Genomic DNA, 55,802 nt, shown 5'->3' on the forward strand with positions numbered 1-55,802 from the left:
TTGCCAGAGGGTCTTTGTTAATAATTAGCAGGATAATTACCATGTTAACTTGCCTGTTGCTGATCACGAGGTTGTTGACATAATTTACTTGCTACTTGCAAACAGACAATACAGCTGGATGCCCATAGACTGGATGATATTACAACTTTTAATGACTTTGATGGAATTCAATTTTTTTTTTTCCTAGGGAAAAATATATGCATAGAATAGGTAATTACTTTTTTGTTGGTTTTACATTCAAACTTCTAAAAATTAGCCTGTTAAGTCCAAACTGTAAAAAATAAATAAATAAAAAAACAATAAAATCCAACACAACACACTTAAACTTGCTTTCAGGTTTCCCTATTGAAACTTAGAACCTATGCCTACTTGACTCCAAAGATTTCGCCAAAAGATACATAATACACAAATTCAGTGACTTACATAGAGTAAGAGTGGCTTGTTTCACTTTCTAAGTTATTTTTAGTTTTCTATTTGTACTATTTTCTATACGCCTTAAAAACTGCTGGGTTAAACTGTGCCAGTCTCACTGAGCGAAAGGTGGACTACACCTGTCAACAGGTTTCATCACAGAGTAACCCAGAAACACACAGGATCACCAATCATCACACACACAAGCCCACGCACACACACGCAAGCAAACTCAAGGGCAAATTCCAGTTGGGATTTAACTCAACGCACAATTTTTGAAGAAGGGAGGAAGCTGATGTACCTGGAGAGAAACTGTGTGCAGTGGCAGAATATGCAAACTCCACAAAGAAAAGGCTCCGTTGAGATGCCACAATGGAGAACAATGGCTGCCTCAGGGCTGCAGTAAGTCTGCATGTCCCTGCTGCAGACCACTGAGGCCATGTTGCAGGTTGGTCGTCATTATCTCACACATGAAATCTGGATCCCGTTCAAGGTCCTCATGGCAGTCTGCACTCAGGAGACGTTGTTCTGGTAGAGGAAAATAGCCCAGATCTACTATTTCTACTTTGGAAAATATCCAGACGCACGCCTCATAAAATGATCACCTCTGGAGGACTTATGTCACTTCTCTTAGCAAATTTGTGACTTTATAATGTCAGAAAGCTTCTGAGTTTTTTTTTCCTTGCAGCTTTCTAACTCTATAATGTCAGAGAAGATCCTAATTTTAATATTTTATATGTATGTCTTTAATCAAAAATATACTGCTTTTTAAAATAAAAAACCCACCTAGATTTCTCCCTGTAAATATGTGGAATTAATATTAAAATATCCGATTTCTTCTGTAGAAATTTACTCCACAATGATATATATATATTATCTACAAACATCCTAACACTCCATCAAACAGTTTCGTCTTGCTATATCAGTACCACTGTTGTTCAATTCTGTATTGAAAAATTGTCAAATAAAAAAAAATAAAATTTTAAAATATCTTACAAGGACTACTCAGTATATTAAGTATTGTCCAAAATATTATTGCCTGTAAACCTTAAACTCATTTCAACGTGTTTTAAGGAGATATGTAGATTGTTTAATGTTTGTCATTTTCTTATTTTAATCTAATCGTTGCTTTAGGATCTTTTCCCAAAGTGGTTCATCTGTGAAAAGAGAAACTGACACGTATGAAGAAATTAACTGTTCATTTAGGAATGTAAAACAAAAAGGTACGTCACCTTTACTGTCTCTCCCATCCCAAAGGGTGGAAATAAATCATTTAACCTGTCTTGTATGCCTATTACTTTCTTGCCATTTTCTATTCTATCAACAGGAGATTTAAGCACCTGTAATCCACAGTCATTCTTCCTTGAGTCACAGTTTAGGAAACAGCTGACAAAACTAATTAGGAGCAGAAGGACGTTCACATTTCCTGTCCCGACGTCATTTTAATCCCGTAAGACAAGAGTGCCGAGTTCGTAGGCCACTCATCATCCTTAGATTAATGCGACAATAGGTTACAGTCATGCTGCTGTCACGCCGCTGTTTTGTAATGGCTCCACTAAGCTTGTCAAACCAAGGACTCGAGAGATGCAGCTAATAATGTCTGTAGTTTTATGCTACTTTTTATTGAAAAGATGTAAAAAAAAAAAAAGAAAAAAAAAAAGAGAGAGAATCTATGAAGACGGACTCTTGCGTATTAGAGATCATTTGTTTTTGTCTGTTTAAACTGTCGCCCACCATCTGTCTCCTTCTCCCTGCTGTATGTGTTTCAGCGTAACCTTTCTGCTGTATCTAATTACTCATCCTTTTTTGGCAACGTGCTTACAGGTCTCTTGATGCTACAACCACTTTGTATTCAACCCCGAGCCAATCTGGGTGGAATATTTCCTTGAGCAAAGTTGTAACCGATTGTTTGATGTCAAATGGATAAGGAGATTATTACCATTTATTTGGGCAATTAGTTATATAAGGAGTTTTAAATAATTTAGACCTGTCGTTAAGGACGCCTGATGAAGATGAATGGAAATCACATGGATTTGTTTAATAACTAATATTACAGTGTTTGCCCATTTTTCTTAAAGGAAGAGGGTCCAATAATAGATCAAAGGGCCAGTACTGTTGTAGTGCTTAAATTAACATTTCACTCACAAAAGAATGACTTTACTCCTAGTTCCTTCAGACGGTGGCAAATCATGGCAAGCCTTTGCTTTAATTAATATTGTGGAGTAAATTCTGTTTGGTATATATTTCTTTAGATGAGTTTGTTTTGTCCATCTTTCACTGATCCATCTTTAGGGAGAAGTAAATCTTTAATTGATTAATAATTCATCTACGTTTTAATTTAATTCTTATCGTTAAATTTTGCAGTTGATTCTAAATAAATCATAAGAATATTACAGACATATCATCCATCTATTAGTTTTTATTTTTGGTAAATATTTCTTCTTCAAATTTTAAATAGACTTTAAGACTGATGTCATAATGAGTGCCGATGTTGGAATCACATACAGCAGGCTGAGACTTTGAGTTAATTTTTAAAATTTAATAAAGAATGAAGAAACTAAAACTTATTACAAAAAACCCCCCACGAAGAACGCAGGGAGCCAGAGCAGAAAAAAAATAACAGGAACAACCAGGAGGTAAGAGGGATAGACATGACTAAACAGGATAGATGGGAGGAACCAGCAAGGAGGAACTGAGAATGAGGTGCTTAAGTACTGGGAAGTGCAATGCTGAACGAAACACCTGATGAGCTTACAGGTTGCAGGTGTGAGGAGAAAGAGAAAGTGGCATAGCAGAACAGGAAATAAACTAGAATCACTAGAAGCGACTGAATCTCAGTAAAACAGAAATATGACTGATCTAATCAAAGAAAAGGAACACAGAAATAATAAAACCCAAAACCAACTCAAACAACCCAAGCTCTTGACAGATGTATGAATTATTATCAGTATAAAGCAGCTTAATAGTTCTACACTGTTCCACCTGGAGAGGGCATCTGAACAGGTAAAACTGTACTTTTTAAATAACTAACACTGCATATGTTAGTTGTTTCCTCACTTTTATTTTTATCTTATGTTTTAATCAGGCTGCAGCTTCTCCAAAGGTTTTATGTAGGATCTCCTCTATACACATCAAGTATGATTGATATCACCTTTAGCAGGTCTACACATTAAAGAAAAGATGGCAGCCCAGCTAGTCTAATAAGGAAATGAAGGAGAAGCTCAGTTTAACTGTCTCTGTCTCATCCACACTCTCACCTGCCTTAACTAGCCTGTTCGCATTCAAACTGAAGCTACCACTAAAGAGGATCAAGTCAATAAGCAGTGCATTTCATGGCTCCCCTTCTGCAAAAAAAAAAAAAAAAACTCCACATAATGCAAGCGCTTCAATGCAGCACACATACCCTTAAATCTCTGAAATACAGCATACAGCAGTGTGAATGCCAAAGACTTGTTTTGGCATCTCAGCAGCCAGGCAGAGTGCAGTTTTCAGTGCCAGTTCTGTCTCAGTATGTGTTAAATGCATGATTGATGACATAATGTATTGCTTCTGTTTGAAGCCACAATCTTCCTGGCATATCAGCTGTTTTCCAGTAAAACAGATCAAAGGACGCACGCAAGATGGTGACATGAGAAGTGGTGCTAGGCTATTAATGAAATAGTGCAAAATGGGAAATTGTGGGCAAAAAACATGTTTTATGTCACTGTTTTTTTCTTTTTCTTCTTTTTTTTACCAATGAGTGGAGCCAAGAAAAATATTTAAGTGGAATAAATATCTTAGTGGAACGTTGTTCTTTTTTCCCCCGTTTTGTTAAGACCACAATGCACGATTGTTGGTATAGTCATGGGATAAATGTACACTCTGTGATTGAACAACACCATCAGGAGCAATTCAGTCCTACTTTATATTTTTCTGTTTGACTTTGAGTCTGATTGTTGTGGTAGATTTTTTTTTTTACGACAACGCTTCTACTCCTTTCGTGCAACTTTCTGTTCCTGTAAGTGCGTTTATATCAGACGCATATCTATTTGATTGGCTCATCTCAACATCATGGTTCTTTTCTTTTTAAGCTGTGTTGAAAAATTGGATAGTTTCAGCTTTTAGACACATTATCTGACAATTTACTTAGTTTAGTTGTCTCTTCCCTACCAATTAAATTGTTCTGATTATGAACAGATTGAAAATCCCACAGTAAGTTTACTCCTGTGTTGGTCCAACAAGCTCCATGTGATTATGCAGTGTTGATTTCCGAAACAGTTTCTCAGAGGTTGTGATTTTTTTTTTCTTTTTTTTTTTTCACTCCGGGTGTTCCTGTTTGTGAATAATCCCTTCTCCAAAGCCTGCAGCAACCATCAGTTTGCCTGCCAGTCTCACCCACTTGAGAAAAAAAAAATCCAAACACCAATTCAAAGCTGTTGTTTATTAGAAGGCAAGTTTGGACCACAAAACAAGCTTGAAGAATAAAGAGATTCCCCGGTTGATGTGATTGTATGAGGCTATGAATAACTTCGGTTCGCACCTTGGCTTTGGATTGTTTTAAAAACGAGGGAGCAAATGGCTGATCTCTCTCTCTAAGTGACCAAATATAACCGCGGTGTCTTGGCTGATTGTTGTTGTGGTGCAGGATTCACACTCTGTGGGAAGTTAGCAGGAGGAAGAGGAGGAGGAGGAGATTTGGGCATGTTGTATAAAAGTCTGTTTCAGTTTTTTCTTAAAATGAAAGAAATTCAAAGGTTTGACTTCAGAAATGTGACTGATAATTTATTTTTCATAAGGACTGCACATAGAAAGAGGAGAAGGTTACAGCGCCTACAGCTGAGGTCTGTTATAGCAGGGCAGTAGACTCTACCTGTGAGAGTCTATGTATGCAACAATAGACTTTGACATATTTCACACCATGAACACAAAATACATAATACTGGTTAAATATATGCATATGTTATCTGCATGGATACTCAGTAGATTTCACTGTTGCCTTGCAGGAGTTCCCATCCCAGCCTGGGGCCATTTTGCCTGAGGTTTACATGTTCTACCTGTGGATGTGTGGGTTCCCTCTGGGTACTCTGGCTTCCACAGTGTATTATAATATGTACAATATATTCTGCTTCTCTAAAAACTGTCCCTGATTGTTTCATATTTCCTTTTTAGAAATCTAATTGCCATGTTATCCTATATGTTCACATATTTGATCGCTTCAAACCATCCCCACCACCTCCTAATCCTGCGCCCTTCTAGCAGATGTTTAGAACAGATCAGAACATTGAGAGGAAGTAATGATGCTGATCTCCGATCTGCATGCTGGTTTCACTAATAGTAGGATCATGTTTGAGTCCGCCAAAGCCAGAACTGCCAGGGTTGATTCTCTTGTTTTTCTTGGGCATCTCCTGGGTTTCATTATGCGAGTGGCATTAACGGACGTGCAAATGTAAACACCGTCCTGGGAGACAATGTGGAGGACGACAGATGCGTTTATAGGAAGAGAAAAAAAAAACAAAAAAACGTGTCCTCGGAGTGCTCAAATCATTTCCGTACATCGAAATCAAAGTGGCGAGAACAGCTCTAATTTATTGACGTGGAAGATTTTTCACTCATGAATAAACCTGGTGATTTGCAAGGTGCCGAACGTTAATCTGCTTAGCATACATAAATTGTTAAGCAGCATCCGTTACTTATGGGAATCTTGAAATTCAAGTCAGGAAATCAGCAAATTGCCTACTCATTCACACACCAGAGACGAACCTGAGCTCGCACATGAAATGTAAAAAAAATAAAAATAAAAATTACCATTCTGTTTAAGCACAAACGGTAGGACATGAGTGATAAAGGTCATGGTAACAACAGCTAGAAGTGAATCTTAATCGTACAACAAATAAACGAAGGTACGGCCCATTAAAAATTCCTTTGATACTTTATGGAAATGAACAATGCGGAGAGAAATGAAGCTGGGTCAGAGTGCAATGAAAGCACTGTCATACCATAGTATGACAGTGCTTTCATCAGCTTGTGTTCACTCAGCGAAATATCTGTATATATTTGGACTCCTTGTCCCTTACTTTGATATTTACTACTGTTGATTTATTGTTATTCATGACCATATTTATCTGGTTGCCAGCGCAACAGGCACCGGCCGACAACCTTCAGGCCACAGCTTCTACACTTGGATTTGTGAACATGGTCTATTCACATTCTGTGTCTGCAGCCTCCTTTGGAAATGAGAGAAATCAGTTAAAGATCACTCAGCCATCCATTGCCAGCTCACCTGCGCCACATGTTTGGTTTTACTTAGTCTGTCTAGGAGCCACCTATGCCACCAACTTTCAGGTGGTGATTGGTTGAAAGCTCTGCCCTTTTCTTCACCCAAGTATCCAAACCGATGCGATTACAAAATGCTATTATAAAATGCAATTATCTGGACCAAGGTGGCCAGGTACCAAGTACACTTCTGAACCTCTTTTTGCTAGTCCATGCTGTTTATTAGACATTATGTGCCTTGGACAGAATGTCAGAACATTGGACAGAATGTAAACAAACCAGGCCAAGGCTCTCAAACCCCCATCACCCAACTTGCATGGCAAGTGGGCCACATAGGACATATTTTCTGGATTTTCTTTGGGCTAGGCAAAGAAAAATAACTAAAGCTCGGCCGCCAGGGGCGGGTCAATGGTGAACTCTGAAACCTGGTTTCTATGAGAGTGTCTTTCTAATCCAGTGTTTCCTAACCCTGGTCCTCAAGGCACACTGACCTGCATGTTTTAGATGTTCCCCTGCTTCAGCACACATGATTTCAATTGATGGCTGATTAACAGGGTTTTGCTGAAGTGCAATCATCTGAATGGGGTGTGTTGAAGCAGGGAACATCTAAAACATGCATGTCAGTGTGCCTTGAGGACCAGGGTTGGGAAACACTGTTCGAATCCAAGTCAGGTTCACATCTTCTTGTGTTCAACCAGATCATTGGAATCACTGAATCAGACTTAGTCTGACCACTCCCCTGTGGCCAGTTTGACATGGGAGCTAAACTCTCTATCAGATTATGGTATTTATTCAATGGGCTACCTTTAAATTGCAAGGAGCTTGTATAAAGTTAATGTAAACAATCTTTTTTTTTTTCTAAAAGAAAAACCCACTGGTCTGTGCACTTCAGAAAGTCTTGTTCAACCCAGACATTCACACGCAACCAGTTTTTGGATATCCAGTGAACGCCAGTTGGGTGGACAGTAATGGTTCGTTGATGACAGAGGCTGAAGGAAAATAGACAGACTGGTTTGAAATAATAGAAAGGCAACAGTAGCTCAGATAACCACTCATCACAACCAGCTTGTGATACTATCTCTACAGACAGATCAAAATTGGGCAATAACAGATTGTTGAGCATTGATTTCAGCTGCAATATTCAGATAGTAGGAGGAAATGGCATAAATGACATGAAAGTGTGTCAGTGGTTCAGACTTGTGGTGGCGTAATGGTATGGGAGGTTTTTCAACAAAATACTTTGGTCTCTTGAGCGTTGTTCAAAGGTCACGGTCTACCTAAAAGTGTTGTTGGTGACCAGGTCCTGCAGACAACATTTGTTATGTAGTAAAACAGAAGATTCACATCATGGATTTAGTGCATATGATGAAAATGCATGACATTAACAAGTCAACTTGAGTGAAAATCTCTTGGGATCTCAGGAAGGTTGCTGAATTTTGTCACCTTGACGAATGAAGACAGTTCTGAAGACAAACGAAGGTCCATCAAAATCAGTATGAGCAAGAAATGCCTAATAATTTAGCTATTGTTGCTATGACTATATATTGTTGCTATATTCCACAATCTAAATCTCACTCTCACCTTATTGCTAAATCTTCCCACCACATCAGTGTCTTAAAACTAGGAAGAAAACAAACATGTCCGATAAATACGTTTCACCTCTGAGTCAACAAACCAGTCCTGGGAGCGTTATAACTGAAGAGTTAATGTAGTGGTACCAAAGGGTATCACCCCAAAATAGACCAGCCCTGCCCCAGTGTTCCTCCTTCCCTCCCACTCTGTTCCTCTCCAGCTGTTTTGAAGAATCAGCCATCCATCACCAGCTGTTTGTGCAGTCGTTGTTTCCGTCTGTGTGTATGGACTCCAAGTGAACAGCCAGTGTCTGTTCTTTGTGTTTGTGTGTCTACCAGGTGACACATCACATCTCATCATCCCCGTGACTCACATTTTGCTTTGGGTGGTCCGATACAGCAGCAGTCCTAGAACATTCAAGATATAACTTCTTTTTTTTTAACTCGCCATTATTTAACTCCATTAAATCCAAACGTAGCTTTGCTTCGGCAAGAGTGAAAGTATGCATTTATTCGGCCTGATCGCATTAGCCCATCAAAGCGCGTGCTTCGGAAAGACTGCAGTGTAATAATCCAGTGCAGGTGCACCCATGATTAACTAGCTGGGTGTTATGAAAGGAAGCGGAACAATCAAATAAGGAAAGGTCATAACACTGTTGGGAACAAGGCTCCGGTCCCCCCGGTGCTCCAGTTGAGCTCTACTGGAGCCTCCGTTTTGTTCTGGTGTGAGCCGGTGGCCCTGCAGGCTGACTTAAATGGGTCGGAGAGAGCCTGCAGAGCCCCAGTCATTCTCAAGACCTGCAGCAGTTCTCTGCTGTCTAATCAGGTAAGAGGAATATGTTTATTGAAATAATCTCGATTTTAAAATCTGCTGATCTAATTAGATTTATATACAGCTGCGGATCAGTGTACTCTGCTGTTAAAGCGCAGCGTTTTGGATGTTTCTGTTTACATTCACGATCTAAATGCTAATGTGTAGCTGTGCAGCCAGTCCAAACATTTCTTCACGTGTGAAGCGAAATGTTAAATGTTCAGATGTTAAACTTTGGGTCAGGGCGTCACACGCTTCTCGCCAGATTCAGACAACAGCTGGAACACCGAGGCTGAGGAGTGAGGAAAAATATATGGTTCTGCGTCACCCACCTCCAACACCACCACCCTCACAAGAACAGCACAGTAATCAATTCCATTTAGTACAAGTCCAATGCACTTAAACTTCCAGCACAAATAACCAGAGGCTGCAGAGCAGAGGTACATTTATCGATAAAGCAATTCATTTAAACCCCTCCTCATCCACTGCTCAACCTGTCTGAGCAAAAAGGACAGAAAGGTACACCCTGATAAAAAAAAACAAAAGAGACAGCAAAACTTGCATAGTTGTGCAAATTAAAAAAAGAGACATATTTAGTTATGTTGCTCAATTTATTTCACAATAAGTTATTGCGGAGTTATCTTATTTCCAATTTCTGGATTTAACAAAGCCGAATCTGACTCCAAAAAGGTAACGTGAAAATGTAGAGATGTTTTAAACATTAAGATGGCTGAAGAACAAAGCTAGGAACGTTGAGTTCGTGAGAAACGTTTAGCCAATGTCCATCACAAAAGAAAAAAACATTTCAGGTTGTGTCCAAGAAGTACAACCTCAGTTCTGGAGCATTTTCTGGCATTGATTTTTACCTGCTTTCCTGCTCTGGCCCTGGTTCCTGGTGTGAAAATGGAGGAGGGAGAAAGGAGAGTAAAAAATAGAGCCAACATTAAATTTTAAAATTTAACATATTTATGTTAGGTTTTACTTCTAGACACTTGGCATACTTTTACATTTCTACTGAAGTGTTTAACTGCCAGAGCTTGGAAATAGATACTGGAGCCGTGTTTCGGTATGGTGAGAAAGCTTTTCAATTTAACCTGATGTAATATCTGGTGATAACGACATTTATATCTCTGTAAAAAACCAATATATATTCTCTTTTAAACAAGAAAGGTCGTAACAGTAAAACGATAACACCTCTTGGGATGTTAGTGTCGTCTAGAAGAATCCACAGTGAGATTTGGCGAATCAGACTTTATTTAAAAAGCTGTAATCTGTCAGGAATGTGTTTTTATAGGCTATCTCTTAGAATTTTGTACCTTGTTGTAGTGAAAAATGTTCTCTGGTAGTTGTTTCTGTATTTATTTCCTAGCTCTAGCAGTTAAGTGCTTTATTACATTTTGCTATGGCCACATCAGTTATAAGCTGGTTTAATAAGAGGTTGTTCCTGTTTTATCTAATTAGGCTAGATGCCATAATCTTGGTCTGAAAATGGTGAAATTTTAAATCAATCAAAAGGAGAAAATACAAGAATACAATACAAAGAGAGCAGGATTTAAATTTTTATTTGATGTTTTTGACCAAAAACTTGCACTCTCTCTTCTCAAGGACTGTATTAATAAGTCAACTCTAATTCAGACTGACAACACAAACTTGCCTTTCAGTTGGCTGCTACCGTTTAGACAGAAAATTGCAAACTTTTTCCTCATTGGAAATACAGATTTATATTCCTGTGCCATTCAATATTAAGCACAGGATGTACTTTGTTTTTTACCATCACATTACATAAATTTGGCAATATTCAGACATCAGCGGCTGCTCCTCATTTAGCTAATTGGGCTAGCTGGCGCTACCTTAGAGAGAAACTGAGAAACTTAGTCTCCACAACAAAAAAGACAGCCAACATCAGAAAGTAAAAGCTTACTTCAAATGTATGTGATATTTGCTGATTATATATCAGATTATAATGTCGAGCTTTTGCGCCTTTTATTCATTTGGTGTGGACATAACAGAGGTAACACCATTTATGACCACACAATGCTGACTTGGCGGGCCGTCACAATTTTAATAGGGTAAACTCCCCCTTCGCCGGAGAGGAGGGTGACAGGGTGTAGGAGGAGGAGGGACCTCCACAGCATTCTCTGCTTGTTCCGTCAAGCTGGACATTCAAAGCTAGGAAGCGGCCCGGAACTGCGCTCCTCTATAACGTAAAAACCGTAACTTCGGCGGACGTCGTCTCGGTGAGTACGAGGCTAAAAACGTTAAAAAATAACACTCGCGGGATATACATAGGTGTATTCGTTGCTTATTTCCTTATTTTTCTTTTATTAAATACTAAAAATGAGACGCTTGTAGGACGTTCCTGAGCGCGACGGGATCTATTTTGAAGGTGTCAACCGGTAGTGGTGCTTTAATGTCTGCGGACTTTACGCTCTCTCTCTCTCTCTCTCCCGGCGCTCTCTCGGAGCTCCAAACAGTCGGCTGGCAGAAACACAGCAGGATGCCACGGGGAGCACTCCGACTCTCGGCGTCCGTTTCACCGTCTCCAGACGTCTCGCGTCGGTCACGGCCACTCTGATGGGCGTTTTTGCCCCCTTCTTGTCGCCCTCGACGCTTGGACATTTTCGGAAGCCGCGAAATGAAGCGAATGAACGTGAGCAACAAGAAGTGCATCCTTGCTGTTGTGCCTGTCTCCAGCATCACTAGTAGAGACCACTACTCTTCTCTGTGGATGCGGTGCCTCTGTGCTTTCACTATTCTTTGTCCTTGTTTTGAGGATTTAATGTAGACTTGGACTACTTGTTTTCTTTTCTTTAGTATTATTATTACTGTTGTCTTTTTCTCGAGGTTTTCCGTCTGTGAAACAAAAAGATTTCAAGATACAGAAACTCCGGAAAACCAGCGACCACCTCACTTGGCATCTGGAATAACCTTTGTTAGCGGTTATTCGCCTCCACAAGCATCTTCTTTCTCTGGGGTGGGGAACCCGACTGATGCTTGCCTTTGCTCGTCTGTTCGACTTCTGTATCGTCTCGTTCTGTTTGTCTGTTTGTCCCCACAGTGGCATGACAATTCATGAATGCGTCCAAGGACATGTTTGCACATTACGCATGCACCGTGGCGGTATAGTAGGCTGTGCGTAAGCTCCTTTTTTTATGAATGCCTTAACAGATTCATTCAGTATCGTTGCTGTGTTTTAGAACAGATTTGGCAGATTCATTCTAACTTGACGGATGTGTTTGTGCGTAGTGCGTGCGTTCGTGTGCCTGTGTGTGTGTGCGTGTGTTAATGGGGTTACATCTGTGGCATATCACATTGTTTCACCAATAGGTTTTATTTAAAAAAAAAAAAATACAGGATTGTAATTTGAATTGTTTCCAAAAAGTTAAATAACATCAGATGTGAGGTTCGCCATGTTTCAACGCCCCATTAAATGTGTGTGCGTGCGTGGATGGGTCAGAGGGAATCTGCGCGCAAATGTATGTCAAATATTTAAAAAAATAATAAAATTAAATTCCTGGCTGCGCTAACACGATCCCATTCATGCGTGTGTGTATGTGTGTGTGTGTGTGTGTGTGTGTGTGTGCGTGTGTGTGTGTGTGTGTGTGTGCAGCCACGCTGGAAGTCGCCTCCCATGTGGCCATCGGGAGTGGGGAGCAGGCAGCCGTGCCCGCGGGAGTCGGCGCTGCGCAGGGCGGCCATCAGCGGCAACATCAACGCCCTGCCGCCGCACCATGTCCCCACCGGCCGCAGCGTCCGGGTCTTCATTTGCGCCAACCCCGATGGTAAGACTTGAGAGCGTGACACATGCTTGATACAGATCTCAACCCCGTGGAGCCCACAGACCCTCTCGTCGTGGCACCGGAGCCATCACCCACAAGTGCCTTGTGCAAAACTGTTCATAGACTTCCTGAACTTCAATATGTTTTAAGCAGCATCATTTAGTGCTTAATGCAAAGTGAAATATGAAAAGACAACCCCCACCAAGCTCCCCCCCCCAAAAAAAAACACCCTCATGAAGGTTAAAGATTACAACAGACACATCAGTGGTAAGAAAGGGATGAGCTTAAAACAGGGTTAGATAATGCAGCAATAGCCAAAGCTGAAATAACATGAAAAGTTTTGAATACATCACAGAGAACTGTCCAGTCCAAAGTATAAACATGCAAAGAAAAAGACACAAGTCCAAATGTCTGTGACAGCTACAAAAATCTGCCATTCATGGAAGAAAATCATTGTTCAAAAAAAGTTCAAAGAAGTTCTGTTTGCCTCAAATCAAACATTTTGATGAAGGTTTGGGTGAAGATACAGATGAAACGTTTGGTCTACACACAAAACACAGTGTGTGGCAGAAAACCAGCATTGCACATCATCCTGAATACACCACCCTGAAGCATCACCGACGCATGGTGATGGTGGCATAATGCTGTGTGGATGCTTCAGGAGGGACAGGGAAGCTGGTCACAGCTGAGGGGAAAGTGGGTGGAGGTTAGCAGCTGGAGGAGACTTGAGACCATTTCCAGCAGGACGGTGAAAGAAAAGACTAGAATGAGCTGGTTTGAGTCGAGACTCTGTGGCAAGACTGGAAAACTGATGTTTTTACAGACAGTCTTCAACCAGTTCCACTAACTTGTTCCACTTTTCAAATGATAATTTCTAAAACATAGTGAAAACTGTGTACTTTTCTTTCTAATTCACAAATCTGTATCGCCTTGGCTTTACTCTATTTTCAAGGCACTTTTTTTTCGCAAAGTTTTCATGCTGCGGAGCTTTTATTGCGGTGTGTTATCGAATGTTAACGCAACTAGCATGTGTACACTTTTATTTCCTGCATATATCACAAACGAGGAGACTTTATCGCCACATTCCGAGCTTATGTGTCTTTGGCTTGCTGCTACAAAAACGTGGCACTTTGATTTACATGGCACTGAGGTGTTCACTTACCCACTTATTCTAATTGTAGCACAGCAAGGGGAAGCTGGGAAGGAAAAAAAAAAAAAAGAAAAAACGTTGTGAGCCTTTTCCAATAAAGCATGTGACACAACAGATTGCTTTCAGCACAGATTGCGTGGTGCGAGCAGAGTGTAAGACAGTCGGGTCGCAGAGGAGACACCCAGTTGCAGCTCTGGATTTGAATATGCCCTCTGGGCGAGGGTGTAAAAATAGTCTCGGTAAAACTGGAGTAAACAAGGCAGGGGAAGTAGAGTAGGCTATGAGAGAGAGCGACGGACAGAGCAGAGGACGGCGGTCGCTGTCATTGATGTGTCTCCGCCGCTTCCCTTTCTTTTCTCTGATCAGAACGAAGCCTGCGTTGAAGGAACACGTGAACTCACCTGAGATTACTGGGGCCGTAAAGAGCCGGGTATTGTTTGGCCACCTGTGGCCTGCTCAGTCGGGGGCAGCTTCCTGTGTCGACGGGATCTGCGCGCGGATGGAAAAGCGATGAGAGGGCGAGCGGGCCGTGCTCGGAGTAAATCTTTTAACAGCATCAAACACAAATGGAAAGATACACACCTCAGTCAAAAACACAAAGACCTCTAATTACGAAGCGGTGTTTTAAGATGAGTGAGGCACAAGCAACCAGTGCAATGCGCTGGTCACCAGGTAGCAGATTCTACCGTAACTTTAACTATTTACCTATAATTGCAAGCTAATGCTCCTGGCATTAGCTTAGTTTGTATTACTCACTCCGTCAGTTATATAAAAACTCCAGAGTGTTTAGAAACTTTACTAAGCCACAAATCTGCCCTAGTAGATTCAGTTATCTAACAATCACCTCCATCCCTGATTAATGAAATAACCTTTCTTTGCCCATGAGCCCTGCTGCAGAGCGTGTTTCCTTATGTTCACTAGAGGGGGCTATCCATGCACTTATTTAGCATGGTACTTTTCTCAGTGAAAAGACGCTCTAATAATCTAAGGTCAGTGACCTGAATCAGAGGAATCGGTTCTCATTCTGATGGTGCTTTGAGCAGCTCAGCCTCCTTTCTCCTCTTTACTGGGATTTAAATCCCAAAACAAACAAAAAAAGAAGCTATTGATTGTAAAAGTCCTTCACAAAAACAACTAATCTGAAATGATAATATAAAACGAATATTTGAAATGCTTTTTCCTGTATGAATAAGAGAGTTGGACGCAAGAGATCCTCTACATGTGTCATATGTTTATTTATAAAAAAAAAAGTAAAAAAATTATGCAGCGTTTTCTGTCAACTTCTCAGATCAAATTGTGTTGATTTGCCACATAGTATCCCAGACTGTGGTTTGTGTTTGTGACATATATTGGGAACATTTTCAATGCGTTTCGCTACAATTGCAAAGGAATTGATGTGCATGTGTGTGCGGCCACAGCTGATCATTTAAAAACCCATTAGGTTTAGTTGCTACAGTACCCAGAGAGCAGTAACAAACCAGAAAAAATCCTCGTATGATTTGTTTTGGCATGTATCGGTAGATAGATTTTACAGCTCGTCGAATCGGTCGATTATCTGCGTGTGCCCGTGGATCCATATGGAGGCAGCCGCAGCGCCCGGCTCAAGTCACCTCTGGGGTTCTGGCGCCGAAGCCGTAGCCTGCTTTCAAACGGCGAGATGTCTCTTAAGCTGTTTAAATTTGGTAAAAAGCAAGAGACCTTAGAGGCAAGACGCATGAAATCCAGCCTCCAACGCACCACAATCATTCCCACTGTTTTAATTTACATTTTTTATTTTAACATAAGGCTACTTCCCCAGAATTTCTTTCAGCCTCTCAAGCTTCTTCGTTATCTGTTTCTTTCCACTGAGTCCGAGGGAAATCTATGTCAAATTGTGGCTGCTTTTTAAATAAAAGTGCTTCATTGAGAGGGTGCTGAAAGTTGGACTTCTGGGGCTTTGCATGTCCCCATTCTGTGCCACGAAATTGTTGGCGTTTTCCGGATGATTCCTTCTCTCCTGAGGCTTCTTGCCTCTGCTTGCTCCCTGAGGGGACGGAGGAGGTTCCTTTGATAAGTCTGGCAGCAGCTCCTGCTGACCTCTCCCCCAGTTTTGCAAAGCATCGCTGAGCAATTAGGAACTCGGAGGAGTTGGTCTTTGGTTCTAACTCTCTGAGACGTTGAGGCTTAAAATGGAACAAGTTAAATTAAAAATATTTAATTAGAGTCAGACGGTGCTGCTTTTTGCAAATAACGATGGCCCCAATTTTGGATAATCTGAAGACAATGAAGTGATAGTTGTATGTGTAAGGAAAAACTCAGAAGTGCTAATATAAATATTTGAATTGATTCAGGAATCTGAATCAGTTGGGTTCATTTGTCGCTCATGTTACATCCGGTGTATCCTCTTTATGTTTAATTTTACATCTTAAATTATTAGATGTAATAATTGAATTATGCACCAATAATCTGGTGCATACTCTCTCAATCTTAACGATTGCCATCCAGCAGTTTCAGTCAACTTTTCAGCCCCAACACAGTTAACAAATCATCAACAGATGTAATCTTACTCCTTGCTTTTAACAACACTTCTCAGAGATCTGCCTTTGATGCAGTTTCTCATTATATCTTCCTCTTAAGATTAAAATCTTTTGCCATCAGTGGTATCTCACAAATTCTGTCTTCCATATCATTAATATGTACAGTTACAACATTTCAGGTTCACCATTTGTCACTGATGTTCCCCAAGGCTCTGTCCGATTTCCTCGTCTTTTTATTTATTCTTCTTCTACAGCTTTTGGTTTAAGTTTTTGGAAAAAAGGCAGGGAGTTTTTGTCTTATGCTGATGATACCCAGCTTTTATATATCTAAAACAAAAACAAATTCCATACTCCTAGCTTCTTTTTGATTGACTGTCAATCCAAAATTGAATCATGGTTATCTGCTAACTTTAACATAACCCAAATTTGTTTGGGATAATTTTATTTCTGTTAACAATTATCTGATCTCTTCTGTTAATCTTACAAACTTTTTTTTTTATAATATGCATCCACTGTGATTCAGTTCGACTCGGTTTATTTAATTTCTTCCAATTTACATCAAATGTTGTCCCAGAACACTTCACAAAAATCTCTAAACAGAGACATAAAGTGCATTTTATCCAATCGTACAGACAGATTCAATGACAGTTTAATGTATTTCAATCCAGTCCTAGTCAATGTGGTCAAGTTCAGTTTTTTATTGGAACTGATAATTGTTTGTAAGAAAAGCCAGCTGACTGCATTGAGTCTTTGACTTTGCAGCAGTTAAGCCTATAACTTATGGCTAACGCTACTGCCATTTTTGTCGATTTTCTGCTTTGCTGTGACCCTATAACAATAAAATCGATGTTTTTCTTTGTTTACCAAGATCGTGTGTGCAAAATCTGTAAGATGCCTCTGATTTTTTTCATTTAGCTTGTAGCTAGCCATATTTCCTTGTAAAACTTAAACTGGTCTTCATCGATAGTTCTTAAGTTGTTTTGTTGGTCGCAAAATGGTTCTACGAAATTCGGCTGCTTTTTCAAAGTTTGTTTCTCTGGTATTTTGATCACATATGTTCATAATTTGGGGGAATTGGGGTGTTTCCTTAAGTTTTGACAGTTTTAAAATGGAAAGCACTTTTTTGGCATGTAAACTGAACATGCTATGACCTTTTATGGCAGTTGCTAGAACATATACATATTTCTGTTTGGCTGAGTATTGCATGGAAACACTGCTGTGACGATCTAATCGAATATGAGGTCAGTGGCCATGATGCTGGGGAAACTTGCTACACTTATCCTCAACGCTGATCAAGCTGACGCAGGTAGTCTCTCTGAAAGCTCCAGTGGGTTTTCTCCATCCTTATTAAATCTTGTTTACATAAGCTCTAAGGTCTCCTCATGATCGTACAATGCAAGAACATCTCATCCTTTTGACTTAAGGGGTCCTCCAGGTCACTTGTTATTGATCACCATTCTGTTGTCATGTTTCAGTTCAGATCAGCGGAAGGTGTTGAACGCTCCTCATTAAGCCCTTTTGGTGAAACAGCAAGTACTTTCTCGCAAATTATTATGGGCCCGTTATGCACGGCGTTCGCTTTGGGCAGATAGTTGGAAAGTGTATGACGTGAAACTGCACAGGTAAAGAACCTGTTACTTCTCAGTGGTGTAGACGCATACTTTTTGTTGCTCAGGTGTTTTGTTATTACCCGTCATGCTGTTGGTGTCTTTCGGTGATGTTCTCCGCATGTGTGTCATTTATCGTGCTTCGTTTTGCAATGATGGGTGGAGTGGCCGTCTTCATTGTTCATCTTAGCGCCGTTTTTTTTGTTTTTTACTTGAGCAGGTGCACCGTATCTTACAACAACAAGGACACTTTATTTTTCCATTCCCATTAACCAACCAATCATTTTGGGCTGAACGCTCAAACATCCATCCATCCATTTTCTTACACCCTTGTCCCTAATGGGGTCAGGAGGGGTTGCTCGTGCCTATCTCCAGCGAGACATTTTGGGCGAGAGGCGGGGTACACCCTGGACAGGTCGCCAGTCCATCACAGGGCAACACAGAGACAGACAGGACAAACAACCATGCACTCACACACTCACACCTAAGGAGAATATAGAGAGACCAATTAACGTAACAGTAATGAATTTGGACTGTGGGAGGAAGCCGGAGTACCCGGAGAGAACCCACGCAGTGTATTGTACATGAGCTCCCCCTAGTGGTCAAATAATGAGTAGCTGAGTAACTCAGTCAAAAGAGCAAACTGCTTTCAGTTAAGTTTGTCACTCTTCACTTGTGTAGACAGAAGAATTTCTCTTTGTGGAATAAAATAGTTTAAAGTTTATTTCTATGGCTCTATTAAATAATTGTTTGTTGCAACTTTTGTTGCAAAGGAATACATTTTAGGCAGGATATTTTTCTTTTACATCAGCTCTTTATGAGAGCTGATTCTGTAAAAATACAACTGAATGTTACTGTTTTATCAGTAACTTTATAATAAGACTTGGATAACACTGGAATTACTTCTTTTATAATGCTTTTTAACCAAATAGGAGAATAATATAAAAAAAAATCTAGGTGTAGTCTTGGACTCTTGGAGATCTCAGACTATTTTTGGATTTTAGTCCAAAAATAGTGACTCGGAAGGGAATCATCAGGGACATGTGGCTTATTTCGGTGCCCGTCCATTACTTCTCCAGAATGAGGAGAAAGAAAGAGATGAAAATAAAGACTGTGACAGCACGAATAAACAAACCTGACAGCACATGTAAGAATGGCGTATTGTTCATTGCTAGTCAAACCAACAGATAGGAAAACTGAAGAGATGGACACGCGGGGAGACGAAGCGGGCGGGTGTAGGATCCCGTCTTTGTTCTTCTGCATGCTGCTGTGTGGACGATGGACCCACACATACGTCAGGTTGCCATAACTCATCATCATCCCACCGAAAGAAGAGACAGTTCCTTGTTACGAGCACAACACAAATAACAACACAGCGGAGCGTGTTGAGACGGAGAAGAGCTCCAAACATCTCAAATGCCTTAACAGGGACAATCTGATTCCACAAACACTGTCACTTTTTGCAGATAAGTCCTTGTTTCTGTCACCGAAATGTTTTGTTTGTTGTACTAATGGGATGAGATGAGAGAAGCCCCCCGATGCAGCATCTGCTATATATTTCATGTGCATACAGTTACATGCATTTGGTTTGGGTATGACATTTTGCCAGGGCTGCTGCGGGCAGATATCTGCTCTGTCACAGCCCCAAAGCCTTACTAAAGATAGACGAGAGATAGATACGTCAGAGTGGATTTCTGGACTTGTACACTTACGCTGCATATGACACGGTCAGCAGCTGAAGGGCTGTTTGCTGCCCGCATATGTGTGAGCTTCTCTGCCGCACGGGGCAGTCTCTGTGGGGCATGTTCTGTTTTTAACTTTCCATCCACACCCATCGCAGACAGACAGAGAGAAACCAAGACTGGGCCTGTCCAAATACATTACAGTAACCATTTGGAAGATAGTTAAAAAAAAAAAGTCGGGAAACAGAAAGTGGGACACATAAACAAGCAGTGGAGTTCCCACTCAGTAGTATGGTACATAATGAACACTGTAGGGTATAAATGTTCATATTTGACACTGGCGCTGAGATGTCATGATTTTGTTTATAGACATAACATTCCTATTATACTGAATAGATTTTTTTTTTTTTTTAGTTTTGAATAAAGCAATTGTGCTTGCTGGTTAAAATTTAGAAATTTAAAGAGAAACTTTGGATTTTCCATGTGTTGACTGTGGCTACCGTCGCCGTCTTGCAATTAGAAGGTCGTAGATTCAATTTCAGCTCCTTCCTGTCACATGTTGATGTGCTGTTGGGCAATATACTTCACCCCAAGTTGCATACTGATCTGCATTTTGGTGTATAAATGCATGAATGATGAACGTGGCTCTACTGTAAAGCGTTTTGGATGGTTCAAGCTCTGTCCATTTACCATTCATTTCTCTAATTTACCTGATGTGTTGGAGAGTAATACTTTGTTTGCCGTTTATTATTCTTTTAGTCACAAGCAATATGTTGTGAACTTTTTTTTTATCTTGTACAAACATACCAACATACCTCTACAACCTCTAGGACTGTTTAAGTGTTTGCTGCTGAAGAGCTACGGAGTGAAGCTTCATGCCTCGATTTTCCCTTTGTCCACTTTTATCTTAAATTGCAGTCAACTTCCTCTGAAGCTATTAGTGTCATTTATACATTAATTCATCCCTTGCTAATTCTACCCAGGTAATTCAGAGAACACCACATCAACTATTAAATCACAATCCTCCAGTGTACACAGTTCCACCTCGCTGTCTCTGCTTTTTGCATCAAGAGGCCAGGAAGTTCAGTCTCCCCTTACAGTTACAGCAGACACCCACACCCAACTCTCCTTTAAAGACAGGAGGAAGAGAGTGATAGGTGTCAGGAGACGGGGGAAGAGAGCATGACGAAAGGGGGAGAAAGTGGATTCATCTGCTGGTTCAGAATTCACAAAGAATTTTTCCAACAGATGGGTTTTCTGCAATACCCTGCTTAGAGCGGTGCAATAAAAAGGTAGAAAGACTAAATATTTGATTTACCATCTGAAAAGAGTAAATGTAACTCAATCCTTACTAGTTCATGATGCTGTAGATTACTAAAATGATAGGAGGAACTTTTATGATGAATCCTTACGTGGGGAGCAATGATGACATGACACAAGCCCAATTTTCTGACCTTTTCTTTGAAATGAAAAACATGCGAGTACATGCCACTAAAGTGTTGTACGCTGACACACTTAGTTTGTTCTGCTGCGCACAAATGTGTTTGACCTGTTAATGGTCATAGGAAAATTAAAATTAGGAAAGAATAAATACAGGGAGAAACATCATTTGCAGTTAAATAAACTCACAAGAGTTCAGCTAAAATTCTTTGAATGCTGAAGAACTCATCGTGTTTTCTGCGTTTCAGACACGGAAGCAGAGAGGAATGCACTGAAAGAGCACGTCTACCCTAAACTGCGAGACTTCTGCAGGGAGAACTATGGGATTGAATTCCAGGTAAGAGGCCATCTTTGTCTTTTTTTTATTGTTTTTGCCTCCAAAGAATGAGAACGTTCAAAATTAGTTTTTTTTCCTAGGTGCCTTGCAAAGCTACACGTACATTATGTCTTTTAGAGCTGTTTGGAGGTGTTACAGGCGCCTCGGGCTGCGAGCGCAAGTCTGTTTCTCTTCAAGCGGACACAGAAGGGTAGCGGAGATAAGGCTCCCATTGGTGAAGTTTGGCACGCATGTAGATGTGGATAAGGCAGTGCGATGCGAGGGCTTTCCCTTTGTTGTTGTTGTCATCAGAGAGCAGCCGCGTCCTCTCTGCGACGTCCACTGATCCAGATCATTTGCATTTCAAATCAATGGAGGCAAAGAGATTGTTATCAGAGGCTTGTTTGTTTAGCAAATCCAGGAGAGTCCTGGAGGCAGGGGACGCAAAGGGAGTTTGATTTCTGCCATACGGTAATTGGTTCCTGGACAGCTTCGTGGCATTTCTGACGAGAAGGGGGAACCTCTGACTTGTTTATGATGACGGTGATCACCTGATTCTCTTTTTAATGAGGTTGTTTGGATCGGGAGCCAAAGCTCTGAGCAGAGTGGTATATGGTTGGGGTGGCTCCTTACCGTACAGTTTGTAATAGTTACAGCATCCAGTTTTACACCCTACATGTGTTATTTAATTACTTTCCAAAAATTCCAAAAATCGGGGGAAAAGTTCAGCGAGTGCATTAATAAGCAAATCACAGAATGACTTAATCCAGCTGGTTTGCAATCGGAGCAATTGATTCGTCCTGATTGTTTTGTTTCAGAGCATCTTTGTTGTAAAACTCACACTCTGCCCTGTAAGGCAGATTGACCTGTGGTTTTATCCATTTGGCAGCCACTCGTGATGCCACACACGTCACACGTACATGGACAGAAGCGTGTGCGATAAAAGAAGATAAGAGAAGACTCTGGGCCACGTGTCTGTCTGGTGATTCAGCTCCCTGCGATGAAGCGTGAGCTGAAATGATTATGCAGAAGGCCTGGAAGTTAATACCGTGACTCACTTGCATTGCTCTTCCTCCTCCCCCTTCTTCTTCTTCTCCTTCTCCTCCTCATCCTCACCTTCTCCATATGAGAGTCGCCTCCTTGGCTGGAATCACCTTTTCACTGGCGCTCGCTGATGATGCGTGCCAATATGTGTGACCACGTTTGGCTCATGAATCATTTGCCGTGTGAAATCCTTCATGATTTTTTTTTTTTTTGCCCGTTCCGTGTTGTGGATTTTTTGCCGGATTGAACTCGTTCTTTCTTTTCTTTTTTGGATTCATAATTTACGATCAGTCCCGCCTCCTCCTTCACATCCACTCACCCCTCCCTCCGTTACTCGCACACGCTCGTGCACGTTCGCTGACACACATATGCCAAAGCTGCTGCCGAAAACCAATTCTCCCAAGTCCCTCATCATTTGACTCAGTTTCCATACGGAGCATTCCCCAAACAGGATGGAGCAGGATTGCGGGAGATGAAGCGCCGGGGAAATGGGCCACTGAAATCCAGCCCAGAGGCCGAGGGTCGCGTCCTCATTCAGTCAGCGCACAGCTTCCTCAGCCCTCTTTAGCAAATTTATTCCTCTGTATCCTGCGCCTTTTCTCTTTTTAATCAGTCCCTTGCATCCTTACTCTTCTCATCCAATATTAAAAACCGAACCAAGGCGAGAAAATAAGTGGTTACAGTAGAGAGGTTCCCGAAGCGCAACTGTCTGACAAGGTGCAAGTGAACAATTGAAGAAATACTTCAATGGACACCAAGAAAAACCTTCATATTCCGTATGAGAACTAATTAGGGTCCCATCAAATTGCCACCAATTGAGCTGATAGTGATACACAAGCTGCGTTTACATTGTCTCAGGAAAAAAAGAAGTGTTTTTGACACCACACAGAGACTGCGAGCTGTTATTTGCAGGGCCAGATTACAAGCATTACTGTCTGTTTCCTCCACGACTGCTTGTTATTTTGGATTTAAGCCTAATTGTCAGTCCAGTTTGCTGTCCAACGGTTTAGATCGGATCTTGATTTATTTTAATACGTATGTATTTGTAGGAAAAATTAAGAAACAGGAAGTAAAAAAATAAAAACTAAACTAGTAAATATATATAAATTAAATTAGCGATTTACCAAAAGCTGAGCTACATAAAAACACAAACCATTTTGGTAAAAAATAAAAAAAGAAGCAAAAAACATTCAAATTTCTTTCCACTTCTCAGTAATGTACTTTGTGTTGATTTCTCACATTTTCACAATAAAACTTATTTAAAAATATTTTCAATAATAATAAAAAAACTAGTCAGAACAAGGTCAATTTTCCAGGTCATTTGGGAATAGCAACAGAAACGTAAAATTTTAACTTTTTTCTATTTTATAGGTTGAGCTGGAGGTTTTCTATTTGCTAAAACCAGTAAAGTCTGAGTTGTATTAATTGAAGGGATTCTTAAGGTTCCCCTGCTTGGCCAACAGAAAACAAGATTATATGAAACAAGGAGCATCTTATGTGGGAAAGGAGTTACTGTCATCTGATGTTGCCAAACAATAATCTTGATTTCCTTACTTTTAATTCAGCTGTAAGACAAAATTAACTCCTCCCTTAACCAGGAGTTAAACGGTATATAATAGCAGCTAACATTGCTGCCATCATCCTCTTAATATAGTATACAGTGTTCAGCCACTGTCACTTTTGTGAATTTTAATTCTTGCAAAACAAGCGGGACATTTAAAGACAAACGGAAAACAAAGCTTTCTTAATGTATTCCATTTTGCCTGTATTTAAAGGGAGGGGAACTGCCTGTCACTGCTTATTATGAAGGCTGGATTTCTTTTAAAACAATAACACACACTCTTAAAGCTACTAAATCTATTTTTCATCTTTTTGGGAAGGAACTGAAGAGTCAAACTTAATCATATTTTAGAGCTAGAAAACCTAAATATTATATTATAAAACAGAATCCGCAATGTGTCTTTTCCTCCGTTTTTAGACCTGAGAAGTAATTTTAAACAGTACTTTTCTGACACTTAAACAGCCTTTAGAGCTACATCTTTTGAAAGACGACCAATTATTTGGAGGATGACATGCTGTCGGGAACAGAAGGGCACAAGTGCCTGTTTTTAACAGGAAACAGACCTGTCTACTATCAAATGGGTGTGTAGCTGCTTATTTGCAACAAGAAAAAGGATGGAGTTACATCTCTGACTCTTCTCAAAAGCCCTTTGTAAAGGAATTGATGATTCTTTAATTCGGTAAAAATGTCAGATTTTCACCTAGGACAAGCAATCCTGTCTGCGGATGACCAGTTTAGAAACCAATAAAATGTGAGGAGACTAAGTTCAGACAGATTTGTTGAATGGCTTGATAGAAGGTGAACTAAGAATAATGTTTTCACAGCTAGATTGTATTTTTTTTATTATTTGACTTTTACTTATGCAGATTGAGATCCAAGATCTCATTTACAAGTGAGACCCGTTTTAATAAAACAACCAAAATTACAAACAAAGCAACAAAATAAGCAAATAAGAAATTTGATAACCTACAACCTAAAATAAATAACCTAAATAAATGTGAGCTCAAACTAGATTTTTCTTTTTTGTCTTATAAGAAATTTGAATTGTTCCAATGAAAGCCTCTTGAGTAAAATACAGATTATTTGTAGAAATGTGAGATTTTCATCTGCTTCTATTCACTGCTACTACATTTTATGCAATCTCTACAAGTCTCACTAATATATTAGTTACCAACACATATATGTCGATACGTACAGTATTATGAAAACACAGTTGCAGCCTCTCTGGGAAGCTTTAAAATCCCTGAATATGGTGCTGGTTTGTTAGATCTAAAGAAGCTGCTCCACATAGACTGCATTTCTCTTAGATTTTTTTCCTCATTAATGGACAAATCTGCATATAAATGAGTTCACGCTGGAACTGGATACTTAGCTATCACTACCTTCTCTCTACCTGGACATTGTCTTACGCTTACTCAATCAAAAAGAAAAACCAACAATTTTCCAGACATTGTTTAAACTTGGGTGTGCCATCCTAATTGTCTTCAGGCTGAAATTATATAAAAAAAATCAAATGCACTTGTCGTTCCTCTGTCTGTTTACCTGGACTTTATAATTCTCATTTTGTATCTCATTCTTCTCTCAGTCTGTTGCTTTCCATCTCTGGCAGCCGGCCATCATCTCTATTCACCGCGTGTTTCCTCTGTTTAGTCCCTATTCAGAAAAGCCAGCTGCCTTCTCATAAAAGATGCTGACAATCGACGGAGATAATCAAAAGTCAAATATGAAACATGTGTGGGGCTTCGCTGGCGCTGTATTTATAGATAACCCACGGGAGAGTTATTCATTTGGTAGAGGATGTCTCACTTATCATGTCAGTTTGTTTCTGTAAAATCCGGTGAACCTTCAGAAACAACAACTGAAAAGACACTGCTCTACGATTCTACAGATTTAAGTAGATTTTCTGAGTAAATATAAACATATGCTGCCCCACGGATCAAATGTGCTCTCCAAATGCCCTCCAGTAACGCCTACACGCTCTCCCACACTTTTTGCCCTCAAGCAGGTTTAGACTACCTCAGCCGTCTTCCAGCCAGCGGCCAGACTGACTAAGAGACAACTTTCTGCTCTGCACTTTACACTTGACTGGTTGGTGGGAAAGGCTGATGATACCCAAAGGATCCATTGCCACCAATGTTTCTCTGAGTAGAGAATTAAATGGACTTTGAGTGCAGGCTTTGTTGAAATGCAACATGTGTGCCCTGGGACGCATATACTAAAACACTTCTCATCTAAAAATATATATATATATATTAGTGTCTGGAGAAATTTATATTTTGACTCAACTATTGCTAAGAGCTGAAGACAGATCTTTCACTGTACATGTTTGCCTCGATCCATTTGAAGAATCGATAGCTATCCTCCCCACACAACCAAAGTGTAACGGCAGAGTTCTTACAGCAATCTGTGCAGAAGTGGAGCCGTTTTTAATCTTTAGATCTTTATATAAGTTATAAAAATCATCCACAGCTTAATTTTCCTGTTTTAATACTTTTAATCGTATTTATAACGGCACGTCTTCAAGGTTTACACAGTTCTTTGGGGGACTTAATCAGTGCCTGCTGAATGCATAGCTCTGAATTATCTCCATCTACGGGAAATCCCAAAAACAACCCTGTTCCAAAAGCTGTTACTCTAGCTGATATGCCGTGATGATGTTAAACAAATGAAATGACAACAGAAATATTTAGCTGCCTTAGAAAAGTAATAACAAAAGTGAAAAATGAAGAACTCTTTCACAATGTCCAATAGAAAACTGTATTATTCAGAGTATCTACTCCTAATCTAATGAAGGGAAAGGGGTTTACGTCCAATGAAGTATTATATCTTTAGGATGTCACTCATTGTCATTTCTGTTTGATGTAAGGAAAGGATAGGGTTCCCTAGAAAATCCTGGGAACATATGAAGCTTAATTTAAGTTACCCTTAATATTATCCATTCCCCTGGTAGGAATGGATAATATTCCTACCAGGAATAATCCTGGTGAGAATAATATTCTCACCAGAGAGCAATTTTTATGAGGCAAAATTACTTTCATAATTTTACCAACATTTTTCTTCCCACTTCAGCAATTTATGACACTTCATTGTAGAAACAAAGGTTTTTGTTGAAAAAGTTAACTTCAAATCTAATTTTTTCTTCCTTCTTTCATTCATCACTTTCTGCAGGTTTAATTTAGACCTCTGTAGTAAATATTACATGTTGATTTTTAAGCCTTAACTCTGAAAACGATGACGTTTTGATAGAAAAATGTAGTGTAGCATCCACGAAAATTCATTATATCTTTTTATTTTCTAACAACCACTTAACTAAAGTGTAAACGCCCTGAATAAGGGGAATATTTTTAAAAAAGGCTTTGTTGGCTCTAGTGGCCTTTATTTGAAAGTAGTTCGACAGGAAAGAGGGTAATGAGAAAGAAGGAAGACATGCAGCAAATGTCGCCAGGCCGGTAATCGAACCTGTGACCACCGTTACCTTAGGCCTCCATATGTGGGTCGTGCTTTGCCCCTGCGCCACCACAGCACCCTATAATGGGAATATTTTTAATAAAAGAGCCGGACACAGTGCTTCTGCTCCAGCGTATATTATCTCAATTAGCTTACAAACATACACAATGATATCAAAGTTGAAACAGAAGTATGTTAGCAACGGCGCTAGCAATGGAGCTAACAGCCGAGCTAACAACGGACTTTGTTAACATTCAGAGCGTCAAAAAAAACTCAGAAGCTTTCTGAAAGTTAATAAACTCATTTACAACCTACAGGTGTGTTATATAAATACTCATACCTGAAGAAGGGGAATATTTTAATAAAATAGCCGGACACGGTGCTTCTGCTCCAGCGTATATTATTATCTAAGGAGGAAGTTCCGGCGCTCTTCAATATAACTAGCGCAAGCGCTAGACTCCCCCTGCTGGTTGGATCTGACCATTACATCAACTAGGCATTAACATCTTCAGCCCAAACTGCAGGTAAAGCATTACAACAACCTCTTAACATCAAAAGAATAAATGTATCTCTGAAATAACCAAATTTCAGATGTATCTCTGAAATAACCAAATTTCAATCCATCACACAAGCAGATGGAAAAGCAACAAAACGAGTATAACACAACACTATTAAATGTTTTAAAAATGTGCATTCTTAGTACAAATGGGTGAATCAAACCCATCAAACCCATCCAAAATGGCTGACTTCAGTGTTGGTTCTGAGGTGCACATATTTGTTTTGCACAAGTCGGGTCTGAAGTTTTGCGGTTTGTAGAGTAACACTGGGTACCTGATAAATTAAAGTTAGACAGTTAATTAGATAACATTCTTATTAATGTCAGTTTCAAAACAGTGTTATCTGAAAAAAGCTACCTCGGATGGAGCTCCTGCTGTACAGAACCTGTGACGCTTTCTATGATTTTGCTACATAAAAAAAATGTCCAAAGTGACAACTTTGCATTTCCACGATCAGGAAGGATGTAATAGGAATTACCAAGCTTTTTCCCATGGTCCAAAGCTCAACCAGAGAAAGCTGCATTTCCATTTTCTCTGGCATCTCATTTAAGTCGATTTTAAACCTCGGGAACAGTATGACGCAAACTGTTGGCCATTTTGACACAGTTGCTGTTAAAAATTATATAAACCAAGAATAAGTGAGCACAGTCAAACACAAGAAGACACATTGACCCATAAATAGCAAACATAAAAGTAGCACCAACCACCTAACACAAAGGGATATCATTTGAATCACCAAAAAAGACTGAACGAGCATTAGACATGTTAAAAAGATAAAGCCAAACAGCTTTAAGACATTTCTCATAAAAAGGATTAGAACTTCCTATGAAAAAGAGGTCGTTAGAAACATTTAAAGAGTTGATGGTCAAATGCTCCATCTTATTTGTTTCATATTTAAGGAAAAATACATTTGTCAGTGGGTTTGTTGGCAAAGCCTCATTATTTAACAAACATCATGTGTTTAATAAAACTGCTGGCAGTACTGAGCTTGAATTCGTTAATGTCGGAGCCGTATCTATTTTTACTCGTCTCTTGCCTTTGAGTCGTTCTCATGTTGGGCTTTTTCCCGCCTGATTTCATGCCCTTTCTTCCTGGGCATCTTGGGCTGAATCCCAAACTCTAATAGTGTAACATTCAATAAATTAAAAAAACAAAAAAACAACAACATTAAAAACCTCTTCTCCTGCACTTGACCTGCCATGGGCAAATGCCCCGCAAGGGCATCGGAAAGCCGCTTAGTGGAAGCTGCTTCATCTGTTATGTAAGCAACAGCACCCCCACGACTGTAGCTGAGCAGGAAGCGTTGAGGAAAGGGAAGTTATCAGGGAGAGGAGCGGAAAAGTTGCCTGAAAGAAAAAACAGAGGAGTGATGGAGGGAGGGAGAAGAGACCTGAAGAAACAAATCCAGTCCCGCGGGAGTCTTCTCCTCTGCTAAAGGTGCTCTGAACGTTTCCCTCCGTTCTGCTTCTCTTCGTCCTTCTCTCCTTCATTGGTCTCTCCATCCAAGCCCGGCAGGTGAGGGCGCAAATTTAATCAAAATATCCTCGCCGCATGCACGCAGCGAGTGGGAATGAGTAATGTCTTCATTTAGCTTTTAATTACTGTGCATCCTCCCAATCACCTGCTGCAACCTTTCTGCAATCAGGGGGGCACTCATCTCACTTCATTCCTCTCCCCTCCGGTCCTTGTCAACACAAGTCCCATCACGGCCACCGACACATGCGCTCTGGAAGTAGATTAGTGACACTGATACAGTGTGACGGATGTGCCAAGCAATGAGGTTTTCACAATAAGCCAATATGAGGGATGTTTATCAAGTGTGCACACAACTGAGTGGGAGATTTTTTCTTTTTTCCTTTTTTTTCCCCCAAAGTACCATAACAGTCTTCTGGTGGGGGAGGATAAGAAGTGTATTTAATCAACCAAAGTGTGGTTTTGATCCCACACTCTCATGAATTACTTTCCTGCTGGCTGTGCCAAAGCAATTTGCCCTTTTCCAAAAAGGTAAATTGCAAACCATTCTTACAAAGCTTACAAAGACAAATATGTTTTGTTTGGTTTTTTTTTGGTTTAAACTTAGCCACAGTCCTGGCACTTTCAGCATTGTTTGAGATTTGTTTGTTTTTGTGTGTGTGTGTGTGTGTGTTTTGTTTTTGTTTTTTGTCGCTATAGTGGATTTTATTCATTGCTTTTTAACCAGGAAAGTGACAGAAAACCTGCAACAAAGGTCCTGAGTTTCAGAGTGGAACCTCACACTACACCCTCAAAAATTTGGATCTTAAAGTAAGTCTAGCATTGGGCTAAAATCAGTCTAAAAGTGAAAACTTAGTGGTTTACTAAACCCGGTTTTAGATGTTAAATACAGCTAAGCTAAAAATACACTGCTCAAAAAAATAAAGGGAACACTCAAATAACACATCCTAGATCTGAATGAATGAAATATTCTCATGAATACTTTGTTCTGTACAAAGTTGAATGTGCTGACAACAAAATCACACAAAAATCATCAATGGAAATCAAATGTATTAACCAATGGAGGCCTGGATTTGGAGCCACACACAAAATTAAAGTGAAATGTTCCCTTTATTTTTTTGAGCAGTATATTTATATCAGATTTGCATCAAAAACTTTCATTCAACCAAGTTTGCTTCCGATAATAACACAACATTGTAAAGAAAAATCAGTTTTCTGTTTGTGTAACTGAGCATTTTTATATCCTTGTCAATAATCAGTGGTAAAATCTTTATTTGCATTGCATCAATCAAAAACCTTCTTTGATAACTGACCAGTTTTTCGATATCTCCACCGGTTTGTCTTTGGTGATAACCTGAAAAACCTTCCGGCTACCTCAAGTTCCCTCCATCAAATCTCCATCAGACTCAAGTCAAAAATCTTGCTTGGACTCTACAAAATGTTAATATTCAGAAGAAACTTGTTAGTATATTTAAAGCATTAATTTCAGCTTAAATAAGCCCAGAGTCTGAATAACTTTACGCTTAGCTGAAGTACGTAAAAATAAGACGTAGGAAAGTAACAATAAATCCAGTTTAGAACAAAAATATTTCTAAAACTAACATTCCTATTGTTTTTGCTTCCAAACATAAGAAAAATTTCTCAGTTTGTAAACTGTTATTTTTGTTTTACACCTGCCATCACAAATAAAACAGACATTTTAATAAATCATATATTCTGTTTGCCTGCATTAACCTTTTGTCATCTACGAAATATATCCAATTTATTATCTGTCCCTGTTATCTTTCATTCAACCACTTGAGGAGCTACGCATGCCTGAGGCGAGGTAATTTTCATTAGTGCAGACTGAGCACCTGCATAGAGCAGCACAAAAGTGATTTATGGTTATTAAGATAACATTTACATAAACAAAAGACATATCTCTGACTACTTTGTGCAGTATATGTTATGTTGTTTCATGTATATAATACTTTGGTTATAAAAAGTCAATGTTGGAGTATTATTTCCAATGCATCTTTGTATGCAGGCGCAGCTACGCAATTGTGTCTGTGTTGTCATTTTGAAGCTTGTAAAGTTTGACATTTTAAAATGTCACCTCTTTATTGTTTTTCCTCCACCAATAATCTATAAGTTCATCTCTCTCCCATCTCAACAGTTGATTGTGATACTCAACATACTGATATGAGTAACGGTGGAGAAAACTTGGAGGTTGCGATAAGTTTTCACTTGTTTTTTTTTTTTTTTGGGTTGCATCTATAAACTTAAGTTTTAAAAACTAAACTTTCTGAGTTGAGTCTAGATTTGCCCCCAGAGAAATCCAGGACTAAATGAAGGCTGGTGTCTAGACTCAACTTTCAAATTGCATCCATTGCTTCCCGTGAGGAAACCTCCGGAGAGTTGACAGCTGTCTCCCCTTTGGCAGCAGCACATCTGCTCGCAGGTGCATGACAACAATCAAGTGTATGAGCGGAGGTGTATTTCCAGCCCTGTGCCAATAATGGCAGAGGCGAGAATTTCCCTGCCTGTCAAAGTCGAGTCACGCGTTCCATTTCTGGGTAAAGTGGCCTGCCAGTCATCCTCTCCACCAAAACCGGCAAGACGTGCCACTCACTTTTGCCGGACTGAAGTCATTTCAAATGGCTTTACTTTTGAGCACAAGAGCATAAAGAAATACTCCAGGATTCCACGCGTAGTAGAAAGGAGGGAGAGGAATCATGTGACGGTGATCACGCGTTTTTGTGCACCTGCATCGTTTATCTTCTTCTCCTTGAAAACTGCAAGGCCGTCAGGGATAATGCTGCGAGCCACACGTCAGAACCGGCAGGACTGAAGCTGTCAGAGAGCCAGGAAGCTGCAGCAGGATGGCTTGTTGTCCTGTTCGATGCAGCTTCACCGTGGAGTTGGCTACACGCACACACACACACGCACACGCACACACACACACGCACACACACGATTCTCTCCTCCAGCGGGAGATTCCCCCTGTGGCGTGTTTACAGTCAGAATTGTGTCAACCGGCAGAACTTTGTGATGAATGTGTTGAGAGAGGATGCTTGTGAGCGTGTCTCCCTGCTCCGATCCGGGAACGATGTGTGTGTGAGTGTGAGGATGTTTCTATGGCATGATTCAGGTTATATGTGTTTCTGCGGTAGAGGTTACAATTGGTTTTGGCTCCAAACCTGCTAATTCCAGTTTGAGCTGCAAACTATAGGGCTGACTTCTTTTGTTGAACTGATTCTTGACGTTGTTTTTCATTAGAGGTAGGATGACTGATTGTCAGCTGGTTGATTTTTAGGATTGCGTGCGATGTTCTTACCCGTAAATACATTTAAATTAGAAACACAAAACATCTACCAGGTTCTCTACTGCTGTGGTGGTTGCTGTTTATCCTTCTTTTTTATTTTAAACATACTTAGTTTAGCAAAAGTACTTATTCATACAGAACGTTTTCACATCTTGTCACGTTAAAACCACAAACTTTAGTCAGTTTTAGTGAGATTACATGCAACAGTCCAATGCTGATGAGACAGGGCTGCTGGGATGCTTGTTCGTCCTGGAAAAGTGAAAAGTTTGAGGGGTGTGAATACTGTTGCAAGAGAAAATAGAGAAAATTAGTCCTGCATCTTAACTGGACTAACTGTTTGGCAATATTTGCGTATGTCCAGGTGGTGGACCTGTACTGGGGAGTTGATCCAGAGGAGTGGGACAATCCAGACCTGCAGAGACTCCGAATGAAACTTCTGGAGGAATGTCTGAAGACATCAGCTGGGCCGTGCTTTGTTGTGAGTATCGCAAGCTTCCAAGGTACAATTAGGCAAACTGGAAAGGATTCTGATTGTTCCGTTTTACCTTGTAAACATATCCGTCTTTTATTGCAGCTCCACATTGACAAAATTGTAAAAAAAAATTATGGAGGGGGGAAAAACAAAATCAGTGTTGCCAAACTTTCTGGCTATCCCTTTAAAATAAAACATAAGTGAAGCTTTTTGTTTTAATTAATGCTTTAACTCTTTGCGTTGCACAGAATTTCTGGGAATTTTATTTTGTAATCCTGCGCTTTTCCATTTCCATGATTTCTTGCCTCTGGACAGCCAGTTTGTGTTGGTTCTCATATGAACCAGCCTTTTTAAAGTTGCCTTTCTCCATGGTTCTCTGGCTGTTTTTTTTATTTTTTTATCTGTCACTTCTTGGCTTGATATCACAAAGGAAAAAAAAAAAGAGTGGCTAACTCTTACAAAAGCTACTCTCAGAGGATGAACAGTATCTGGAGTAAAGAAAGACTTTGAAAAAAATAAATACTTTTTATGTCAGCATTAAAAAAAATCATCCACCAAACTTTGTCTCTTTAGAAGTAAACCATGAAGGGCTGAGTGGTGCCTCTAAAGTCTAACATTTTGCTTTTTATCTCTGTACTTTGGTCCGATGTGGCTCAGAAGTCTTTTGTCTCAGTTTGCTTTGGTTCCACTTGCGTTTAAAAAGAAAAATACACAAAATGCAGGCTTATTACCGCCGCAGGTTATTTTCTCCATTTAGAATACAAAAAATTCACGAAACCATTAAACTTAAACTAAAAAGGAAAGAAAATTCTGAAGTATTCTAATTTATAAAAACCTAATGGTGCATTTAATCTGTACTTCAGGCTTTGAGATCGTTTCTAGCTTTGTTAGAAGTAATAAAACAGGGTCAGTGAGGGTGGAACAGAGGAAGAGCACAAGAGAGGGGAAGTGACTGTGAATTATTCAGATGGAACAGATTGAGTGTAAAGGTTGAGAGAGAAGTGAGAGTTCGCAGGTAAGGCATTATGGGCACAAAAAGAGCTCAGTTTCTAAGACATAACCCCTTCTCCTCAGAGTGAGTTTGGTGTCTCGTCGTCTTCCTGCATGCACCGCTTCCAGATGCTGCTTTCAGTCCAAGTTGCCTCGAATAATAATTACACAGGAAAAAAACCCCGACAATGATTCTGTTATTTATTTATGCCTCATATATATTAAACAGTTGAATCTCCATCGGAAACAAAGACTGCTCAGCGTTGTGTTGTAATCTGGCCTCTAGCACGAGCTAAATTGGTAATAAAAAATTGCGATTTTCTTTTTCTGTGCAGCTGATAGTAAAAATCCTAAATAAGTTTCCATTACATTTTTTTTTTTTTTTTTTTTTTTTTTTTACAATGTGCAGAGATAATGTTTGCGAAGTGAAACGATTGAATGTGAAATAAATTAAATACACCTGCTCCTTTTCTTTTGCTGGCATCTTCTAAATCCGAAGTGTTTTCCCCACAGTCTCTCTTTGCTCTGGTGTTGCTGCGGTTTCACCATCCCGACCTCTGCCGACCCCCAGCTGCAACACACTGATGGGTCAAACACACACATTATCTCAGGTTTTCTGTTCAGTTCACTTTTTCCTTCTCATGCCTTCAAACACGACCTCTGAGTCGTGATATTCAGAGTCTGTTAGGAGATACACACTGTGCATGTCTTCCCCATCTGGCCAGTTTAATGTTTAATGGCATATTCTAGTGGTCCTACTTCAGTAGTGATGCGGGGTTGGGGGGGGGGGACTTTATGCTGAGGGTCTCATGATAGCTGCTTACTCTCATTCAGACATGTCAAAGCCAGCTGCTGCTGTCCCCGGAGCCCCTCGGCGCGGTTCCCCATCACCCAGCCGGCCCCGTTTTCAGAACCAGGAAGCTCAAAGCCGGCAGCAGCGACGGCAGTAGTGGTTTCTCTGATCAGATTCTGACAGTTCTAGGTTGCCTAAGGCATCTCTGGAGAGTGGATGTTTATTTTTTTTTATGTTTTTTTTACTGGGTGGTAGCTCTAGATTTGCATGTAAGTACAAGAGAACTTGTCAGAATATTTTTTTTTTTTTCTCTGGGTAAGCGGTTGTGCGTTGGGCTGTCGTCTACAGTTCAGGGAATCCTCGCGTTTGTGTGCGTTCTCCTAACTCCTCTGATGGAAACACTCTCGCAGCCCCTCATTACCGTCCACTTTACCCACTCAGGTGTCACCCCTCGCGCACGCACACGCAAAACCCAGACAACTTCCACACAGCGTGGATCAGACAACGGAATAGGACTGAGCAGATGAAAAGAACAGAAGATAAAGTGAGGACACACTTTGGAAAGCCAAATTACTATCGATCCCCCCCAACCCCCCCGCGAAGGCACGCTATGTTCTCTCTTTCCATCTCACGAGAGACGGAGAGAGAGCACACGGGGAACGGTGACTGACATGTGTGCTGCAGGGCTGTTTTGTTGCTGCCACAGAAGATGTGTGCAATAACTGGAAACGCCTCTAATCTCCGTGCCACACGTAAACTGCCCCTCATTCTCGACTCTGCACAGCCGTCCTGCAGGACCAGAACGAGAGCGTTTCCCAATGAAGACGCGGATGCAGTTTTATTTCTGTTTTCACACCTCTTTTGTCAGGACGTCTCTGTCTCAGAGCTCTAGAATATCATCTTACTCCTCATAATGACCGCCTTGGAAAATCTAGTTTGTGAGTTTTTGTGAGGTTTTTCTTTGCACCCTGACGTAACAATCTCCTATTTGCGTACGTCTGAGGACTAAATTGGTTGCAGTGGGTGTCGTTCACATACATACCAAGCCACACCTTGGCGAGAGCGGCTTTTCTCCGTACCGTTGATTCGGGAAAAGCTGGTTTCCATGGCGATGGCGAGGGTTGGCATGGTGATAGTGTCATTGACCCGAAGATTAAGCATGACAATGAGCCATGACTTCTTTTCTCTCTTTCTTTCTCCAGCAGTTTCAAATTCCCTCGTGGGAAAAAAAAAAAAAGAGAAGCCGAAAAATCCGATAAATGCCTGAAGGATTCATTTCAGCAGAAAATTTCAGGCTTCCAGATGTCTGCTGCGTTAAAGGGGATAGTAAAAGATCCTGCTGCCCGTCTTTTATCTCCTTTTTATCTCCAGTCACATTAATGCACCTCATTAGGCTACATATACTCATAGATTAGATTTGTTTGCATGTTGCTGATGTTGTCGTCTGAGCATCATGTAGGGACTAAAGTGACACAAATAACCAGGCTGTAAATGTTTTGTGCTTTTCCACGCAGATGTGGAAATAAAAAATTGTACTTGTCACGTCAAACATTGTAAGACACTGTTTCTGTCGAGCCTAATTTTGCGTAACGTTTGTCCTGCTAACAGAAAAGAATGAACAAAACTAATTCCTCGTCCACACACGGGAATGTTTATCCTGAAATGGGTCCGTTTTGAAAATGTTTTTAAGAGCCCAAGCATGTTGCTGTTGTAGCACCGTGCTTTGTGATCAAATGTCCTGTCTTTCGAAGCAGCTATGCTATCTAAACATTAGCATGCAGGAAAGAAACAATCAACCGTAAGAAGTGAATCAGTTTTACAGTTCAAAAAATTTAGACGTTTCATTAATTAAATGCAGTACATTTTTTTAAAAATTACATAAAATCTGATCCTCCTGTTCTGTTTGGAAACATCATGTTTGCCTCTCCTCTGCTGCAGACATCTACCCAGCTGACTGTGGGCATTGTGGATTAATTGACTGCATGACTGATTGATTTGTTAATTCATACTGTGGCTGTGCGCAATCTTAGCTGCCTCTCCCAGCTGGTTCATCAGATAAAGTGCACTTAGCCGGAGTATAAAAACCCCGGTCCAAGGATGGGGGGAAAAAAAAATGCTGAGGAAAGAAGAAGGGAGGAAGAGGAGCGCAATGAACGCTGAAATTGCATTCGTCCCCTCTGTTATCTTCCCCTTACCCTCCTGTGTTTCTCACACCTTCCTCTCCTCCGAGGAGGAAAAAGAGCTCCACAAATCCCTCCTAAACGTCAGGCACGCACGTACTGTACATGGACTGAAACATAAAAGAGTGAAGCTGCAGCATGAGGTAATCCGTTTAAGATGGTTTTAGCTCTCCAGCTAAGACAGATGTGTTAAAGCTCCTAAAAGTCAGGACGTTGGGGGCATTTTCTCTTAACATCTCCACCCTTTTTGAAAGTCAACAGGATGATTGGCAAACCTTTATGCTGGAGAGCTGTGGCTGACAGGTGTGAACACACTCACTTACGTTAGCATTTTTCAACCTGTGTGGAGATTTGAAAAGAAAACTTTCGCTTCGACTTTCTCCCCCCCCCCCCCTCCCATCTTACACAGCTATCACCCACTCCATTCGTCCTGCTGCAGACGAACTGACAGAAACCTTGTCAGCAGCATGGAGAGTGACTGTTCCCTCTGTTCTCTCCGCGCTACATTTCTGTCCCAGTATTGCAGTCGTTTAGCCCAGTGCCTCCATCATTTACTGACACATCGCTGCAGAGCCGTTGAGTCAGAAGCACGAGGTGACCTGCAGGGCAGCTCAGTGCTACAGAAGGCCGTCAGTGGTTTTAAAGAACCGCTGATACGGTACAGTGCTGTGAAAGGTTTTAGTCCTCTGTCCAAGCATCCATAACAAGTCTTAAATTCATCTATACATCTATATAAGCTATACATATGTTAATTAAAGGTATTAATTGTCATTAAAGGACAACTTAATCTTTCACATTCTCTTATATGCAGGTTTTTTTTTCCCTCACTGGACTTTTCTGTAAAGGTTTGAATCTCATGCTAACATCTTCTGTGATTTGAGGCAGTTGAGGCTACTGCTAACTAGCTGCTAACATAATTTAGCAAGCTAACTAGCTTTTTTTCACGCATCAGGAGTAAGCGCAAGTTTATCGCCAGGTAGCTGAAAGACCTTTGTTTTCGCCTCTCACTCACATCTGGTGACATCCCATCTGAGGCTGGGCACAAAAAAAACCTTTACATCTGGCTTCACTAATCATCCCCCATAGTTATAGTTTCTTTGGTCTTTAACTTCATTCAAGGTGGTACTAATGTTATCTAATACAAAAATGTTTATTGTATCAAAAGTACACTGTTAATTCCTGGATGTGCCCCTTCATAAAAGGGGGCGTCACTGATTCCCTTAATGGAAAACTGTCTTCGCCGCCCAGATCGACCTTTGCCACTTTGTGCTTGTTGTACAGAAAAAAATTGCCCAAATGCTAATGAATCTCCAGCGGACATTTGTGGGCTTTAAGAGTAGGCCGTCCAAACAGACGACGCGGCACGCCATCATTAGATTTCTGCTTCTTCTCTGCATCTGTTCCCACTGAGAATGCCAAGGGAATGAGGACTCCAGCGTGGAGTGGCTTTGAAGCGTCATTGCCGGTGGGGGCGAGCCGTCGTTTTCCTGCTCATTGGACCTCACAGTCATTTGGCTCGTCTCCCGCTCGGGCTTTGCCTCCTCCCACAGGAGTGGCTTAAGGTGCATGAGAGTTATGGCACATGGAGTAAAAAAAAAAGGAAATCATCCGGTCATGTCACTGTAGCTTTGTTTTTTTTTTATTTGCTCACAAATGAGTGGCAGACAACGTTAAACAACATTGGGAAACAAACTGCCCTGGTTATTTTCAGTGACGTTGGATCTACTGCCACTCATATTCATGGATGAGCAACCGGTTGGAAAGGCTGCAGCTTGATTTTTATGGCGTCTCAGTGTGCTCATTTATCCCACATTCAGGCTGCTAATGTCTTTCAATAACCCAAACTTGCAGCACAGAAAACCCCATAAAAATCAGATTTCACAGTTAGCCTACAAATCCACGTACGACCCTCTAAAATCTTATTTTCTTTTCTTTCCCACAAACAGCCCCATCTGTTGGATATAAAAAGAAAATCTGCTCATTTTCTTAATGCCGCTGATTACTGGGGAATTATAAAAATTTTGGCCGAGTCTGTGTCTTTTTACGTAACAGTGTGTCATTCAGAAACATTTGCCATGTAGCAGCAGAACAAATCTGCTGCATTCACCAAAATACGGGTTATTTACCAGGCAGGGATAGCAGGGAGCGAGCTTCCTGTTTGTTCTTCTACTTTAGGACAAATTTATTTAAATTAAATACGTTTATGGATGGAGTAAAGGTGGCAGAAAATTCAGAAAAAAACATTATTTTTGCTTTCTTTCAGAGCTACAGGGGAGTTTATTGTGTGTTTCATAGCATATTTAGTCCAATTAAACAGATCTAGAAAGAAAACTCTAAATTATAAATAAACATATTACACAAGAACGACTTAATTTGTTATATAATACTAATATTAAAATTATTTTTATTCAAATTCAGCACCAAATCTTGATTTCAACAATTCGCCTTTCTGAATAGAACCGTTTTAAAAAGGTCACTCTGGTGTCTCTTCATCGCCTCATCCAGCCAAATCAAAGACTTCATCAGTTTTCATCAGCTGTGCTCTAGGCAGGACAAATCTGCATCCTCTTTTGATCCGGTCAGGCCTGGTGTTAGTGGCTCCCTAGATAGATTTAGGATGTGAAATAACTGTACATAACACGTCAAGTGATTTTTTTTTTCACATTGCTGCCTTCAGAATCTCCATATAATCCAGTCGTCTTGCTGTTTGTTTCATTGTTACTCGCTGCCGTTCAACTTCCCTGTTATCAAAACAGATCTGCATTTCCTACATGAGGTTTAGCTCATGAGGCTTCACTTTTCTCTTCATCAGGCTGCAAACTTTTCTCCTTCTCTCTTTTCTCGATAAATAAGTGAGAAGTATTAAGAAAATCCCCCCTAGAAGCTGTGGATCATAGTTAACCCTCTGTTATACCTGCAGGCAAAAAAAACTAACAAAAAAACATAAAGCAGTCAACAGTTCACTCTTATCTGTATTTGTTTTTAGATCATCTTTGGTAGTTCTTTGCACATTTTGTGCACATTTTGTGAATTTGTTAAGATTCAACTGAGAATCTTAACAAATTCAATTGGAGCACTTTCAGTATGGTTATGAACTCCAGGTATTTCAGAAGGCCTCTCTGCCATCACCCTCATTTTTCCTTAGATTCAAGTCAGGACTCTGACAAAAATTACTGCCAATCAGAGGAAACTTGTTGGTGAAATTAAAGGATCAATTCAATGCCAGGGAGATGAATAAATTTGTGCTCCGTGGTAGATATCAACAATTAGCTCAAATCTGGAAAAATATGAAGTGTTGATGTAACAAAAAGAGAACAAAGGCCAGAAAAATACTCAGAAGAAAACTAATTTGGAGTTTAACTGTTGGTATCAGCGATTTGGGATTAAGTTTATAGTCCTACTAATCAAAGCCGTGGTATAAATAAACCGTGTCCGCACAGAGCAGGGGTTTCTAACGATCCACCTGCACCACAGTGACGGAGCCGCTGCGAAGAGCCACGTTGGCTCCCTTTCTCGCGTTCCTCACCTTCTGTTGTCTCCGTCCTCCCGTCCTCAGGGCCTGGTGGGTGAAAAGTACGGCAGCATCCGGGTGCCGGGCGAGGTGGAGTCGGCGGAGTTTGAGATGATCCTGGACGCGGCTGTGGAGGCGGGGCTGGACACCCACATTTTGGAGGAGTGGTACTGCAGGGATGAAAACTCTGTGCCACCCGCATACTACCTCAAACCCAAAGCCCAAATGCTCAAGAACTACCAGAACTCTGTGAGTCTCATCCGCTGACCGCGGTCTGATTACGACGCCTTTCTATCGGACGTTTTCACATTTCGCCACATTGAAACCACAAACTTCAAGGTGTTGCAACAGAATTTTACACCTTTTTTAATGGGCATTGGAACTGATACTTTGTTTTTTCACTTTTTTTCCCCTCAATATAAGTTTTAAAGGTGGCTTATGTATGCATTCAATTACCTGTGGTTCAATGTGTCAACACTTGAATACGTACCGATCTAAATTAGGGCCGCTCTACGTTTCATCATTTCATTTATATTATTTGATTTTCCCTCTACTTCGCCATTTACCACTGCTCTGAAAAGCAATGAAGTTTGTGGTTGTGATGCGAAAACGAACAAAAAAGTTCAAGGGGAATGAACGGCTCAGTTTGACTGAACTTTGGGGGGAAATTGAAGCTTTAGTTTTCCGCTGTTATCTTGTAGATCCACAAACAGAATTTGTGGATCTACAAATGCGAATGAAATTTTTATGAGCACGTCATCATTGTAGATTTGTGTTCTTATATCCATGTTATGAAACACCCCAGCTCTGCCTGATAAACGCATTTTATCTGCTTCTGCAGAAGGGAGGCTTTGCATCAAGTTTGCGAGTGCAGTTGTTTTTGTTCAGGCAGCTCTTAAACCCTTTTCATGTTTTCTGCTTTAATGGTTTCCCAGCCAACAGCAGGCCCCATGAAATCCTTTAAAAGCAGTTTTTGTTGGGGTTTTTTTACCAGCGAGGTTTATTTGGAAAAACGTTCTTTAACGTTTTACGAGAATATTTTGCACTTATGCTAATGGTAATAACTCAAATTTGGAGAACGCTCTGAAAGCAGACCAGAAAAACTCTCAGACTGATACAAATTTCAGTATTCAGATTTTTCCCCCCCCCTTTCTTGCTCAGTTCTGCCCAGTAGTCACTCAGATGAGAATGGCAGCTTTCCTTCAGTACATGACGAGCGTTACAGTCAGCCTTTCCTCTCTCTGGCCCTCATCCCCTTTTAGATGGAGTCGAGCAGCGCAGCAAAGACCAAGAATGACAAGGCCTGGAGGAATGTGTCAGAGGAGATCAAGAGGATCTTCCGGACGGCGGTGCTGCAGCTGCAAGAGAAAGGAACCATGAAGAGCGCAGACGCCAACAAATTCCTTTGCTCTGGTGAGATTCGGGCCTTCTCTTTCCTTTTTTTTTTTTTCTTGACAAATGTTTTTGAATTGTTCCTGTTAAGCCAGACTAAGTCTCACCTCTGACCTTATCAGAGGTCAGAGGTGAGACTTTTACTGTTTTTATTTTCTAAAAAAATTAAAAAACTATGAATAATCTTTTTTTTTATTTTGAATTTAAGATATTTTTTCCTAATGTTTTCTTTACTTAAGTACTAAAACAAATAAAAATAAATATGTACATGATAAAATATATTTTAAATTTTTTTTCCAGGTTCCTATTATGGCAAACAATCTTTGTCATTTTTAAAGCAAGATTAACTTTGTATTACATTGTAGAGGACTCTTAATGCAGTGGCAGCATAATTCACCCTGTGGGATGTTATTTGCACAATGTGTTTCTCTGCATTGGGTTCTTCTCAGTTAAAGGGTACTCTCTCTTTAAGAGATTCTGATTTCCCCTGTTTTTTTAGGTTAATATCTAAAAAGATGGTTGTAATTGTTTTTTGGTGCTGCAGAATAATTGAAACACATCAGGTGGAGACAAAAAGAGAAAAGAGGCAACAGATTCCTTTATTTTCCATCCACCACAATGTACAGGCTTAAATATAACACACAAACTGGTATTTATTTATCTTTCTATTAAAATGTTGCACTGCAACCACATCGTTTTGTGGTCTTCAACGAGATCCTAATGCAATTCTGGTTGAAAATTATAATGGTAAACTAACTTAGCTTCCTAGCAAAGTCCAGAGATTGTCAATTATATTACAGTTGGGGTTGCTTTAGAAGTTGAATGTTAGCTTGTTTTATCCATTTAAAGGCCGTTTTGTTGCGTGTTTGGGATCATCCTGTTTGATCAGCTCAGAAGATGAGATGGGATGAATTTTGTCTTCTGTTTAACTCGTCACAATCTTTTAAAAGTCTTTTTTTTTGTTATTGAAACAAATGGTAGATGTTTTAAAGCAACTTTAACGTATTTTCTTGTTCGCTACCGTCTAGACACTTTTATTCATGCTGCATCTCCTCTCTCGGATGCGTTTAATTTTATCCAGGTTTTTGTTTTTGTTTTTTTCCTGTAGCTTCTGTTTATTAAGAGCAGAAGACCTAAATCTGTCAGAAGCTTTATATCAGAGCAGTGTTGTTATTATACAGCACATGAATAATTTTAACTTTGGAACTGGATTTTATTTCAGTTAAATATAGCTACTAGACAGCAACAAAAATGTTTGCTTAGAAACAATTGCTGTTACTTATATTTTTAAATCTTCTTTACATGAATAACCTTGACTGAACTGAGCACAAATATGCAGTTAAAATGTCGATCCGCCTTAAGAGACCTACTGATTTTTAGTGTAAAATAAACCTAATATTCTGCATTGCATCCCCTAGAAAACACTTCAATAAAAGTGGAATGTTAATAAAACCCAGAACAACAACACATTAATCTGCTTTTTAAGTGCCATAAACTGAGCCTTACAGGTTTGTTAGTAATATTTTTAAGTCTGAGCAACAGATAAAAGATCCAGGAGTCGGGCTGGGCAGATGAAATGTTTACCTAAAAACAAAGCACTGCTTCCTGAACCTTCTTTCTACCTCAAGGACGAAGGAAACAAGACAGATCAAATAAAATTTTTGTAAAGATGTTTTTTAGGAGAGAATTGGTAAACATCAGCCTATTTCTGCTGACAGGGAAGCAGTGACTTTGTGCACAATGACAATAAATGAAACATCAGAAAGATTGATACATAAATAAGTTGTGTAATATACTGGTCTCTGCAAGTTGAAGCAGCAGCAAAAATAGTCACTTGCTTGTCGATTTCTCACCGTTTCCTTACAACATTTTAACTGAGTCTGAAGTAAAATATGTTGAAAATATGTCCAGTTGTTCTCAGACTGGAAAGCTAATTTAAGGGGCAGTCAGACTTTTATCCTGATCGGTATTAAGTGTTATAGCTGGAGAAGCCCTGAGCAGGCTTTTTCCGGCAGATACACATTTTTAATTTTCTTTCATTCCTATTTCATTTGGACTATACCACATAAACAGGAAGAGATTGTGCTACAAGTTCTAATCCCTATTAATTACAGGACATATTCTGAACCTTTATTTTGTCCTTAATAAACTCAAAGAACAGCTTCAGTGAATAAAAAAGGAAGATAAGGAGAAAAATGTCCTGTCCTGATCCCGTATTGACTGATTGTTTCGTCTCTTGTCATGGTTCTTATACCAAAATGTTTTTCACATCTAAAAAAAAAAAAAGTCCTTGAAAACTCTCATTTTTGTCACTGCAGCTTTGGAGGATGAATTGGACTTTGCCCTCGGGAAACAAACGCCCGCCTTTCTCAGGAAATGCGTCTGCTACATACGCAAGATCTCCAACTTCGACCGCTTCGCCAAGCTCCCCGACATGGCCCGCTACATGGACATCGTGGTGAGCGCCGACCGCGTCATGCGCAACCAGGAGGCCTACGAGCGTCTCCTGAAGGTGCGCGACGAGTTCATCCCCACCATCGTGGCCGCCTCCAACCTCCGCGTCTACTCTTCGGTCACTCACTGCGACATGAAGCTGGGCTACTCTCAGGAGGTGGAGAGCCACTACGTGGAAGGTCTCTGCAAGCAGTTCTACGAGGACATGGTGGACATCATCCAGGCCACCGTGCAGCAGAACTTTGACACAGAGACCGACCCACTGTACGATGAGATTTTGCAGCACCTGTCCCTGTGTAAGACCTACGCGACCCTCTATAAGTACAAGTCGGAGACTCTGGATTACGTGCAGGAGTACATCATGCCGTCCAAAGGGAGCAGGATGAGCCCCCTGGTGGTGTACGGAGGGCCCTGCACCGGGAAGACGCTGCTGCTCTCCGAAGTGGCCAAGCAGGTGAGGCATAAACAAAAGGATGTCCTCCCTGTCACTTTTTACTCGGTGGTTATCTCAGTTTGTTCACGCTTGCTTCCGTCTGTCTGTCTGATCTCAGCATGTGTCCATCTTTGTACAACAAAGCATGAGGGGGCGTGCAACTGTTCATCTTCTCGCAAGCGCTTGCTCGCTTGACCATCTGTGCATCTGCCAAGAGGCACTCCATCGCCGTGCATGCGTGTGTCGTTCGTTTCCCGTGAAGCCAAAGCAAGTGTGCACAAGTCGATACGCCTTTTTTTTACAACTCCACTTTTTACTTTTTGTCCATGTGCCAGCGTTGTATTTTGTGTTATTACTGGTATTTTTATTTTTATTCTCATCTTTCACCCTTTGCTTGTGTGGCTGCCATCTGCCTGTCCAGCCACATAACGATCACCCTACAGATGTCCTCCGTCTATTCCTCTAGGGTCACACATTAGCTTTATGCACCTTTTCAGGTTAAAGAGACAAGTAACATGTCTAATGTCAACATTTGGCAACCGCATTCTTTGAGCGTTAACTGAAGAAAGGAATTAAATATACAGTTTTAAACTTTAGAGTAATATAAAATAAACACACATGCATGTAAAAGTATCTTAGCGCATTTCAGTGGGACAGAAAGTTACACATTACGGTGACGAGGAGGAATATGAATACAAAGTTCTCTATTTTTATTATAAATAAATATCCAAAATGTTGCTCTGTCAGTATTTAGCCCCCTTTGTTCTCATGCCACTAAATAAAACCCAGCTCAACTGGCAGGTCAAGACTTGATGTGGGAAAAAAATCTTTAGTTATTGGGTTTATTCTTTGAAATTACAATAATGTAATGATAGTTTTTATTTGTTAAACCAGTGTCAGAAGTAGTGATAGTTGTGTGGTTTTGTCGATTGCCCTCTAGGACCTTTAAGTAATTCAGAAAAAAAAGCCTTATAGATACTTGACTACTTCCTTTTTCTAATCAACTTTCCAGTAACTTAATCTTAGTTTAAACCAGCAGTTCTGTGAAGATCTCAGACGTTTATTAGATGTTTGCATTGCAAATTCATGTTTGCAACACAACAAAATGTTCAAAATATCTGTTAGAATACAGATAACAGATACATTTAATTAATTTAGACAAATATCACTTTACATCAGCATTATTGCTTCAGTGTAAGCGGATGGGGAATAATTTTTTTCTATCCTGATTTTTGATGCCAGCTGTACGTAGACAGAGTAATGTGCACAACGAACTTGAGAGAGAAAAGTGCTCTGAGGTCTCTGAGCGTCCACTATAATCCCAATGGAGGTAATGTACACTTGATTTGCTTCATCTAAGCCTGCAGAGTGTGGCGTAACATAAGAGGGCAGCTAAATTCTTCCAAGTCATCTGAGCTGTGCATTAAACTGCTATTAGAGCAACATCCAGATATTTTCTATTTGCAGGAAAATCACTAATTTTCCCAATGTAGATAAATGATCATAGCATTTTTACTGGCAAATATTTGGTTATTTGCTGGACCTTTATCATTAAAGCAAAAGTGCATCCACTTTTCTCTGCCGTTCTCCTTTTTGTGAAGAAAGTGGGAAAATGAACCTTTCTTCATTTTAATCTGTTTATTTATAGATTGATAGGATACATTTTATGGTTTGCTCCTGTCTCAAAAAGATTGTTGCCTTAAAAACACTCTACTATTGAGACTGCTAGAGTGACAGGAAGTACTCTGGTGCTTTATAGTACCAGGAAATGTTCTAACCAGATAACATATTTTTCTTTTCCACCAGGGAAAGTGTTCAGCTTTTATACACAGCTATCTGACAGCTCACAAGTAGTACCATCACTACTCTTTGTTGTACTCAGGCAGAATAAAATACAGTAAATTTTTTGAAATCCATACATGTGGACGGAACTGCATTTTTATTTTTCAGGGGGGAAAAAAGAGAATTTCATTGTCAGGGTAGGAACTCTTCTACATCATATTTAAACTGTAAATTATCTCCAAACAGAATATATGTTCCTGGGGTTTTTTATGCTTCCGTCAAACACAAAGCTTAAAATGGAAAGCAGAGTCATCTGGGTTGCCCTAAAAATGTCAGATAGCATTAAAATACTTGCTGCAACTCTCAACTGGGCCATTTAATGAATTTATGAATGAAATTATGGTAGTCTCAATATTAGAGCAGTTCTTCTAAACAGATACCTCCCATCAATAAAAAATGAAATTATAATACCACAATGAGCAGAATATAAGAAAACAATAAGGTTAAGGTAAACAAAGTTATCTGAACTAGAATATTGAATATCTTATTTTTTGCTGTGGTAAAAACCTCTGTCAGAAAAGTATTTAATCAAATTCATTTTTCAGTTTTGGTTTCAGTTTTTAGTTTTGATTAACAGAAATTCTAAAAGGACCTTCCAATGTCAGAAAAGGTTCAGCTTTCAGCCAATTTGGTTTTAACCCTGACATGTACATTTATTTTATGAAACCATTTTGACTATGTTTGTGCTATTCCTTACTTTCCCAGGCCTACACATGGCTTCAAAAAGAGATGGGTCCAGAAACAGATCCAGTGGTCATCGTCCGATTTATTGGCTCTAGCCAGCTCTCCACCGACCTACGAACCCTTCTCCAGAGCATCTGTGAGCAGATTGCAATAAACTACCGCTGCCTGATTCACTTCTTGCCTAACAAGATTCAGGAGATGAGGGAGCTTCTAATCAACCTCCTTGGGGAGTCATCCTTCCACAGGCCCCTTGTCATTGTCCTGGATGCCATGGAGCAACTCTCTGACGCTGACGAGGCCCGTAAGCTGTGGTGGCTTCCCGTACACCTGCCTCGCACTGTCCGCATAGTTGTATCAACACTGCCCAACAAACATGGTATCCTGCAGAAGCTGCGTCATCTCATTCATGATGAAAGGTACTATGTGGAGTTAATCCAGCGAGACCGAAAGGTCTGCAGCCAAATGTTAAAGCAGCAGCTGCTCGGGGTGAAGAGGAAGGTAACGTCAGGCCAACAGATCTATGTCAATGAGGCACTTGCCAAGTGTACTTTACCCATGTTTGTCAACCTCATCTACAGAGAAGTAGTTCATTGGAGGTCTCACAAAGATGTCGATGACAAGTCTCTGTGCTCAACAGTACACGAAAGCATTGAGCAGCTCTTCTATTCTGTGGAGAACAAGCTGGGCCAACGATTTGTCTTCAGGGCATTAGGATATGTCACCATGGCAAAGGCAGGGCTAACGGAGGTTGAGTTAGAAGACATCCTATCTCTTGATAACATTGTTCTTGGAGACGTCATAGTACCAAGTTACCTTAAAAATCCACTAAGGATTTCCTACGACCTAGTTGCTAAACTCAAAGAAGAGCTTGAAGGCTATCTGGTTGAGCGGCAGGTGCGAAATGTCACACTGATGGTCTGGGCCAACAGGCACCTACATCTCATTGCCCAGAAACTCTACCTCAGCAATGAGGAGGATGTACATCAAATGCACAGCCTCCTGGCTGAGTACTTCCTAGGAGCATGGTCAGGAGGGAGGAAGAAGATCTTTACCTATGACAATAACCATTTCACTTCCCTGAATATTTCACACCACAAGAACCCTCATCATCAACAGTCACATGAAAAAACGTCCTCTGATAAATACTCATACGACAGACAGACTCCTGAACAGCCTTGGGTGTTCCAGTGCAACCTACTGGAGCCTGACATCTTCTTCGTCAATCACAGAAAGATGACAGAGCTGGTGTACCACCTGACCAGGAGTGGCCGGACAGACGATCTCATGTTTGGTGTCATTATGAACTTCAGCTGGCTTTACACAATGATCAAGATTGGTCAGTTTGACAAGGCTATAACAGATATTGATCTTGCTTACACCTGCAGCCAAGAAAAGGAGCTAAAATTTCTGGCCACCACTCTCCGTAGCATTAAGGTGAAAGTACTAAAGAACCCTGCATCACTGTCTGCAGAACTGCAGCAAAGGCTTCTGCCAGTTGTCACCTCCCTGCCTAAGCTCAGACACCTTCTCCTGGAGTGTGACAAAGATGGTCCCAAGTACTGCTCTATTGTGCCTCTCCACTCCTCTATGGACGTAACCTACAGTCCAGAGAGACTTCCTCTTTGCTCCAGTTATATACAGATCGTGGAGATTTTACCCACTCTAGCCCCCAACATAGTCCTTGTAGCACTGGAAGATGGATCTATCAGCACCTGGGATGTAGAAAGCAGGCAGCTCCTTCGGCAGATTGACACAGCCAGATCTGTCGTGCTGGGAATCAGGCTAACCACTGATGAGAAGTACCTGGTGGTTGCCACAACCAAAAATACTCTGCTCATCTATGATAATCACAAATCCTGCCTTTTATCAGAGGTTGAAATTAAGGGGTCAAAGCACAGTGGTGTTGCTGGAGGAGTTGCTTTCATAAACGGTTTTACCCTTTCTACCCACCATGCACTTGCGTGGCTTGAGGCTAGTAAGGATGTCAGTGTTATTGACCTTGTTTACGGCTGGCCCCTCTACCAGTTCCATTGCTGGTATGAAGTAACCTGTGTCCAATGTTCGCCAGATGGCATGTACGCCTTTTGTGGCCAGTACCTGAACACAACATCAGTCTTTCATCTAGGAAATGGAGAAAAGTTGTCCACTGTGACGTCAGAGTTCTCTGGGGGGTTTGTCAAGTCTATCCTAGTACTGGACACTCTTAACCAAATGGTAATGATTGACAATGAGGGAAGTCTGTCAGTGTGGAACACCAAAGAGATAACCAACCCGAAGCTGATGGAGGATTACGATTGCAGGGGGGATGAAAGCGAAGTTGTGGGTATTGAATTATCTGAAGATCAGCGTTCCATTCTCATTTGCAAGGCCAGTAGTATTGAGGTTCTGGATACAAAAGTATGGAAAATGCTGGAGAAATTCAAAGCTAAACGTAGTGAGCGATTTGTTGCTGCTGTTCTCTCCAAAAACGGGCAAAGCATTGTTGCCTCAATGGAGAATACTTCATCTATTTTTGTCTGGAGGAGAGACAGTGGGCAGTGCATGGCCAGCCTGATTGAGATCTCAGGAGCTATTGTGAAACTCATAAAATCAGCCCACCACAACCTACTTCTTTCTGTAGCCAGCAGCGGCGTTTTGTCTGTCTGGGACATTGACATAATCACAGCCATGTCTAACATTGATAAAACAGGCAAGAAGATCCAGACGCTACAGCTGACTGGGCGAGAGGACTATGTATTCACCATGGACGGCTCAGAGGCAGTCCACAAGTGGAACTTTAGCACCGGGTTTATTGAGACGGTCTTCAAACACGAGGGCATGGTGGAGAACTGTGTCCTCACCTCCTCAGGGGATCTCATGGTGACTTCGGACGACAAGTCCAGTCAGTATATCTGGCAAACCAACACCGGAGAAAACATCTTCCGCATAAACGGACAGAGAATCTCACAGCTGCTGATCACCCACAATGACCAGTTTGTGGTTTCTCTCTGTGAGCAGAATGCCTCAAGAGTCTGGAGACTGGCTACTGGGCACAAAGTCTGCAACATTTTAGTCAGCCTTCAGAATGCACTTATCACTACAGCAAACACTTTCCTGGTGGGCACTTCCAAGAACAAACTGCTTGCTGTGAGTCTGTGGTCAGGCAGTGTATCAAAGAAATTTGTCTGCGATGATGGCATTACCATTGTCAACTTCAAACTCATTCCAGACTGTCCAGATTGTGCGGTCTTTATCACGTCCACAGAAACAGTCTTCATCTGGAGTGTGGCAGACGAGTCAGTCTGCAGGAGAGTCCAGTTGCCGGCCAACTTCCTTAAAAATCTCGAAGATTTTCAAATCTCACCCAATGGAAAGTTAGGAATAGTCTCCAAAGGTGATGAGAACATTAACGTCCTGGATCTTCACAGCGGAAAGCTACGGCTTGTCCATGCAGCCGGTATTATCTGGCGTCAGAAATTATCAAGAGACGGCCGCTACCTTGTGTATGTTTGTTTCCGCAACTGTGATGAGGACGACGAGGCCGGTGTGGTGTCCAATTTGATCGTAATGCGTCTTGCCGACGGCAAGAGCATCGGCACATGCTCACTTTACAAAACTCCCACCTTCCTGTCCCTGTCCCAGCGTGCACTAAACATCATCATCGGCTTCGAGGACGGTAGCATTGGCACATACACGGTTGTGGACCGCGTGGACGCCGCCCTTAAGATAAAGATAGCCACCTCCAACAGCCGACAGATTGTCAACAACGCTTCACAGAAGGTGCGCCCCAAATGTGGCAACCATTCGTTCAAGTCCGTTGCCGACTGCATCTGGAGGGAATCGACGGAAGTCTTCTCAAGGGACAGCCCCATTAATGTGTCAGACTCAGGAGAAGGTGAGTCGACAACACCTACAAAGAAGGCTGAACTGCTGCAGTGAGAGTTTGGGGGGAGTTGAGACAGGAGACAGGGGTAAAGAGGTAGGAATCTCTGGGGTTGCAGTTGATTCTTGTTTACAGCCACGTGATTCAGCTGCAGATGTCAGCCCTGTGGGTAGTTATTGGGTTGACAATTTTAACGCTGCACTCAAATGATGTATTACTTACTTCCAACATATGATACACTTTCTGTTAGTTTTAAACATGAAGACTGTTAGAAAAAATGTTCTGTTTTGCAAAACAAAAAAAAAGTATATTCTGTATTAGTTTACCATTATGTGTCCTTTTGCATTTGAAGAACAAAATTCGTACCAAAATGTCTCGTTTCCAACCCAGTGATCTTTTGTGTCCACAGTTTGTTAGCCACCTCTGTTATTTTCTTTTCTTCATAAACATTAAGCCATAATGTCATTCCTAAAAGAGTACATCCATGTTTGTATTAATATCAGGTGGTACTGTACAAAAAGGATGAACAAATGTACAGAACATATCTCATTTTGGCTGCTGCAATTTGTGCAACTCCTTAAAAATGTTACGTTGTGCTTAATGCAATCAAAGTGAGTGCCTGGAAATAAAAATAAAATAAAAAATTGCTCATCACGTGCAGATCACAAAATTAACGAAAGTGCAGGGACTTTGTAAACATAGTACACACACTGTTGTATATTAATTGCATCTGATGCCGATTCTACTGAAACCCAGTCAACATCAGGAGAGAACTGCAACGCAACTCTGAGGATTGATTGCTTTATAGTTTTTGGAACTGTTTACATAGATTTTAATATAGGTTTACCTGCTGTTCCATCAATTCGCGTGCAGGTAGTCTTTATGGGGAACACCACTATTGAGCATACAGTGTAGCATAGCACCACGCACATTAACGCCTTAACTTGTGTACTTGCTTTAGGTTCTGTGGAGTCTGTTTGTCCATTATAAAAGGACAGAATGAGTTTTACATTAAAAACTTGGCCAAGTGAGCATATTTAGAGGTTTAGTCGATAGGTGGATGCACTTTAGGAGTGGTTTGTGAGATAGTTATATTTATTCAGCAGAAATATATGAATTACAAAAAATTATTTAGATTTTTCTTTTAAAGCAATTATTGGCTCGGTTTACAGATGTATATAGATCACAGTATTACAGAAGAATACCTAAAGAATGGAAGATGGAGACATCTAAACAAGCTTTTTGAGATGAAGTCTCTGTTGTAATATAATTTTGCAAATGTGGGGGGAAAAAAAGGTTTAGTCCTAGCAAAAAAAAGTGTGTTTGTGAACATCTGAGCACAGATTAGTACATTTTTAACAAATTGCCTAGACTTATAATTAAAAAAAATCTTCACAGCTTTACAAAAAGTGGCACAGGCTTCATAGTTCTTGTATAAAACATCTAAAATATAACATAACAGAATATGTCATTTTGTTCTGAAATAGATTCCAGTTTTTATGTTGTGTCTAGGCATGGGCCGGTCTCTCATTTTAAGGAACGTAGTTTTAAAAACCTTTCCTTTTCAATTATGTCTAATATCGTAGCTCACAACAGTTATATTTCTGTATTTGAAACTGAGAAATGTGTAAAATGTTAAAAAAAAAATAGCACAAGGCAGAGAAGAATGCAACAGAAAGTTACCTAATAATAACTTTAGGAATGCCAAACTCAAACATCAATACAATTGGCACCATGCAACAATACAAGACAAGACAACTGGCACAAAGGGCACAGTAGCACCAGTCTTGTTTTTCAAAGTTCATAAAGTGAAAATGTATGTGAAAATTTACCTAGTCAGTTAGAGAAAGCCAGGAGAAATGTTGCCTGCAAGCAGAACCTTGGACACCTGTTAAACTGATGCCCTCTGGAGATTATTATTTATTTATTTAGCACCATTCAGTTGCAATGTCTGTTCTGGTTCAGACAAGTACTGGTGTTCACAGGTATGCATCAACATGTTCTTCCCAAAAACTTTGATCAGAATAGTCTACTGTAAATTAGCAAGTCATGCAGCAATAGTGGAGGTCTACTTCAGTGTTTCACCTACACTAGTTATGTAAATGAATTAACAGAGGGTACTAAAAATAAAAATAAAACATGTAAAAAAAAAAAAAAAGCCTTCTCTTATTTGGTAAACTTTATATTCACAAAAACTTCTGTGATAGGCTTAATGGTCTGGCTGTTTACTCCCTGCTTAAGCTGTCTGCTCGACCTGTGGCATGAACTGTGTTGTGTTGTGTTGTGTTGTCCTCCCTCAGGTTTATTTGTTTTTTTTCCCCAGTTGTTATGAAACAATTGAAATATGGGAATCCGAGACTTTCATTGTGTCACATTTAAGGTAAAAACTGTTTTCAGCCAGCTCACTTCTTTGGGGCTCATTCATGTTTGCTGCATGGATGATCTATTTAGCAAAAGTTATACCTCCTTCATTATTTATCTGAGTTGCTAATAAGGTGCCATTTTCATTCAAGAAAAGCATATTTTTAAGTTATTTCATGCTTTAAGTGTTAAAAATGAGCAATTAAGATATCATATTTATATCATATTATATTGGAATTATATATATCCCATTGGAAAATTATATATTTTCCAATGAATATATTATGATTTTTGGAAAACCCTTGATTTGGGAAGTGAACATTTTTATCATGCAGTGTTTTCTCTTGTTGTGTTTGACCACCTAGTGACAAAGGAAAGGAAACCTTAAAACTTCTACTCTTGCTAAAATATGGCGCCCACCACTCTAATAAACATTAGGAATTACCATGTGAAATAAACCACATACTGTGAAGCTGGCAACATTACTTTACAAAAAGCCAAAGATAAAATATACATATTAATCGCAACGACATTTTGTGCAAATGTATGTATAATTTTAGCTTCTTTACCTTTTAGATTTTTTTCTACAAATACTTCAAAACTGGCTTAGCTCCCTAATGTTTAACACGACACAAAGATAAATGTCAGTTGAATGCTTGAGATTGAATTTGAATTTAAAACTGCATTCAAAACTGAAATATATAAATATTAATAAAAAATGAATATATCTATTGGTTGTAAATTCCTTTAATGGCCTAATTACCGTAAAGACACTGTTCTTTAGAGTGTGCGTCCATCAAAATACTTGATATATTGAAAGATTAATATAGCATTTTCATACTTATGGTATGTTTTTAAATTAAAGTCACCCTAGATTTTCTGAGTTTGTTTTAAGCATTAGTTTTAAACCCATGATTTCTGCCCAGGTTTATTGTACCATCAGTGTTTCACACCGGCCCATGCCTACTATAACCACGTCCAGCACCGTACTTAAGAGCCAGTAAAACACAAAGTGCACGCTTTGTTATGAAAAGAAACATGAACAAATGTGTCTTATACACGCTGCTGTTTATATGCTCAAAGGTATGTCAAACAATAGCACATGTACGGAGCATGTAGTGTATACATACGGACATTCTGGTCGGTCGGTAGACCTGATACAGGCTGAAATGAAGATCTGCAGACAATCTACACAGTTTGGGGATTTCTGAGGCGATTACATATCCTTAAATGAAATTTTATTTTGATCTCTGATTAATCAAATATTCCTTATTTAAAATATATATTAAAAAAACACACAATTTCAACCACTTACAACCACTTTGTAAGGGCTATACCATCCTAATATAAGTTTACCAGTTTTGAATGGCCCTTGGGAAAATTTCAAACGGGGTAAAAGCACCGAGCTTTAACATTTCCTGCGAACTCAAGAGTTAAAAAAAAACAGAAAGAGATTCAGTTATGTACTTGCCAAAGTTTTAATTATCGGTTATTTTTATTTCATGACTGTCTCACTTGTTTTATAAGGCTTGTACTGTAATTATATTGTTACCAAACTGTTGAAGTGTTCGACTGTGGTTATGTTAAGAGAAAATGTGCTATCTTTGCTAAAAAGTCTAAAAGAGTCCTCCTACAAAAAATATATCGGAATGCCAGTTTAAGAGTATATTTGAATGTGTCCATATGGAAGCCAGTAAATGGTACTATTATGTATTATGTTATGTAACTTGAATGACTTTCAACAACTTACATGTTTGCAACTTATAGTTGACATACTGGTAATGAATGTTTCTATGGTATTCTTTTTATTGTCAGGACTGATGTACCTGTTTAGAGATTTATATTTTCATAAATGTTGTACTTACATTTTGTTACAGAGTTGTTTAACTGTAAATAAAACAGAAAAG

The 55,802-nt window shown here is 40.2% G+C and overlaps 1 protein-coding gene and 1 long non-coding RNA gene across 2 annotated transcripts; one reads left to right on the forward strand and one right to left on the reverse strand.

The window, feature by feature from the left end:
* The first annotated feature begins 12,676 nt into the window (after positions 1-12,676).
* Positions 12,677-53,692, forward strand: nwd2 (NACHT and WD repeat domain containing 2). The gene is made up of 7 exons (XM_088015187.1): positions 12,677-12,827; positions 21,468-21,556; positions 33,283-33,399; positions 40,913-41,116; positions 42,130-42,280; positions 44,578-45,167; positions 47,694-53,692. The coding sequence occupies exons 1-7, from the start codon at positions 12,677-12,679 to the stop codon at positions 51,588-51,590; spliced, it is 5,199 nt and encodes a 1,732-aa protein (XP_087871313.1). The 3' UTR covers positions 51,591-53,692.
* LOC106923611 (uncharacterized) lies at positions 12,968-28,206 on the reverse strand. Its single transcript, XR_015765997.1, has 4 exons — positions 27,616-28,206; positions 14,376-14,463; positions 13,987-14,020; positions 12,968-13,509 (listed from the first exon to the last, which is right to left on the reverse strand). It is a non-coding gene; the product is annotated as an uncharacterized LOC106923611 (long non-coding RNA).
* Positions 53,693-55,802: the final 2,110 nt, after the last annotated feature.

Source organism: Poecilia mexicana, unplaced genomic scaffold, assembly GCF_051168715.1.
Source record: "Poecilia mexicana isolate PSO_F unplaced genomic scaffold, ASM5116871v1 scaffold_18, whole genome shotgun sequence".
Taxonomy (NCBI): Eukaryota; Metazoa; Chordata; class Actinopteri; order Cyprinodontiformes; family Poeciliidae; genus Poecilia; species Poecilia mexicana.

Bases quoted from the DNA above. Each gene is read 5' to 3' on its own strand.
- nwd2 (XM_088015187.1), top strand. From the start codon at position 12,677: ATGTGGCCATCGGGAGTGGGGAGCAGGCAGCCGTGCCCGCGGGAGTCG. The intron at 12,828-21,467 runs GTAAGACTTGAG...TCTGCGTTTCAG, and splicing joins CATTTGCGCCAACCCCGATG to ACACGGAAGCAGAGAGGAAT. The intron at 41,117-42,129 runs GTGAGTCTCATC...ATCCCCTTTTAG, and splicing joins TCAAGAACTACCAGAACTCT to ATGGAGTCGAGCAGCGCAGC.